This window comes from Cryptomeria japonica, chromosome 5 (genome assembly GCF_030272615.1).
Source record: "Cryptomeria japonica chromosome 5, Sugi_1.0, whole genome shotgun sequence".
In the NCBI taxonomy this organism is placed as follows: domain Eukaryota; kingdom Viridiplantae; phylum Streptophyta; class Pinopsida; order Cupressales; family Cupressaceae; genus Cryptomeria; species Cryptomeria japonica.
In genome coordinates, this window is record NC_081409.1 from 595227123 (window position 1) to 595289258 (window position 62136).

A 62136-nucleotide genomic window follows, 5' to 3' on the forward strand; every position below is an offset into this window, starting at 1 on the left:
CATTCACTGTCATATTGAGGATTTGAGAATGACTGATATCAAGAGCATGTACATGAATGAGTTAATGGGAGAATCTGGAAAGATTAAACCTGAATACTAGCATATTGTTGATTTAGGGTTTATCAACATTTTGGATATTTTGGAATTTAAAGATGAAATTGTTAGGTATGTTTTGAGTAGAGTGCATGGAGATTTTATATGGTTAGATAGACCACATAAGATTACAAAGGAGGCCATCAAGGCAATCATTGGTCTACCACAAGTTGGACAATGTCCGAAGAAGAAAATTTCAAATGATCAGGTTAACAAGATTACCAGTACAACATCAGACAGGTGGTCAATGAGAATCAGTACTATCACCAATATAGACATCAGATTTGGTAGCATGGGGTAAAAGCACAAAACTGTGTCACATTTCAGGCTAACTTATCAGCACAAGTGAATTTAAGTAATTCTGACTAAAAATTAATTTTAGTCAAACATATGGTCTATATAGATTCATTATAGCTAAGTTATATATGGGCCACAACTTTTCCAATTGGAAGTGTCTACTAAATGTATATTTTATACTAATTTTGGTCTAATTACAAAAAAAAAAAAAACTTGATGTTTCAACAACTACTCTTATAAATAATTTTTTTTTTAAATGTAAAAATACCCTTTTATAGATCTATAAGTGAATTTTCAAAAATATATATCTTTTAATATTTTAATTAGTTTTTATATTTTATATTTAATTTTTATTGAAAGTAGGTCATCAACACTAAAATATAAGGTTGATTATCTTGTCAAGGAAAAGTACTAAAATTTATTAAAAAAATTTGAAAAAAATATGATGCAGTAGAGAAAAGAATCTATGTCAAGATGATATAATTATTTTCCAATTTGGATAAATAATTAAAAAAAAGGGTGGTGGGAATTGGAAAGAGTTATATTTCAGCACATGCAACTTTTCAAATTTATTGAAAAATATATATTTATAAAAAATAGTAAAAAATATATCCATGCACTAAATTTTCAAGTTATAAATATAAAAAAAAAATCAAGAAAAAAGGAAAAATTTACTAAATAAAGTGTGGTGGCTTGTGTAACTTCAATTTCAGCATATTTTCAACAACTAAATTATAGTTTTTACTTTATAAAAAACTATATTCAAATAATTTTTTAAACTTTTATTAAAACTACAAACATAAAATAGACATAAGAATATAAATTTTATAAGTTTACATCATTTCAAAATTCAAAACATATATTTCACTTTCTATTGATTTAATTTAAAAAGTTGAATCAACATTGACCATTTCCTTTATAAAAGTGTGACACACCTTTGTAATTTTACCCCATGGTCATCAGTTACAAGATAACACAATCAAACCGATTGAATTCTATTTCTAGCTCTTGCATTTATGCAGCTTATAAAATGACGAGGGAGAATGAGAATAGATCTATGTGGTTGGATGTTAGATGAATTGTTGATAAACCTAGGAAAGATTAAAGGAGAAAAGAAAGGGACTTTCCGGTATGGTAACCTAATTGTCTGTTTAATGCTATTTTTATCAATGAGACTCTCGGTTTTGGGAAGAGACAATGGGCATTTGATATCCTGGTAGGGAGGCAACTGAAATGGTCTATTGCTACATTAGGTAGTCAAAGAGATGACAAAGTATGAGGATATTTTAAGGCATTCCAGAAGGCTATGAATTCTGGGATGAGGGTTCCTAAGCACATTGTTGAGAAATACTCAACTGACATATGCTTCATGGTTAAGAAAGATGAAACACTCATGGAAGCGGTCAAACCCCAAAAGATCTGGATTGAGGAGATGGGTTATGAAGTTGATGCTTAGATTCTTGATGCTTATGCAAAGATGTTAATTGATGCACCGGTAGATGAAACTATAAAAACCTTGGGCAATACTAAGCAGAAGACACAAGAGGTTGAAAATAAGTTCAATCAGAAGAAGAGAGAGAAGCAGGAAGGAAAGGAAAGTAAGTTTGTTGAAAAGGTTTCATAGGACATCAAAGCATTGATTGATGTTGTCCCAGAGAAAGGCAGGAAGAGAAAAGAACTAGAAGTATTAATTGAACCTATTGCATCAGAATCTGCATCTGAAGATGACACACCCCTGCCATTCAGAAGGGTAATAAGGAAGAAAATTGAAGAAACCAAGGTAGAGGCTAAGAAACAACCGGTTAGGAAAGTTACTATTAGGGTACCTGCATAGAAGAAAGCACCTAAAGTAACACCTTCAGCCCCATCTGGTACTAGAAGAAGGAAGAAGCAGGATGACATTGATCTGGAAACTAAATCTGGGAATGAAACTATAATTCCACCAAAGAATTGTGCAGAGTTAGTTGATGAGATCACTATAGATGGTATGTTAAAGAATGTACATTTTTTATTATGAACATTTAGAGGATGATGAGCAAAGAGAAGTAGAGGAAGCAGTTTTGTTATATTTGGATATTTATAAGAAAGCCTTGATAGAAATTGAAAACCAAATATCGACACATTTGTATGATATGTTAGATGCTAGAAGACTATCAACAATGAAAGAGGACAAGAATATAAAGATACAAGAGTTGTTATCTGTTTATGTTTCTATTACTCCAGAGGAGATGGAGAAGACACTTGACATGGCAGATAGGAAAATCTTTAACAACAAACATAGAATAACTATTCTTATGTTAGGAAGGGTAAATGAGATAATCAAGGAGATCCACAAGGCATTAGTTAAGTTATTTGAAGAGAACCTTGGCTTTTATACTTCTCTAGAAACTAAGACAGATACTGCAGACATCCCAATTGAAGGGAAAGGAAAATGTATTATGGGTACTTCACCCTCAATTTTGAAAAATATTAAGATAGTGGAAATTAAGCCCTCAGTAGATAAAAATGTACAGACAAATATTGAGATACCGACAAATACAGAGAGTGTAAAGGTTGATAATGTATAGGATACTAATGTTGAGGACAACAGTCCTCTGGATACAGATGTACAAGATGAGGTTACAGTTCCTAGGGAGGAACCGATAGTTACAGAGACTACACCAAGTGGCGAAGCCACCTGTGCAAGTGAGGAAACTATAAAGGTTAAACCTTCAAAGGAGAAGAAAGGGGAATCCAAGAGGGAACCGACAGTGAGTCCATCATTGTTATCAATTGACACCTCGTAGGTTGAAAAGAAAAGCATAGCCGAGATGACTTCTACTGAACTCATGATGATGGCTACATAGAAAATATTGAAGGAGGGATATATGGATAAAGGGATTATTGATCAGTCTATCACTGTTTTGCATAGACTAGTCCCAGAGTGTAAATTTGACAGAGAAGCGAGCCCATCCAGCAAGCTTAAGACAATTACAGAGCACATTTCAAAGGATTTTCAGTCCTTGCAACAAATTTCAAACCGACAAGCACTGGAGAGGTTCACACAGACAAAAAGAGCTACATTTGATCAAGTGGTTGAGTCTGAGAGGAAGAAGATTAATGAAAATTTGAAATTGATAGACAATTCTTTAAAGCAGTGTACAAATATTTACAGAGTTTGTAACACATATTTACTTACAGTTAATTTGGATAAAAGGATTAAGGAATCTCAAGAGAAAATTGTAGGTATAGCCAATTATTTTGATGGATTAAATTCATTGACTACATCCATTGATGGTTAGATTTTGGTTTTGGAAGCCCAATTTTCAGCTCTTGAGAAAGAAAAAGACAAAATCATAAGAAGAGCCAGAAGTCTTAGAGGTTTGGTGAGTCCCCAGCTGGATTCACTTAGTGTACATAAGGAGTGTATGGATATGGTTGGTAAGCCCACACCGACAAAGTTAAGTGAGAAAGAGTCATTTACCCATATGCTAAATGGACTTGTATCTATCTCCAACACTTTAAAATCTAGTTGGGATACCTATCTAGAGATTTTGGAGAAGGCCTATCCTGAAATTTTCAAGTACATTAAGCTTTGGTAAGGTATTTTTGGGATATTCATTGTACAGTATCTTTCATTCTTCGTCCTGGTTTTGGATTTTTGGTATTATTTTTGGAAATTTTGATGGCATTGATTTCAAAGGGGGAGTGATATAGACGTGAAAAAGAAAAAAAGGGAGTTGTATACATTAGGGGGAGATATGGAGTATTTTTTATTATGATCATAGATGAATATTTAGCTCAGGGGGAGCAAGTTCAAGATGAAACTAACAGTTGGAAACCTTGACCATTTTTCACATGAGTGTTGCCATCAATGCCAAAGGGGCAGATTGTTGGCAATTGACACTCAATTGGTTGGTTTCACTATGTTGTCATTGATGGAAACATGGTAATCTATTCCGGCTTCATATTTTGGGTTAGTTGTGTACCGACAAGCACTTCACAGACACTACACCGGCATCGACACCTACACCAACACCAGCAGGAAGGAAGGAACTCTTAGGTTACCGACAATGCAGACTGACATGGTTTAGAATTAGGTTAGCGGTATTGGAGACCGACATCTTTTGGATCCAACATTGGTAATTGTTTTTTATATTTATGTTATCCAGCTTACATGTATATTGACATTGTAATTATCTTTGTAAGCCGACATAAGGCATGATGAATTGTAAAGGGTATATAGGTTAGATGGTTAGATCATTTTGTAATGTGTACAATTGGGAAGAAAATAATGAAGGAGATGCGAAATATATGAGAGAGATTATGTATGTGGGGATATTTTTGTAAAGGAGTATTCCGGTAAAGGGTTTAGGGTTTTAGACCGGAATAGACAGAGCTTAACTAGAACTGTATTCAGGCATAGAAGATGCTATCTTTGTAGTTCAATCATTTCTCTGGATTGTAGTTTGCATTTGTATATAGTCAGTGAGGCTCCTTTTGTGATTGAGAAGTGTGCTCTAGGTTGTAAGCCTTCTTGCAAGTGCAGGCCCCTATATTCTATAATATCTCTTCATATGGCCAGTGGATTGATATTGTGGGTCACAAATCCCACCATGGTTTTTCCTCTTTGAGGTTTTCCACATATAATTTTGTGTGTTATGGTATTCATTTATGTGATTGGCTTATTGGTTGCTTTACTTCTTTCAATTCTATATGTATCAGTATACCGGTTGGTGTATGCATGTTTTAATAAGGTTAAAATTGATCATTCCAGTAGAACATTGATTCACCCCCCCCCCCCTCTCAGTGTTATTGGATTCCAAAACTATCTCCTATAACCATCCTTAGGGATATGGGCCTTCTTAGACCTATGGAGCTAGGTGGAGTCGATCCCTTGTACCTATAGTCACTAAAACATTCACACACCAAGTGTGCCTTCTCATGCATATATATAATATATATTTATATATATAAATAATTGAATAACTAAAATCATTGGAAGGGGATTTTAACATCACATGCATTCTCATATTTGAATGATGTGATATCATCCCTTTCACCTCTAATCATCAATCAAAGCATGATAATAACAATCTTGAATCTAATTAATTACATTAAATAACAACATCAATGTTATTTCACTACAACAATAAGCGTATAATTAATCACCAAATGGTCAACATCATAACATCATGATAATAACAATCCACTAAATCTAATATGAATATCACCAATTGTATCTATGAGAATTTAATCTCATTAAGAAAATATAATAAAATAAACTATGATTTATTACTTTTCACTCAACCAACTAGATTAACATCACTTATTAATTCCAATCATTAATCATATCAACATCTTAAATATGGTACCAACTGCCAATAGATATAGAATCCAAATTGGATATTGAGTAAACAATAGTACAATGGCTATCACAACCAAGCACAAGAAGGTAGCACACATCTCAATGCAACAACATAAACAAGATCACCATGAAATAATTCAATACATCACTGGTCTAAGATGATCATGAAACTTATATCAAAACAAGGCATAATATATGCACTCAAGGTCATATACTACGACAAATGAAATATACAGAATAAGATCAAAGCATCGGGAAGTGATCCACAACCAAACTACAAATGGCACAAGCATAGGCACTGTTGGTCTCAAATTTTGATTCCCTTTTATCCTCCCAGTAAGAAATTCGATAACTTTGTTTGCATATGAAAGAGGACATCAAGAAAAAAGAATTTAGAATAACATATAACAAGGTTTCAACAAAACCTTCTACACTTTGAACTTATTCAAAGTTTAGCTGGGTATACCTTCTGTGAATAGTTTCACACTTTCAAAATTGAGATCCATAGTAAACCAATGCTAAAAACCTATGGACACATCACCTAGATGAAACTGAAACATCAAAGAAAACTTGTGCTCATTTTCAGTATTGATCCCCAAGAAAGATAAAAAGAAATCCACAATCGATACTAGTGCCTTATCTAGGCTACAGAGTCACCCAAATCAAATAAGAATTCCAAAACTGAACATCCCCATACATTTCACCACTTCGGCCTTAATTAACCCCATACATGCCTGACATATACATGAGTTTTATCCTCCTAAAACTAAAACTGTTTATCAAATTCAAAATGAGCAAATAGCTGATTTACTGATAGAGATATTTCATGCAAATTTAATTCCTCTCCTGAAGAGAAAAGATAGAAACATATCCATATGATTGCCTTACCATCCATGTTCATTCGAATAACCCTAGACTATGCAAATGAAACCAACAAATTAACGAGTGCACACCAGAAGACAACATAAATTTAGGCCTGAAAAATTTTGATCTGTATATTAATATTCATTTTGAAAAAACCTTACAAAACTCAAAGTATTTCTGAGATAACCAGAAAAACCATTGATATAATTTTAGCAGAGTTTCTTTACAAAATTTCTTGTGATGCCCCTTTTCTAAGTCCTGGTATCCATGTATAACAATATGGATGCATACAAGCTTCGAACATTCCTAAGAATAGTTAGTTAAAACCGCAATTCCCTTCAAAAAATAGTTACAAGTACTTTTCAGTCTCATTGGCCTTTTTAGCTTGTTGCTCCACTGCAGCATCTTCTAACTGTTCTAGGACTCCCTCTTCTTGCACTTCATACTTCTTGGTCCACTCTTGGAACACGTCATCAACAGGCCATGAGTAGCTAACAATTTTCTTCTTAAATTTAACTAGCCTTTTCCAAGAGTTTCTCACTTTCTTAACCTCTGATTCCAAAAAGCCGTAGTGTGAGTTTATCTTTTCTATTTCTTCAATTGTCTTAACAAATAGAGATGTGTCATCTTTATTGATGATTTCATTCACCCTTAAAGACAAGTTAGCTCCTAGCTCATCAAGCCATACCTATTTGTCTTTCAAATTGATTTGGGCTAACCAAACCCCCAAGAAACAATTCAAATTCATGCTCAGTATATTCTTTCCTGTATAAGTTAGCCTTCCTCTCTACATTGGCTCTTCATTCTGCTGCCTTGGTCATGCCTTTTGCTAATTCACATGTGGATTTAATGATGGCATCAGATCCTGCCTCATCATAGGATGCACACATAAGTTCTAAATCCACTTCTCTTGGCATCCACTTATTCAAAATCAGCTCTAAGATAGCCTTGTCTTCATTCAACTCACTCAAAGTATCCAAAATTATTTTCATATTAGTGTTCACTATGGGGGCTTCTACTGTATCAGCAAAACTCAAAATTGTGGCCTTTACCTTCTCTACATATTTATTTGCAAATAGGGCTTGAGCCTGTTTTAACTTTTCCAATTCATGTTGAATGGTCTCGGCTGGTTGAAAACTAGAGGTCATGGGAAAAGGGGGAAATTCAACAATAGGACTAGTGGGTGGAGGTCTTGCTGGAGAAGATGCAATCATCAGAGTAGAGGATTCACCTCCTTGGTGGTGTCCTGCCAATTGACTTTGTAGTCTAGCAATAATACTATCCCTATTGGCTACCTCCTTTTTGGCTTCATTATAAGCCTTTAAAATTGTTTCTATTTTTACTTGGAGATCATCTCTCTCCTTAGCTTCCTTCTTAGCAACTGCCACACTGAATTTTGCAGTTTCAAGAACTATGCTGGCAGCTTCCACCACCCCTGTATCCTAGACTATTTTCACTATCATACCTCCTAGAAAACTGGATTTTGACGTGTCCTTCCTTCTTCTACTCTCATCCCTCTTTAAGGACCACATGACCAAAGCAGCATTATCTTTGCTGAATGTCACTCCCTCCATAGGCTTGGTTTCTTTTCTAACTACTTCAAGTACCAAGGCATCTGCTATATCCCACTCAAGGAGGATTAGAACACCAGCCTTTGACACCATTTCCCTTCCTGCTTCAAGAGTGATGGCTTTAAATTCTACCATCATTTCTTGTTTCACCTCCTCCTCTACTGAAGTTGCATCTTTGTGAGGCTTCTCACTCTTCCTCTTTTCACATCTTGACTTGAATTTCTCTATGTTTTGCTTCCAAACAAATTGCATGAAGGCCCCTATTGTGACAAAATTACTATCAGCTAGAAACTCCTCACTGGCTCACTTGACAACAGGGTCTAGCTCTTTACCTTTGAACTCATCTACAGTTAAGTTCATCTCAGCACTCGGTGGCTCTTCTAGCATTCCCTCTTGTGTTTCCTCATATGTATAAGCAATCTCTCCGAGACTCCTTAACTGCAATAGTTGTTCTGCTACTGCCTGTTCATCTCCTATATGGATAGGGGATTGACATGGAGAGTATAGAGACTAATATTTTTGCACTTCCTTCCCCACCCTTTGCCTCTTAGGGGAGTCTTAAATGTCAATGACATCTTCAATTTCTTTCTTCCCTCTTGAAGTGGAGGGCTCACCTGTTATTGGCATCAACACATTGTATTTTGACTTCTTCTACATTACATAATTACCTAGAGGGATGGCCTTAGTAAAGGCAGGCTTAGCTAGAACTAACTTAACCTTGTCAGGATTTTCTCTTATTATAGCTTCCCTCTTTTCTTTCAAAGTTTACATTAAATCCTCAAAATAAAGAATTAAAAATTTAATCTTTTCCTTAAAGGGATTAAACCTAGACAGAGGGTCATAACTGCTATCAAATTAATGAATGATATCCAGACCCTTTTTTTATGCCACCCACTTTTATTTCCTCAATTCCTTCTCATCCAAACCGAATTCATTTCTAATTAGATCCTCAGGGAAATGAAATTGGTGTGGCCTACCTTTACATACTGCTCTACTCCTGAACATGCCATTGAAAAAAACCTTAGGGTCAGCAAACCTTGTTACTACAGTAGACAACCTATATGATTGAAAGAAGTCATCAAAGAATTTCCAACCGCCCTTGGTGATCACAAATTGATGGGCCACAGTGACAGTTGGGAATATAGTCCCTTTTCCCCTATTTGTTATCTCTGCCTCTTTCACACCCCCAATTTGCCTTAGGACCTCTGCAATTCCTATCTTAAATGGGACTTGATAAGGCAATAAATATGGAGTGCCTCTGAAACCATAAACTCTGAAAAATTGTAGAGATAGGGTATAAGTATATATCACCCCAATTGTGCACAATTTTGATTCCTTCAACAAATTCCTTAGGCCTAAGGAATTCTAAAATAACTTTGGCTATCCTAGGGTTCTCTAAACATAAGAGAATCCTAATCTTAGATGCAAAGCATCTGTCAAACTTTAGGTAGCTGGCATCCTCTCTATCCCAGGATAGAATTGTGCTCCACAATTGCACAGGCATCTCTTCATCATCTTTCTCTTTAACAAAGTTCATTTGATTGGCAAAATAATCAGCACCTTTGAACAAAAACATGTGCATGAGAAGAGAGTAACACCCAAAAGTCTTATCCACCTTACCATTTTTTATACCTACCAGCCCTACATGAATTGCATCAGTGAGGAAAGGTGCATAGTCAAAAGTTACTGCCAGAGAGGGGTTTAGGATCTCTGCTATCATTAGCATGTAATGAGTTGGCATGGTAGTTTCAGGATCTTCCCCAAAGATCTAACATAATGATCAATACATACCTTTAGCCCTTAGTGTAAATAAATTCAGGGAGAAGGGTTCCATGGTACTAGGGCCTACTACAGTTAACCCTCCTATATTAACAAAAAACTCTTTCAAAGGGCTACTCCTGAGGTGATCCCTTTGCACTTTATAAACCTGGGCTAGGGTATCAAAATTTATGGGCTCTAAATAATTAGACACCTCACTGAGCTTAAACACTTTTCTAAACTCATCATCATTGATCTCAATCAGGGCTCCTCCATTCACATTCATGTTACATTTAGCAACCGGGTCATAATTATGTGTAATCTGGGTTAACAAATCTACATCCATGAAAACCCCAGGGACTATGAGCTTTCCTATGTTTAATTCCCATATACTATTCATTGGGGCAAGGTCATGTCTTTGATTGAATCCTACTTTGAAAAGACCCAGAACTGATATCCCTATCTGTGGATCTCTCAACCAGTTGCCTTTGTCATACAAACTATCTCCAATTCTTAGACGGGGGGCTTTAGGTACCAATTCCTTAATTTTGGCCGTGACATTTGTGGACATGGTTAGTTGTTCCCAAAAATCATCACATATGTTTCTATCTTGAGAATTCACCTTCCCTTTGAAATCCCTTCTTGGTGCCATCCCGGAATCACAGTTATATTAATTAAAATTTTGACTGACCTTTGAGAACATGAATATGCAATGATCCCAATTCAAGTAGTAATAATCAAGCAACATGCAGAAACTCACTGTTTGTTTGAAGAAATTCGCTCTATGCACTGACTCCTCTGCATAACTCTTAGAAAAGATACCAACGTCTAATTGATGTGAAGCAAAATACGACAACAGAGTAATGAAATGAAGCATTTAAGACCGCATGCTTCGGCAATCAACTCAAAATTGAATTTGAAGCCGGATTCAAAAATTGGCTCCAATGGATCATAGCATTCTCTAAGTGTTTCACCTTTCACTACTTTGTGAATCTTAAATTCCTCGCATCTTTCCATTGCGAAGCAATGACATTCATTGGATCCTAATAAAACTACGCGTCTTTTACCTTACCTAAGTTGAGCTACTTAAAACCGGGCCCCACTTTCTTTCGCTACTTCACGAAGGCTAAACCTCACACATTTTTGTCATGCGAAATAGCGCCATTCGTCAGATCTTCTATTATCTGCTTGACCTTTACTCTATATGGTGACCACTTGTCTTTTCACTAACCGTAGGGAATCATTACCGCTAACGGTCTTCACTACTTCGTGAAGTCTAAAGACCTTGCATCTTTAGGCTGTGAAACAATGCTCGCCATTGGATCACCTTAAGATGCATGCCTTTAACACCCTTTAACCTTCAAAGTGGGCCCTCTGCATGGAATCCACGTGCCCTTTTTATTTCTGGTAGATAGCTCTGATGTGTCAGCCGCCAATTCGTCCAAGAACTCTATCGGACCCCACATCTCACCGGCCATGTGTTTTATTTTGCCATGGATTTCAACACCATTGCCACTTAATAAAAGCGGGCCATCCAGGATCTACTTGGAACCGCGTGTCATACCGACAGACCATCATTTTCCCTAGCTGGACATCCAGTTGTTCTGCCACATCATCTGCCATGCAACTGCCACCTCATTTTGCTACTTTGTGAAACGTAAACCCCACATTTCTTTCGGCTATGAACCAATGCGGGCCATTGGATCTTGAGTTAGATGCTCAATCTTTAAGTTCATTATTTAACCCAGGGTCCACCATTTCTTTCGCTATTTCACAGACTCTAAACCTTTGGCAACTTTTCTTTGCAAAACAATGCGAACTGTTAGATCAATTGGGAGATGCACCTTCTTTAGTTTCCATGTCAGCTTTTCACCAGGCCCACTACCTTTTCGCTACTTCGCAAAAGGTAAGTCTCACACATCTTTCCTTTGCAAACTAACGCAGACCACCCGATCAATCTTGAGTTGATCGGTCTTTAACCTTAGGATCTGCTTACCTGCTGGACCCACCTATCCTTTCGCTATTTCACAAAGGATAAAACACATGCTCTTTTGCCCAATGAAAGAATGCAGGCCGTCTGATCTTCACAAGATGCATGGTCTTTAATCAGAGGATTCACTGAACTTTCAAGACCTGCCAAGCTTTTGCTACTTTGCAAAGGCTAAACCTCATGCATATTTCCTTCACGAGACCGCACGCACCATTGGATCTATTGGAACTTACATGATCTTTACAAGGCCTGATAAGGAAAAGAAAACTTAGGAAAAGGGCACTAAATAAAAAACTTAATAAAGACCCACCTAAGGCAATTCATAAAGGGGGGAACCTTTCACGACGGACCTACCCTTCTGGCTAAGTGGAAAAAGGTAACACAAAAATAGAACTCAAGGGATTTCAGAACACAGGAAGGATTAAATTTCAAAAACCCTAAACCCTTTTTGACACAAAAACTCAGAGGCAACATGAAATGTTAAGCACAACCTTGCAGATTTCAGCCGATTATGAAACAAAATCACCCAAGATTAAAACAGTGATAACAATGGCTCTGACTGGGGAAGGCTGATTGCAAAATCAACACCAGAATACAGAAAACTCGGGAGAATAGACCAAAAACAAGCCCAAAAACAACCAACATAAATAAATCTAAATATATATAGACTAAGACCTATTGTGCATGGACTTAAGAGAAGTAATGATTTAGGAATTGTCCATGCACTAGAAATTCTTGTACCTCACCATTCACTATTTGCAAAAAATATGAACCTTTTTTATTCAAATCACAAACCACAGAAGGGCCTACCCATAATGACTCAAATTTCTTATGTTTTCCTTTATCTTGCCCTCTTGCATTCCATTGAAGAACCATGTCACCAATTTGAAACTTCCTCGGTGTGGTTCTTTTGTCAAACAAAGACTTAGATTGCAACTGGATCTTTAAATTTATTTTATGGGCCAAAGTCCTGATTTCTTCAATCTCTACCATTTGAATCATTATGTCTTCCATAGGTTCTGATAACTCCATATCCTCAGCTTGTAGGAACTTGTATACATGAAGAAGATTGTTGACTGGCACCCTAGATTGCATGCCATAAACCAATTCAAACGGTGACACACTAATTGCCTTTTTGACAGTAACCTTGTTTGCCCATAGGGCCAGCTTCAATTTATGGTCCCAAGACATTTTGTTCTCCTCAAGTATTTTCTTAATAATATTCAGAAGGCTCTTATTGCTAGATTCTACTTGTCCATTACCTTGAGGATGATATGGTGAAGAATAAGACATAATTATCCATGACTGGTACACAATTCAGTGAACTCCTCTGATCTGAAGCTCATGGCATTATCCATCACCAATTTCATAGGAACACCAAACCTAGTTATAACATTATCCATCAGGAAATCAATAACAACTTTACTAGTGGCTCTTCTAGTGGGTATAGCTTCAATCCACTTAGTGAAGTAATAAGTGGCCTCTATGATCCACCTGTGACCCCTTCTTGATTACTCAACTATTTCCCCAATAAAATCAATGCCCCATTGGACAAAAGGGGCTTCCACTGTAACTGGGTGGAGGGGCAAAGTTCCTTCATACTTCAATTTGGAAGAAATTTTTTGGCATGGGTCACATCTCCAAACATGTTCATGGGCATCTTTGAATGAAGTAGGCCAATAATATCCAGCTCGGACTATCTTACTAGCTGTGGTCTTGGTAGAGTAATGACCTCCACACACTCCATCATGCATTTCAATTAACATCCTTTTAGCTTGGGATCTGTCTAAACACATCAACAATGCCCCATCTCTATTTCACCAATATAGATCACCCTGAATAAGGACATACTTTTGAGATTTCAAATTCAATGTTCTTCTCTAGTTGTGAGTCATCCCTTCTGATTATGTTGTATCCCTTAAAAAATGTACTATCTCTGAGTATCAGGGTTGTGTCTCAATACCTGTGACCAGGATGTCCTTAATTTCAACATTATTCACCTCAACATCATGAAGGTTTGATTCAGCCATTAGCTTAGCAAGACCTAAACCTCTTACCAATTTAGTAATTTTAATCTCTAAATCAAACTCTTGAATTCTGGTTATCCATCTGCACCTTTTACCAGTGACTTCGGACTGAGATAAAATATCTTTGATAGTAGCATGTGGGACATAAGAAATTACTTGTGCATTTACAAGATATGGCCTAAATGCTTTTACAGCCTTAACCAAAGCATATGCTTGTTTCTCCATGATTTCATATTTTAGCTCTGCAGCTTGTAAAGATTTGCTATAAAAAGCTATGGGATGTTCATATCCTTCATTATCCTTTTGTAGAAGAACTGCAGCCACTGTATGATAAGAAGCAAAAGAAAACAGAGAAAAAGGCTTACTGTAATCCGGGGACTTCAACACTGGTGCCTCTTGAATAGCCTTTTTAATTTCATCCAAAATCCTTTGAAGCTTCTTCATCCCAGTAAAACTTTGTATCTTTCTTGAGCAATCTAACAATAGGCTTAACTATTTCTACAAAATTGGCAATGAACCTTCTAACAAAATTTACCTTACCCAAGAAAGATTGGATACCTTTGACACTTTTTGGCTCAGGTACATTTTTTATGGCTTCAATTCTTTCAGGGTCTATTCTAACCCCTTCCTTGGAGACAATATGCTCAAAACTTTCCTTCAGTGACAGCAAAATGACACTTTTTTGGATATAAGGAGACACCAAATTCCAGAGCTTTATTGAAAACCTTTTCCAAGTGCCCACAGTGGTCATCTGCCCTTTTGGAAAAACATGTTAAATCATCTTGATACACTACCATGATAATGTTAATTAATTCCTTGAAAGCTACATCCATTTCTCTTTGGAAGGTAGCTCCCGCATTTTTTAAACCAAAAGGCATTCTTACATATACATATGTTCCCCAAGGGGTGGTAAAAGTAGTCTTGAATTGTTTAGATTCTTTCACTAACACCTAGTTATATCCTGAGAACCCATCCATCATAGACAACAAGTCACAACCGGTTACTCTCTGCAACATAGCCTCCATATTGGGAGAAGAATAATTATCTTTTAAAGAAGCAACATTTAGGTTCTTAAAATCAACATAGAGCCTTATGTCCCCATTCTTCTTTCTAACTGAGACCAAATTAGACACTAATGATGAATGCCTTATAGGCTTAATGATTCCTCCTTCCCTCAACTTAGTTAGTTCTTGTTGCATTTTATATTCCAACAAGGGGTTGATGGGTCTTTGTTTCTGTCGAAAAGGCTTAGCATCTAGAAGAAAAGGGACTTCATGTTGAAATAGATCTTTTCTATATGCCTTCAGATCTTCATAAGACCAAGCAAAAACATGCTTATATTTTTTCAATAAATTAATAAGGTTAACTCTGACATGAGGAGACAAATTTTTTCCAATATACACTAACTTAGGGGATGATTATGTCCCCAAGTTCACTTCCTCCAATTCATCTAACTTGGTGGTTGACTACTGATGTAAATGACTATCACTGTAACTAAACATACCTTCCAATTCTACTAATCCCTTAGGTATTTCATTATTTTCCAACTGAACCATGTCATTTCCAAACACTGTTTCTCTATCTTCCACCACTTCTACCAATGCATTGCAATCAATTTTTTGTCCATCATAGTCATCAATGCATTGTATGTACCTAAGAATGTCTTAATCATCCATAAACACTTGCCAATTATATACATTATCAGGAATAGCAAGCCTAGCTTTTATCTCAACTGTGGATACACAGATTAGTGTTATATCATCATTCTTTAAAGCAACATTTGCTAAGAAATCAGCCATGATATTCTTTGACCTTTCTATCCAGTTAATAGAGAAAGCACAAAAATGTTCAATCACATCCCAAACTACATGCTTATATCTTTTCAAATGATCATTTTTAGATGCATACTTAGATCTAACCTGTGAAACAACCAATTTTGAATCCCCAAACACTCTTAATAGCTGAATTCCATGCCTTTTAGAAATTTCAAGCCCCAATAACAAGGCTTCATATTCAGCAATGTTATCGGTACACTGGAAGGCTAGCAAAAAAGAGTATTTGAAAGTTATACCTTATGGAAACACAAAAAGAACTCCTACTCCAGATCCTTCTTTAGAACAAGCTCCATCAAAGTACATGTACCACAAACCTTGTTGTTGAGATTCTAATTCAGTCACAATAGAATCAGTATTTTTTAACTAAGGTAAAATTGGTTGCATTCTTAAATTATCAAGGTCTACATCAGTCATGCAATTTAACATATTAGGGTCTATTTTTTCAATTACCCTAGGGGCACGTGGTTCTCTATACAATTTAACCTAGCTTCCATTAATTGGGATTGTAGCATAACAAATCCAACTGAACATTTCCACCTACTACTGCAACCCATTGTCTAGATAACATCATGCCATAATGAGGTTTTGTATCAGTTACTATGACATCCATCTTATATGTTGCTTCAGGAAATGTTGCTATCTTCACTTCCACATATTTCATTGTACCTATCATAGGTACTTCTCTGTTATCCATAGCATAACACTTCCCATACACTGTACTTACTGACAGTCCCAATTCTTTCATGATACCATATGGCATTACATTTCCAGTAGCACCAGAGTCTATCATGCAATTCTTAATCAATCTATTGTTTACTAATAAAGTTACATAGAAAGGATCAACATGTGAAGGCTCTTGTGTAATATTTATTCCAACATATACCTCTAGGGTTTGCCGCTCAATATCCTTTTCATCCTTCATTGTACCCGAAGGAAAAGTTGTACTACTGTCAGATATCTTAGAAAATAAAGATATAGCATCTTCTCTATGTTCCTTTATTTTTAGTAATTCTACCAATGGGACTATGAACTTCATTTGAGTAAGAGCCTAAGTCATATCAAAAGTAGAATTATTAGTTGACTCATTATTAATTTTATCTTTCTCTATCTTAGGCTGACTTGCCTTCTTCGTTGTAGCATTTCCTTGTATACCATCAGTAGCATTATTATCCACACTCTTGGCTACATCTTTAAATTGGTCACTCTTTGCCTGACCATCTTGAGGCAAGGTGCCACTACTTGCTGTCTTCTTCTAAGATACCTCTTTTATGAACATTGAGCCAGGTTCACCCTGATCTCCATCCCTTTTACTACTTCTCAAGTTGTAATACTGCTTGGCTTTGGCTATGACAGCCTTAGTAAGATTTCTTACCTCTTCATCATTAGATCTTCGGAGATTAACTTCTTCATCTTCAATGGTTACCACATTCAAAGTAGGATGCCAATCAAGTGTCAACTGTCCTCGGTAACATTTATTATTATTTAGCACATCACACTCATTGGATTCACTTTGTGAAGACTCATCATCGCTTTCAATAACAGTCTCAAACATGTTAATATCAGGCTCACCCTCTTTTCTCATGGATTCTTCAAGGGCTTGGGCTAAAACACACTGATGAGGAGAATGTGGTCCATCACAAGCTGTGCACCAAGGAGTATTTTCCATATTATGAACATTTCCTCCTTTCAAAGGATCTGGGGTATCTTGGCTTTGAGTGTTTTTTGGCTTATCATTTTGAGGTTTGCCATCCTTCCAAGTGGTGTTATAAGGCATGTCATGCAAACTAGGAGATCTATCTTGCTAGTTATAATGAGGTTTTTCATTTTTACTTACCTTGGCAGTAAGATCTTTCATGGCAGTCATTAACTTCTCTATTTTGTCATCCTCCTTGGCAACTTTATTTGGCTGTTGTTTTGATTCTTGCCACAACCTTCCATTAGTTCTCCTTCCTACTTTTCCAGATGCTTTCCTAATACTCTCCACATTAATGGAAATCCTAAAAGCATCTCCAGACTATGTGGGTTTTTATCCCTCAAGATGTAAGCCATTTTTGAATCAAAAGCATTATAATAAGTGTTCAGACACATATTATCATCTAACCTCATTATTTGATAAAGCCTATGCATTGCTTTCTGAAATCTAGCATTGAAATCTATGACAATTTCATTATCAGACTTTCTAATATTACTGAACTCGTTGAGCATGAAGCTCACATTTGTTTTGTCACCATATTGTTCTTGAAAGCAATTCTTAAAATCTTCCCAAGACCCAATGTTGTTCACAGGGAGACCTCTATACCAATCCCTTGCATCATCTACTAAGGACTCTACAAACAATTTCATGATGACATCTTCATCTATAATTTCATAATCATTTATCAAGTCACCAAAATATTTTAGGTGCTCTTCTACACTGACTGCATTATTTCCACCAAATTTGTGGAGTCTATCCCTTAATTCAGTAGGGACATGGTTAGGGTACCCTAGGATTCCATCAAAGAAGAGTTGTTTGTATAACTCCAAGTTAATAGGTCTTCTCTGGAATTGATTAATAGTAAGGTTATTTCCTATGTTCATACTTACATTAGGAGCATGAATTGGAGAAACTTGATTGCTTTGATTGGTAGTAAGATCTTGGCTAGCTGGGATAGTACTCATAGGCAAGGTTGATTGAATTTTGACTAGAGGGAGTGAGGCATGCTAAGGTAAAGGTTTACTTGGGTTTGTTGAAGGAAAAAATATGGGAGGATCTTTTAGATAGTTAATTTTTCTTTTAACCTCTTGATTTGCTGCTTCCAACTCATCCATTTTCAATTCTCTTTGCAGATCTTCCTTCTCTTTCCTCATCCTGTCTATCTTCCTCTCATGTGCAGACAACAGATGAGAAATTTCTGTTGTAGTTTTAGACCCAGACCCATCTTCCATGCACTTATGTTTTCCTTTATCAGCATTATTTCTAATAGGTTGTGGGTCACTAAAGACCTCCTTACTCGGTTGCACAATAGATTTGTATACAGGGTTGAACTTGGCAATTAGGTTTTCTCTAATGACTCGACCTTCATCCTCACTCTTAGCTTTCTCTTGGGTAAATAACTCAATATCAACAATCTATCTTAGAAGCATATCCCTCTCAATCAATTTAGCTTTCATTTCTTTTTCTTTATTTGCTTCTTTCTATGCTCTTAAGTAAATCAAATGATGAACTCTTCTATTGAGAACCTCAATTTCTTGGGATACCTTGTCCTCATCAGGGAATATCTCTTCAGAATTTGATACCTTAACTTGATCAATATCTATCAGACTAATATTCCCATCTACAGTTCTTGGTATGGGGTCCATCCTAACATTAGAACTATTCCTATCCTTCCCAGATAGACTAACATTAGAGATTCCCTGATTAGAAATTTGTATATCCTCATTATTACCGAACAAACCAGAATGGAAACCCAAAATGTCCTGCTCGGACTCACGGGATGAAGAAATTGAATTTGCATACATAGGCCTATCATATGACTTACCCGTATGAATGCCTTTCTGTATCCAGGCAACATTAGATGGCTCATGTGCAACTGATCTTTTCTGGCCTCTCCGTGCCTGTTTAGGTAATCCCTCTTGCAATGTCCCTTTAGGATGTTTACTCATAAATGACCTGGTGTTCCTTCTTCTCTGCATTGCACTTGTTTTTCTTAAAAGAGTTATACTTATTCAATAGCACTGGTTAAACTTGTCAGAGTCACCACCCACAAACATGGGAAAAAAGAAAACAAGTTTTGATGAATCGCTTGCAGAGACTTGGACAATGGGAAAAATTTTCAGAGAGAAGGAGATGGCACAAATGAGAGATAACGCAATCCACCACAAACATACAGAGATTCAAACGAACTCCCGAGCTAATACAAGCACCAATCTGTAACATAGATACACACTATGACTTTCCCCAGTAGAGTCACCACTTTTTTTAGTCTCAAATTTTGATTCCCTTTTATCCTCCTAGTAATAAATTGGATAACTCTGTTTTCATATTAAAGAGGACATCAAGAAAATAGAATCTAGAATAACATATAACAAGGTTTCAACAAAACCTTCTGCACTTTGAACTTATTCAAAGTTCAGTTGGGTATACCTTCTGTGAATAGTTTCACACTTTAAAAATTGAGATCCATAGTAAACCAATGCTAAAAACCTATGGACTCATCACCTAGATGAAACTGAAACATCAAAGAAAACTTGTGCTCATTTTTAGTATTGATCCCCAAGAAAGATAAAAAGGATTCCACAACTGATACCAGTGCCTTATCCAGGCTACAAAGTCACCCAAATTAAATAAGAATTCCAAAACTGAACATCCCCATACATTTCACCACTTCGGCCTTAATTAACCCCATACATGCCTGACATATACATGAGTTTTATCCTCCTAAAACTAAAACTGTTTATCAAATTCAAAATGAGCAAACAGTTGATTTACTGGTAGAGATATTTCATGCAAATTTAACTCCTCCCCTGAAGAGAAAAGATAGAAATATATTCATATGATTTCCTTACAATCCATGTTCATTCGAATAACCCTAGACTATGCAAATGAAACCAACAAATTAACGATGCACACCAGAAGACAACACAGATTTAGGCCTGAAAATTTTTGATCTGTATATTAATATTCATTTTGAAAAACCTTACATAACTCAAACTATTTCTAAGATAACCAAAAAAACCATTGATATAATTTTAGCAGAGTTTCTTTACAAAATTTCTTGTGATGCCCCTTTTCTAAGTCCTAGTATCCATTTACAACAATATGGATGCATACAAGCTTCGGACATTCCTAAGAATCGTTAGTTACAACCACAATTCCCTTCAAAAAATAGTTACAAGTCCTTTTCAGTCTCAGTGGCCTTTTCAGTTTGTTGCTCCACTGCAACATCTTCTAACTATTCTGGGACTCCCTCTTCTTACACCACATACTTCTTGGTCCACTCTTGGAACATGTCATCAGCAGGCCATGAGTAGCTAACAATTTTCTTCTTCAATTTAACTAACCTTTTCCAAGAGTTTCTCACTTTCTTAACCTCTGATTCCAAAAAGTCGTAGTGTGACTTTATCTTTTCTATTTCTTCAATTGTCTTAACAAATAGAGATGTGTCATCTTTATTGATGATTTCATTCACCCTTAAAGACAAGTTAGCTCCTAGTTCATCAAGCCATACCTATTTGTCTTTCAATTGATTTGGGCTAACAAAAACCACAAGAAACAATTCAAATTTATGCTCAATATATTCTTTCCTATATAAGTTAGCCTTCCTCTCTACACTGGCTCTTCCTTCTGCTAACTTGGTCATGCCTTTTGCTAACTCACATGGGGATTTAATAATGGCATTAGATCTTGCCTCATCATAGGATGCACACATAAGTTCTAAATCCACTTCTCTTGGCATCCACTTATTCAAAATCAGCTCTAAGATAGCCTTGTCTTCATTCAACTCACTCAAAGTATCCAAAATTATTTTCATATTAGTGTGCACAATAGGGGCTTCTACTGTATCAGCAAAACTCAAAATTGTGGCCTTTACCTTCTCTTCATATTTATTTGCAAATAGGGCTTAAGCCTCTTTTAACTTTCCCAATTCATGTTGAATGGTCTTGGCTGGTTGAAAACCAAAGGTCATTGGGAGAAGGGGGAAATTCAACAATAGGACTAGTGGGTGGAGTTCTTGCTGGAGAAGATACAATCATCAGAGTAGAGGATTCACCTCCTTGGTGGTGTCCTGCCAATTGACTTTGTAGTCTAGCAATAATACTATCCCTATTGGCTACCTCCTTTTTGGCTTCATTATAAGCCTTTAAAATTGTTTCTATTTTTACTTGGAGATCATCTCTCTCCTTAGCTTCCTTCTCAGCCACTGCCACACTGAATTTTGTAGTTTCAAGAACTGTGCTAGCAACTTCTACCACCCCTATATCCTGGATTCTTTTCACTATCATACCTCCTAGGAAACTGGATTTTGAGGTGTCCTTCCTTCTTCTACTCTCATCCCTCTTTAAGGACCACATGACCAAAGCAACATTATCTTTATTGAATGTCACTCCCTCCATAGGCTTGGTTTCTTTTCTGACTACTTCAAGTACCAAGGCATCTGCTATATCCCATTCAGGGAGGATTAGAACACCAGCCTTTGACACCATTTCCCTTCTTGCTTCAAGAGTGATGGCTTTAAATTTTGCCATCATTTCTTGTTTCACCTCCTCCTCTACTGAAGTTGCATCTTTGTGAGTCTACTTACTCTTCCTCTTTTCACATCTTGCCTTGAATTGCTCTATGTTTTGCTTCCAAACAAATTGCATGAAGGCCCCTATTGTGACAAAATTACTATCAACCAGAAACTCTTCACTGGCTTGCTTGACAGTAGGGTCTAGCTCTTTACCTTTGAACTCATCTACAGTTTGTTCATCTTAGCACTCAGTGGCTCTTCTGGCATTCCCTCTTGTGTTTCCTCATATGTATAAGCAATCTCTCTGAGACTCCCTAACTACAACAATTGTTCTGCTACTGTCTGTTCATCTGCTGTATGGATAGGGGATTGAGATGGAGAGTATAGAGACTCATCTGTTTGCACTTCCTTCCACACACTTTGCCTCTTAGGGGAGTCTTGGATGTCAATGAAATATTCAATTGCTCTCTTCCCTCTTGAAGTAGAGGGATCACCTATTACTGGCATCAACACACTGTATTTTGACTTCTTCTGCATTACATAATTACCCAGAGGGATGGCCCTAGCAAAGCTAGGCTTAGCTAGAACTAACTTAGCCTTTTCAAGATTTTCTCTTATTATAGCTTCACTCTTTTCTTTCATAGTTTTCATTAAATCCTCAAAATAAAGAATTAAGAATTTAATATTTTCTTGAAAGGGATTAAAGCTAGATAGAGGGTCATAACTGCTATCAAATTGATGAATGAAATCTAGACCCTTTTTGTATGCCACCCACTTTTCTTTCCTCAATTCCTGTTCATCCAAAATAAATTCATTTCTAATAAGATCCTCAGGGAAATGAAACTGGTGTGGCCTACCTTTACGTACTGCTCTCCTCCTGAACATGTCGTTGAAAAAATTCTTAGGGTAAGCAAACCTTGTTACTGCAGTAGACAACCTATATGGTTGAAAGAAGTCATCAAAGAATTTCCAACCACCCTTGGTGATCACAAATTGATGGGCCACAGTGACAGTTGGGAATATAGTCCCTTTTCCCCTATTTGTTAGCTCTGCCTCTTTCACACCTCCAATTTTCCTTAGGACCTCTGCAATTCCTATCTTCAATGAGACTTGATAAGGCAATAAATATGGAGTGCCTCTAAAACCATAAAATCTGAAAATTGTAGAGACGGGGTATAAGTATATATCACCCCAATTGTGCACAATCTTGATTCCTTCAGCAAATTCCTTAGGCCTAAGGAATTCTAAAAGAACTTTGGGGATCTTAGGGTTGTCTAAACATAAGAGAATCCTAATCTTAGATGCAAAGCATCTGTCAAACTTTAGGTAGCTAGCATCCTCTCTATCCCAGGACAGAATTGTGCTCCACAATTGCACAGGCATCTCTTCATCATCTTTCTCTTTAACTAAGTCCATTTCATTGGCAAAATAATCAGCACCTTTGAACAAAAATATGTGCATGAGAAGAGAGTACCACCTAAAAGGCTTATCCATAGTACCATTTTTGCTACCTACCAACCCTGCATGAATTGCATTAGTGAGGAAAGGTGCATAGTCAAAAGTTACTACCAAAGAGGGGTTTAGGATCTGTGCTATCATTAGCATGTAATGAGTTGGCATGGTGGTTTCAGGATCTTCCCCAAAGATCTGACATAATGACCAATACATGCCTTTATCCCTTAGTGTAAACAAATTCAGGGAGAAGGGTTCTATGGTACTAGGGCCTACTATAGTTAACCCTCCTATTTTAACAAAAAATTCTTTCAAAGGGCCACTCCTGAGGTGATCCCTTTGCACATTATAAACCTGGGCCAGTGTATCAAAATTTATGGGCTCTAAATAATTAGACACCTCACTAAGCTTAAACACTTTTCTAAACTCATCATCATTGATCTCAATCAGGGCTCTTCCATTCACATTCCTGATACATTTAGCAACTGGGTCATAAATATGTGCAATCTAGGTTTACAAATCTACATCCATGAAAACCCCAGGGACTATGAGCTTTCCTACATCTAATTTCCATATAGTATTCATTGGGGCAAGGGCATGTCTCTGACTGAATCCTACTTTGAAAAGACCTAGACCTAATATCCCTATCTGTGGATCTCTCAACCAGTTGCCTTTGTCATACAATCCGTCTCCAATTCTTAGATAGGGGGCTTTAGGTACCAATTCCTTAATTTTGGCCGCGACATTTGTGGACATGGTTAGTTATTCCAAAAAATCATCACATATGTTTCTATCCTGATAATTTACCTTCCCTATGAAATCCCTTCTTGGTGCCATCTCGAAATCACAATTATATTAATTAAAATTTTGACTAACCTCTGTGAACATGAACATGCAATGATCCCAATTCAAGTAGTAACAATCAAGCAACATGCAAAAACTCACTGTTTGTTTGAAGAAATTCGCTCTGTGCATTGACTCCTCTGCAGAACTCTTCAAAACGATGCCAATGTCCAATTGATGTGAAGCTTAATATGGCAACAAAGCAATGAATTGAAGCACTTAAAACCACATGCTTCGGCAATCAACTCAAAATTGAATTCACAGCTGAATTCAAAAATTGGCTCGAATGGATCATAACATTCTTTAAGTGTTTCACCTTTCGCTACTTTCTTTCACTGCTTTGCAAAGGCTAAACCTTGCACATTTCTGTCATGCAAAATAGCACCATCTATCAGATCTTCTATTATCTGCTTGACCTTTACTCTACATGGTGACCACTTGTCTTTTCACTAACCGTAGGGAATCATTACCGCTAACGATCTTCGCTGCTTTGCGAAGTCTAAATAACTTGCATCTTCAGGCTGCGAAAAATCACTCGTCATTGGATCACCTTAAGATGCACAACCTTGAACACCCTTTAACCTTCAAAGTGGGTCCTCTACACGGAATCCACGTGCCCTTTTTATTTCTGGCAGATAGCTCTGACGTTTCAGCCACCAATTTGTCCAAGAACTCTATTGCACTCCACATCTCACCAGCCACGTGTTTTATTTTGCCATGGATTTCAACACCATCACCGCTCAATCAAAGTGGGCCATCCACTATCTACTTGGAACCACGTGTCATACTGACAGACCATCATTTACCCTAGTTGGACATCCAGTTGTTCCACCACATCATCTGCCATGCAACTGCCACCTCATTTCGCTACTTTGCGAAAGGTAAACCCCATGTTGCTTTCAGCTGCGAACCAACGCGGGCCATTGGATCTTGAGCCAAATGCTCAATCTTTAATTTTGTTCTTTAACCCAGTTGCCCGGGTCCACCATTTCTTTTGTTGTTTTGCGGACTCTAAACCTTTGGCAACTTTTCTTCATGAAACAACACAAACCATTAGATCAACTGGGAGATGCACCTTCTTTAGTTTCCATGTCAGCTTTTCACTGGGCCCACTACCTTTTCGCTACTTCGCGAAAGGTAAGTCTCGCACATCTTTCCTTTGTGAACCAACACAGACCACTCGATCAATCTTGAGTTGATCAATCTTTAACCATAGGATTTGCTTACCTGTCGGGCCCACCTATCCTTTCGCTATTTCACGAAGGATAAAACACATGCTCTTTTGCCTAGCGAAACAATGTGGGTCGTCTGATCTTTGCAAGATGCGCGGTCTTTAATCTGAGGATTCACTTAACTTTCGGGACCTGCCAGTCTTTCACTACTTCGCAAAGGCTAAACCTCGCACATATTTCCTTCGCGAGACCACATGCACTGTTAGATCTACTGGAACTTACATGATCTTTACAGGGCCCGACAAGGAAAAGAAAACTTAGGAAAAGGGCGCTAAATAAAAAACTTAACAAGACCTACCTAAGGCAATTTGTAAAGGGGGGACCCTTTCACGACGGACCTACCCTTCTGGCTAAGTGGAAAAAGGTAACACAAAAATAGAATGTAAGGGATTTTAGAACACAAGAAGGATTAAATTTCAAAAACCCTAAACCCATTTTGACACAAAAACTCAGAGGCAACATGAAATGCTAAGCACAACCTTGCAGATTTCAACCGATTATGAAACAAAATCACCCATGATTAAAACAGTGATAATAGGCACAAAGACAAATTTACATCAATAAGAAAGAATCCAAAAGGAAAACTATGGGTGATTACAAGTTGTGGCTATCACTTGAGAATCAATATGATTAGAAGAATTATTGGTATTGATATTGATGAAGTCTTGTTTTGTTTTCTAGAAAATTTTGAAATGTTTAATGAGCATATTCATTCCTATCAGTTCTAGATTCAAAGATGAATATGGTTCATATTAAATCACTTGAAGCCAATAATTGTGAAGCATTGTGCACAATTGTGTGAAAGATTTGAATTCTAAAAACAAATTTTTACCTCTAATGTCCTTTTGCAAGTTATTAACACCTTGTTTACATCTGACATTTGAAATCAGTTACTGTTTCCTTAACAACTTGTTTTACAATGCACTAAATCAATCTAAGTAACTCGTGGGCCAATATTATTTTAAAAATATTGCATGAATGCATCAACCAATTGTTAGAAAGTATCAATTGAATAACCAATAAAGGAGCAAAACCATTCCAAAGCTTTTATCTTTTAAGGAATGAGGGAATAGTTTTTGTAGGAAGTGTTTGATCATAATGAAATTCACTACACAAAGTAGAAAATATTTTCAAATGAGTGTGGGGGTAACCTTGTCCATTATACTTCTTCAAATAGGGAACCTTAATGTATTGTGGAAGAGGAGTGTGGATGATATCAATAGAAAGTGGGCTAGCAATAAAATATGTAGGAATAGTGGATTTGGATTGGGTTATGGTAGCCAATTATTTTTGTAAAGATGAAACATTTTGAAACAAGTGGTTTGTGGTGGCTTCAATGGATGCTATGAATTGATAAATGTTGAATTGTGATGGAGTATTTGAAGGTGTAATATGATAGGTAGGTGTAATATTTTGGTAGGTAGGTGGAGGAGATGGTTAAAAGACAAATGGAAGATTGGTTGAAGGTGGTATGCAAGAATATTTATTAACAGGATTCCACCCACTACTAACATGTGTAGCATTAAATTTTTTTTAGTAGTACCCATGATGAAAGATGTATAAGTAGGCAAACTAGGTAAAGATGTAGGAGTAGGCATGAAAATATCACCTTGGGTTGGAGGATTAGAATATCCAATCACTTTGGAAAAACAAGCTAATTTTATAGTGTTTTCATCCACTATGTGAGCTATATTATGTAGCACATCCACACCATGTTCATCATTTTGAATAAACCTCCTAAAACATTCAATCAATGGTTTTACTCTCAACCCATGTTTTTTTGACTCGCAAATTGTTGAAGATATTCCAATTTCTTGTCAATATTCCCCGATTTGTCAATAGACACTTGAGATGAAGAGTCATCCTCATCATGAGAATAATGAAGGGAATTATTCTCAATAATCTTAGGTATGTTAGGTGCTAGATTAAGATAATAGGATTCACCCAAGACCTTAAGGAATAATTTAACCAACTTAGGCTCAACACCCTTAGTGTTTAAACCTTGCAAATCCATAATTATATAACTTCTCACCGCGATATTGGAATTGAGACAATGGGAAATGAAACTCATACACCAAGAAGACAAACCTAATGGAATAGGTTTGTGCTCACAATGAATTTTATATAATTCAAAATGATAATAAAAGAAATAAAAAATTGATTTGCAACTATAACAATGAAAGAAGTGATTAAACAATGCAATATGGTAATAGAATGATCAATTAACCACTTAATTAAACAAAATGAGCTATATAAATGATTGATTTCAACAATTAATGTCTAAAACTGAAAATCATATGTAATTAAACTCAAACATAAACATCCAAATAAAAAATTATGCAAGAAAAAGCCAAGTTCACCAAAATGTAGTGTGTAGAAATGGGGTTCACTAGTCTAATCACACAAACTAGGAATCAAATCAATTCACATCAACATACATTAGAGAAATAATCAGTAGGCCCAACTTCAAACCCTTGGAAGAGTTAGGGTCATGAATAAATTATTCCTCTTTTGTGTTAAATTGATATGTTTGGATTAGAAAGAATGATAAAATGCAAGAACTAGATCTAAATATGCAAAATTGATAGTAATAAGCATGAACAGTAAGCTAGAGAACAAGTATGCAAAATTTGAGAAAAAATTCTATAAATAGGAGTTAGAAAGGAACTTGTGTTTATAATTTGAGCTCAAAAGTGCTAGACTATGTGTGTAGGATTCCTATGTTAATCTTAGAGGATCTAGTTAATACCGAGAGGGGGGGTGAATCAGTATTAACAATAATTTCAAACTTAAAAATCAACCTTATAAAACTTCACAAAATGAATCATAAACCAGTAATAAACTCATTACCAGTACCGGTATCTACTGATAACTATTAGCTAATCTGATTTATCAAGTCTACACATTAAGTGTTCATTTACTATGCATTAACTGAAAATAAACATAACAACATTTAAGGACATTCACCATATAAACACCATGTTTTTCACATGGAAACCCAAATAGGGAAAAACCATGGTGGGAATCGGTACCTGCAAAAAATTGTGCACTCTTTTGGAATGCACCCTATTAGGAGCCAAGCCCGGTTAGAAGCTTATAATGATGCCCTGTTAGGAGAAGACACTATTAGGAGTCACTCGGTTAAGGGATTTAGATGATGAGCCTTGTTAGGAGCTTTGACCTGTTAGGATCAACCTCACAATAGGATTTAACACCCAGATGTTGAGCTACCTGGTTAAGGGATTTACAATGTAAGGCCTATTAGGACCTACCCAGTTAAGGGATTTAGTTGTTGCAACTGTTAGGGAACAATAGTGAATGATATGGGTATAGCACTTAACTGCTTGCTTGATTAGATCCAATTCTACTCCAAATATACAACACCCTGGCAGATCTCTCACACTCTGGTTCGGCTTCACACACTTCTTAAAACCACTGACACAACAAACATCAATTGCACTGACCTAAATAACCCTTACAACTTAGTCAGTTACAAACCCTAAGAATTACAACATAGGTCATCACAGATCTTTACAACTCATTACAAATCAACATATGGATCATTACAATCAATTACAAATCAATATCAACCATTGAGTGATCGTAACTCATCACAACAACTCGATCTGATACAAAGTCAAACCCTTAGCTCATTCCGCTAAGCACTTTGCATATTCCCAAGAAATTTCATCTCGATAGCGCCAAAACATAATAAAAACACTTCACGCAGGTTGTGCCACATCATCACCAACATTTGAACTTGATGTAGATCACCGCCAAACCAAAAATCATTACCGGTTAAGAGAATTATTTACCAGTCCTTAAACCCTTCCTAAACCCTAGCAAAAATAAATTAGAAATCATAAACATGACTTCCAGTAACCAAAACATGATGTGGTTCTGGTCAGATACATATTACAATGATACAAACTCACATTCCAAACTACAGCACTTCAATCATAACCAATCTCTGGAATCAATCAAAACATCTCCCCGTTTACCGATTAAGGTCCTAATTCTCAGTTCACTGTTTCTTTACTGGTAAGCACTGTTCGGTAGACCAAAAATACTTAGATGACAAAATACAACATAGTAAACATTAGTTGCCATCAATGACAACACAAATAACTCATCAAAGTCATCTAATCATGCAATCTCAATCTCTTCACCATAATGTCATAAAAACAGTACTTCATCAGTTCAGTCATCATTCTTCATCAACATTAGTTATGCCAATCATGCCAACATTCTCCCCCTTTGGCATTGATGGCAACACCAACATATTCAACTAAAATCATGCTGCTCAGTTCTAGAGCTTCTTTGTTGCACTTCACTTTTCTACTGGTATCACTCCTTCAACTACTCAACTTCTTCTTCTACAGATCATATTACTTCTCCCCCTTTCTCTTACAGTTCTCATTTGTCTAACACGGTTCTTCTTTCTCCCTTTGACAACAATGCCAAAGGTGCATATGCATCGCCGGTCATCAAATATGTTTTTTTTGTCTTCAAAATCTCTACAAATCTCATCTAACTTGCTCCCCCTATGGAGTAGCCACCATTTCATGAATCCATAGTGAAAAATATTCATTAAGTCCACTGGATTGATGCATCTCATGCATCTTAGTTTTTCATGAGTAGGGGTCTGACCCCTAATTTACCTCTGAGGTACTCAAAGGTAGTCTTCAATAATGGTTTAGTAAATATGTCTGCTAACTTCTCTTTTCTTGACACATACTCCATTCCGACTTTCTTTTCCTGTACTCTCTCCCTCAGAAAGTGATATTTCAATTCTATGTGCTTTGTCCTTGCATGTAACACATGATTTTTTAAATTATTAATTGCACTTGTATTGTCACAATAAATAGTTACTGGTTTAGACATATCAAGTTTAAAACCTTCTAAAACATGTCTCATCCAAATTCCTTGTGTGCAATTCATTGATGTTGCAACATACTTTGCCTTTTCTATTGACTATGATACACATGTTTTCTTTTTACTTATCCAAGCAACCAATCTACCTCCAAGAAGAAAAGCTCCACTAGTAATGATTTTCTAGTCATCAATGTTGTCTGCCCAATCTGTATCAGTAAACACCTTCAAAAAAAAATCATTTTATAAGCATACCATAAGCCATAATCTATTGTGCCTTTCAAGTACCGAAATATCCTTTTGACCGCTACCAAGTGAGTCTCCTTGGGATCCTTCTGAAATCTAGCAACCAAACCAACAACTTGTGCAATATCAGGCCTACTGTGAACAACATAATGCAACTTTCCAATCATGGACACGTATCCTTTTTCATCAATAGAGGGTGAATCATCCTATTTAGATAGTTTACAACCTGTCACCATCGGAGTACCAACCGGTTTACAATCCTCCATACCAAAAATTTTCAACACTTCCTTTACATACTTACTGTTGTTGGTATTTTGGATATGTTGATATGGTTTCCACGTACAAACTTTGGTGTTATGTGCTGTGGATGTTATTGTCTTTTTGTTTCATGCATTAATGTTTACCAGTACTGCAATTAATTGATAAACTGTCTACCGACATAAAGTTTGGTTTACCGGTATTAAGCATTAAGTTTGGTTAAGTTGTTTTTGATTTGAATTTATTTGACAATTGATTCACCCCCCCCCCTCAGTTGTCTCTGGGACCTAACAATTATTATTTGGTATGGAAAACGCTAAACCAGTAAGTACCCCTATGACTACAAATGACATATTATCGCTAAGGGATGAATCTACACCTGTTAATCTGACTAGGTACAAATCTATGATAGGAGGCCTATTGTATTTGACACAAACAAGACCTTATATTATGAATGCAGTATGTATTATTTCAAGATTTCAGAGTAATCCTAAAGAAAATCATGAATCAGCAGTAAAAAGGATTTTCCGGTACTTACAAGGCACTACAAATCTTGACTTATGGTACCCTAGAGATGAAAACTTTGAATTATGTGCATACACAGATGCAAATTGGGCAGGAGATGTGGATGACATAAAAAGCACCACCGGTGGAGCATTTTTTCTTGGAAGTAGATTAATTTCTTGGTTGAGTAAGAAACAAAGTTGCACATCTTTATCAACAGCTAAATCAGAATATATTGCAGTAGCAACTAACTGTACATAGGTATTATGTCTTAAGCAAATGTTGAAGGACATAAAGGTAAAATGCAAGGAACCTATAACTATCTATTGTGATAACACTACAGCAATTGATATATCTAAGAATCTGGTACTACACTCTAAAACCAAACATGTTATTATCAAACTGAATTTTTTGAAAGAGAATGTTGAAGCAAAAGAAGTAAAACTGGTTTATGTGAATACTAAAGAGCAGATTGCAGATATTTTCACTAAACCTTTGCCTAAGGAGACTTTTTAATATCTCAGAGATCATCTTGGGTTCATACCCCCACCGGTAGAGACGTAGACGATTGATGTTTGTCATCAACCAGTAGAATTAACATAGAAATCTTTTATTCCGACTTTGATGAGGAAGCTACTTCTTAGGGGGAGAAGTTGGTATATTGAATAAGTTGGTATTTTGTATTTAAATCTGGTTTTTGTATTGCTTTGGCATTTTATGTCAAAGGGGGAGAGATATTATGGAAAAACACATTAACACATTATCTTTGGGGAGAGATTATTCCTAGGGGGAGAGATATTCTATATTTTCATTTCTGGTTAATGATCTCTTTGGGAGATTGTTGGTTTTTGGTTTTTGGCATTTCTGTTTTGGCACTTTGATGGTTTTTCCATCTTGTGTTGCCATTAATGCCAAAGGGGGAGATTGTTGGTATTTTGGATATGTTGATATGGTTTTGTCATTGATGTCAACACCTATTAACACTTATCAACTCTGGCACTTTGGATAAATGGTTATGTTCACCGGCAAGCAAGTGACTTTATGCACAATCATCGGTATCTGGTACATCGACAGGATATATTGTTCATGGGCACTTGGAATGACATGAAAAACACTTGGTTATGTCGAAGACATCGTTTGGACACTTTGTCTTGGAGATTTGTTCATTGGTATATTCGTGTTTGCATATTTGCTGTTATCGGCAAATAGGTCCAGGTTATGCACTGGCAGGCTTATCTTTTCCAGATTAGCATGACACGCTTTCGAGATGATTTATTATTGTTGTAAATGCATTAAGCTGACATGTTGAATCAGAAATTGCATCGGTTATTGATTTACTTGTAAATTGTTTTTATTGTAATATCTTTTAGAGCTGGCCTACTAAAATTGGTCTTAGGTTATGGTATAAATGTAAGATCTTATTTGTAGGATCAAATGTGAAAAGCGAAGGAAGGAAGAATTCAGTATATGCGAGAATAAGCAGAGCTATACACGCAAACATCATTTGAAGGTTGAAGGAGGTTTTTTTTTTTGAAGGCAATCAAAACTACACTGGTACTAAATCCAGCATAGAAAGATGTTATTTTGAGCAGTACATCTTTATTGGATTTAACCATCCAATTGTAGTCAGTGTGACTCTTATTTTGTGTTTGAGCAGTGAGCTCTAGGTGCTTGGCCTTTCTGCATGTGCAGACCCCATTTGTATACACATACTATCTGTAGTAGTATCATCTGATTGTGGGTAAGGTTTCCCACCATGGTTTTTCCCCTTACAGGGTTTCCATGTACAAACTTTGGTGTTATGTGTTGTGGATGTTATTGTCTTTCTGTTTCATGCATTAATCTTAATCGATACTATAATCAACTGATAAATTGTCTACCATCATAAAGTTTGGTTTACCGGTATTAAGCATTAAGTTTGGTTAAGTTGTTTTTGATTTGAATTTATTTGACAACTGATTCATCCCCCCCCCCCCTCTCAGTTGTCTCCGGGACCTAACAACTGTGACAGATAAATATTCCACCATCCAATTGCTGAACCTGCAATCCAATGAAAAACTTAATCTCACCAATAAGAGACATCTCAAATTCTTTCTTCATCTCCTCAACAAACGCCATACATAAATCATCATCACCTCCAAAAATTATATCATCTACAAATACTTTAGCTATCAACACTTTGTCTCCATCAATCTTAAGGTATATGTTATTGTCCTCACTAGTACGCTGGAACCCTATCTTGATCGGGTGTGCATGCAATCTTTCAAACCATGCTCTCGATGCCTGCTTCAATCCATACAGTGCCTTATACAACTTGAAAACCATATCTTTATCCTCAGACAAAGAAAATCCACCTGGTTGTTCTATGTACACTTCTTCCTCAAGGAAGCCATTGAGAAAAGTTGATTTAACATCCATCTGGTAGACCTTAAAGCCTTTAAATACAGCATAAGCTAGTAACATTCTTACACCTTCCAATCTTGCCACCGGTGCAAAGGTTTCTCCATAATCTTCTCCTTCTTCTTGTGCATAGCCTTTGTATACCAACCTTGCTTTATTCCTCACAACCTTGCCTTCTTCATTCAACTTGTTTCTAAAGACCCATTTAGTGCCTATCACATTTTTGTCTTCTGGTCTAGGAACCAGTGTCCATGTCTTGTTTTTCTCTATCTGATCCAGTTCCTCATTCATAGCATTAATCCAATGATCATCCTTCAATGCCTCTCTTACTGTTTTAGGCTCAATGGTTGAAATCAGATAGGAGTTTTATCTGATTTTCCTTCTTGTTTGTACACCAACATTTTTATCTCCAATAATTTGTTCTTCTTAATGATTTAATCTAACATATCTTGGTATTATTGGTTCTAGTTTTGTGCCTTCTGCTTCATGTTCTTTATCCTCTCCATCGCTTTCTTCATTTATTAGTTGACCACCTATTTTTGCATCTTCCTTCTCATCATTATTTTGTACTTTCGGTTCAATAAACACAAGTTTATCTTTATCTTTCTCAGGTTCAAATTTGTTGGTCTCATCAAATTTCTCAAAGAGTTCATCTACCTTCACATTAGCACTCTCAATGATATTTTTTGTTCTCTTGTTATAACATTTAAAAGCCTTACTCTTTGTAGAGTAACCAAGAAAAATACCTTCATCACACTTTGCATCAAACTTTCTAGTAAAATCATCATGTTTAATAAAACATTTGCTCCCAAAAAATTCAATGCAACTTACAGTAGGAGTCTTTCCATGCCATAACTCATAAGGTGTTTTGTTGTTACCTCTCTTGTCAAGTACCCGGTTCAAAGTGTAAACATCAATGCTAACTACTTCTCTCCAAAACATTTTTGGTACTTCACCTTGAATCAACATGATTCTAGCAACTTCAACAATTGCTCTATCCATTCTCTCTGCTATCCCATTCTATTGTGGAGTTCTGGGAGCTGACATCTGCCTCTTGATTCCCCGTTCATCACAAAACTTCACAAATTCATTAGAAGTAAATTATCTTCCCCGATCAGATCTCAAACATTTCAAATTCTTCCAAGTTTCTTTCTCAACTAAAGCTTTGAATGCTTTAAATTTACTAAATGTCTCTAACTTTTCTCTTAGAAAAGTTACCCACATCATCTTGGAAAAATCATCAGTGAAAATCATGAAATATCTATCACCAAAATAACTCTTAGTCCTCATAGGACCACAAAGATCAGTATGAACCAAATCAAGAATATTTTTTGAAGAGAAAGACTTACTCTTGAAAGATACAAAATTCATCTTACCCATCTGACAGTCTTTACATAACACATTATTCAGTTTAACAAGTTGGGGCAAACTTCTCACAATACTTGTCTTACTAGCCTTTATCAAATTGTAAAAATTCACATGACAAAATCTCTTGTGCCATAACCAGCTATCTTCAATATTTGCCACCAAACAACTATTCACATTAGTATTCAGATGAAAAAGATTACCTCTTGTCTTCTTACTAGTAGCAATCAATTCTCCATTATTTCCAAGAATCCTGCACACTCCACTTTTAAATTCTAGAAGATAACCCTTATCATTTAATTGACCAACACTCAAAAGGTTATGTTTTAATTCATCAACCCAAAAGACATCATCTACATTGATTTTTCCATTTAATGAAATAGTTCCTTTACCTTTAACCATGCAGGGTGAGTTGTTACCAAACCTTACCACACTGCCATCAAATTCTTCAAGGGATAAGAACTTGTTTTTATCACCGATCATGTGGTGTGAGGAACCACTATCTATTATCCATTCATCAATGCTATCCATGTGAGACACCAATGCCTTTTCATTAGTCAGATCTTCCTTCACAACAACGAACACTATCTCCTCATTTTCATCTTCTTCTAATTCTTCATCAGTCACACCTTCATCAACTGCAACATAGCAATGTTTCTGCACTTTTCCTTTAAATTTTCTAAACTTCTCTTTCTTATCAATGTTGGGATAGTTAGCAGCTATGTGTCCAATTTTATTGCAAGAGAAATAATTCAAGGGTAATTTACCTTTATACTTACTGGTGCCTCTAGGAAATCTTTTAGCCAATAGTGCCTCAAGTTCCATCAGATGATCTTCATTATCATTCTCAGTTCTGCTACCACCATAACTAGACCTGCAATCATGACTATGACAAATATCCTTTCCTTTCCTCACAGATGTACCAGTTACATAAGCTTTAAAAGAATATTCAGATGGTTTTGAAACACTATTATCAAAGTTGTTTAACTCAAATGCAGTCAACTTTCCAATAAGAGAATCAACAATGACTTTATCTTTAGAAATAGATCTCAGTTCTTGAATTGTAGAAACTCTAATAACATATTGTGGTAGGAGAGTTGTAATCATTTTACTAACAACAATATCATCATCAATCTTACCTCCGACACTCTTAATACCACCTATAACTTATTTAATCCTTTGACCATATTGTGTGATGTTCTCACCATCAACCATTTTCATGTCATCAAATTTGCCTCTTAAACTTTATTCCTTATCTCTTTGAACATGTTCATCTCCTCCATAAATCAATTCTAGTTTCTCCCATACCTCAAATGCAGTTTCTAATCCATGAACATCTATATACTCATAATCAGATATACATATAATTGCTTCCAAGGCTTGAATGTTTTCTTGTTGTTCTTTAAGCTCATCTGGTATCAAGGGGCTGGTAGTAAGAGCAACATACTTGTTTACAACATGATTCCAATACTAAGCACCCAATACTTTAATGTATATCTTCATCTAGTCTTTCCATATCCGGTAGTTCTCCATGGTAAACTTGGGACCCTCCTTTTTCATCATCTTTCTTTAGGATTTTTCCCTTAAACTGTTAAGCTTTCTGCACATAGAGGACCAATGCTTTGATACCAATTGTTAATCTTAGAGGATCTGGTTAATACTGAGAGGGGGGGTGAATCAGTATTAACAATAATTTCAAACTTAAAACTCAACTTTATAAAACTTCACATAATGAATCACAAACTAGTAATAAACTCATTACCAATACCGGTATCTACTGATAACCATCAACTAATCTGATTTATCAAGTCTGCACATTAAGTGTTTATTTACCATGCATTAATTGAAAATAAACATAACAAAACATAAGAACATTCACCATATGAACACCATGTTTTTCACGTGGAAACCCAAATAGGGAAAAACCACGGTGGGAATTGGTACCCACAAAAATTTGCGCACTCTTTTAGAATACGCCTTGTTAGGAGCTACGCCTGGTAAGAAGCTTACAATGATGCCCTGTTAGGAGTCAGTCAGTTAAGGGATTTAGATGATGAGCCCTGTTAGAAGCCAAACCCAGTGATAAGCTTACAATGATGCCCTATTAGGAGCAAACCCTGTTAAGGGATTTAGACGATGAGCCTTGTTAGGAGCTTTGACCTATTAGGATCAACCTCACAAGAGGATTTAGCACTTGGATGTTGAGCTACCTGGTTAAGGGATTTACAATGTAAGGCCTGTTAGGACCTACCTGGTTAAGGGATTTAGCTGTTGTAACTGTTAGGGAACAATGGTGAATGATCTGGGTATAGCACTTAACTGCTTGCTTGATCATATCCAATTCTACTCCAAATCTACAACACTCTGGCAGATCTCTCACACTTTGGTTCGGCTTCACACACTTCTCAAAACCACCAACACAACAAACATCAACTGTACCAACCTAAATAACCCTTAAAACTTAGTCAGTTACAAAACCCTAAGACTTACAACATAGATCATCATAGATCTTTACAATTCATTACAGATCAACATATGGATCATTACAATCAATTACAAATCAATATCAACCATTAAGTGATCGTTGTTAGAGTATTCGGGTATTTACTTGATTAATTAAACATTATTTATTTAATTATTTAAGTTCCCTTTATCTCTTTACACTTAAGCTAACTTTAGGTGCATATAATTAATTATTTTAATTAATTATTATGTGCAAACCTAGGTTTTCCCTTTTAGGGTTTCTTGACCTATTAAAGGTTTAGTTCTTTCTTTTCATTGTAAGAATCACATTACATATTTTTGTGAATATTGAGCTCTCTCTTTTTGAGCATATTCTCTATGTATTTGTTTTTCTATATTTGCTTCCTTTCTTCTCCTTGTAACAGGTTTTTCATCTTGCAGAGATCATTTGGGCTCCTATGGTGTTGTATTTTCTCAACTCCAACATGGTATCAGAGCATCAGATCTGTAGCTACCTATTCTTGTTTTGAGAATTTTTGTATTGGAAGCATATCTGGGGTTTCAAAAAAAATTTATGTACTTAGGGATTGGTTTTTTTTTCTGAGCACTTTGGGCCTAAACGGACCTCACCATTGTGCTCAGAAGGCCCGAAAACCCCTATGGTCATATAAAATTTGACCTATTTTGGTTCCTGAGCCTCTAGGAGCATTTTTTCTCCAGATCCAAGTTGTACAGCCCTAGCATGTAGTTCGAAAAAAAAATTCAAAAGTTTTTTTGCCTTTTTACGGCATGCAGGCCGGATTTTGATTTCTTATCAAAAAAAAAATTAAAAAAATAGGGTTTAAATTTTTTTTTTGTTTTTGGAAAAGTTTTGTTGGGGGCCCCCATGGTACAGAGGGTAGCGTGGGGCCCCTGCCTTGTTGCAGGACCTGCGGGTGTTGGTATGGCACTGTCACTGTCCGTGTGGGCCTGGCCTCACCATCGCCAGCTTCTTTCCGGCCCCCACCGGCAGTTACCTCCAACCCTCGACGACCCTGTGGTCTCCAACCCCCTACCACCTCCGGTCCCCTGCGTCGCCGCTTCCCAGCAACCCTTCCTCCCCGCAGCGCCTCTCCGCTCTTCCCTGTTGGCCCTACTCCCACTGTTGGCCTCCCTGCACCTGCCGCTCCTGCTCCCGCCGCCGCCCCTGCTGTCGCCACCGGCCTCCCTGTGGCCCCCGCCGCTCAGCCCACCGCCACCGCCGGCCTCCTTGCAGCCCAGCATCGCCGCTAAAAACCACCGAAGCTCCACCCACCACCGGAGAACCACCAGGCCACCACCGAAGCGCCGCCCACTAGCCACCGAAGCACTGCCCAGCCACCAAACTCTCTTTTTTGCCCTTTTCAAGGGGGGTTTGTTTTTTGGCCATATCTTGGGCATACAGAGTCATTTTTTTGAAAACGAATAGGCATCGGAAAGCTGGTTCTGAGCCGGACCTCTTCATGTTGGTAATTTTTTCCAATTTTTCTATTTGAATGTATTTTTTTCCAGCCAAAATTAGGTCTTGTTTTTGCACTCCGGGAGCCATAGAATGAGCATCCGACCTCCGTTTTTTGAAAAATTTATATTTTCAAAAAGCGTGTGTTGTGTACTTTCCATCCATCTGAGTTTTCTTTCTAGATTCTATTCCATGCATATTTTATTCAGTTTTTTTCTTTTTCAGCACTCTAGTGGATATCATTGTTGTTTCAGGTCCTGGGATCTCTTCTCTGAGTAGGGTGTCTCTATTTTGGTTCTCGTTTCTATTTCCAGCATTATTATCATTGTAGCTTGTATTTATGCAAATGCACTGAGACAAAGTGCCATCATGTATTGTTTACTTGGGATCTTGCACATTGTGTGCCTTGTTGTACATGCACTACTTATAAAGTGCCATGAGGGGGTTGATGTTTTCCTTGTTTGCCATCTTCCTTTGTCCAATGAGTGTTCCTTCCACGACATTCACCTCATGATGTGTGTCAAGTGAGTGTTCCTTCCATGACACCATGTACTTTTCTCAGCACCTTTAATGCTCTTGGTTCTTCGTCATGCAGTTATTCTTGGCTATTCTTTTCAGTGTTCTTGTCCCTCTCCCTCTTCAGCATTATGGGGAGGTTTATCCTATTGGTTCTAATGCTTCCGTGGTTGGATTGATGAGCTCTTCAGGCTTTGGTTTCTCATGCCATCTGTATCTTCGAGTTCAGTGTTTGCCTTGTTTGCCATCTGATTTGAGTAGTGTCATTTGAGAGCACTCATATAGATTACAGTCTTCTCTACCTGGTCATGTTCTATTTCAGTGGAGGTTCTTCAGATCAGCAGTTTCTCTTCAACATAGTTTGCAGGTTCTTCATGCTTCAGTGGTGTTCTTTTCCATCTCTTTTTGGAGTAGAGTTTTTTCCCACGTGGTTTTCTCTATTTCTCCAGTTCATAGAGATTTCATTGTATTTGGGTACCTAATCAGGCCTTGTTGTCGGGACCCATCTTTATTGCTTTCAGTAGCTGTTCTAGGTTTTAGCTTCTCCCTAAGTCTAGCTTAAGGGGGGGTGTTAGAGTATTCGGGTATTTACTTGATTAATTAAACATTATTTGTTTAATTATTTAAGTTCCCTTTATCTCTTTTACACTTAAGCTAACTTTAGGTGCATATAATTAATTATTTTAATTAATTATTATGTGCAAACCTAGGTTTTCCCTTTTAGGGTTTCTTGACCTATTAAAGGTTTAGTTCTTTCTTTTCATTGTAAGAATCACATTACATATTTTTGTGAATATTGAGCTCTCTCTTTTTGAGCATATTCTCTGTGTATTTATTTTTCTGTATTTGCTTCCTTGCTTCTCCTTATAATAGGTTTTTTAGCTTTCAGAGATCATTTGGGCTCCTATGGTGTTGTATTTTCTCAACTCCAACAATCGTAACTCATCACAATAACTCAATCTGATACAAAGTCAAACCCTTAACTCATTCCACTAAGCACTTTGCATATTCCCAAGAAATTACATCTTGATTGCACCAAAACATAATTCAAACACTTCACACGAGTTGTGCCATGTCATCACCAACATTTGAACTTGATGTAGATCACCGCCAAACCAAAAATCATTACCAGTCCTTAAACCCTAGCAAAAATAAATCAAAAATCATAAACATGAATTCCAGTAACCAAAACATGGTGTTGTTTTAGTCAGATACATATTACAATGATATAAACTCTCATTCCAAACCACAACACTTCAATCATCACCAATCTCCGAAATCAATCAAAACATCTCCTCGTTTACCAATTAAGGTCCTAATTCTCAGTTCACTATTTCTTTATCAATAAGCACTTTCTGGTAGACCAAAATTAATTAGATGATAAAATACAACATAGTAAACATCAGTTGCCATCAATGACAACACAAATAACTGATCAAAGTCATCCAATCATGCAATCTCAATCTCTTCATCACAAACAGTCCTTCACCGGTTCAATCGTCATTCTTCATCAACATTAGTTATGCCAATCATGCCAACATCCTAGTCCTAAAGGTGTCCAATGCAGATATCATGAAAACATTCAAATTAGGATGGCACACAAATTATCTCCCTAAAATTCTGTCAAAAAAGTGTTAGACATATGATACTTTGGAACAATATCTAGTTTTTTTGCTTCTTCAAAGTCTGGATATGTTTGTCTAAGTCTGTACTTTCTGAATCTACCATCCTTCTTTGCTAGATTTGAATCCTACACACAAAAAAGAGAGAGAAATGGTGTTGGGTTATATAGGGGTTTGCCTAGATCAAACTTGGGGTTGGAATTGACCTTAGAACAATGATAAATAGAAAAAGAGAGCTTACCCTTATATGGAAGAGGTTGAAAAACTTAAGAAGATGTAGAATTGAAATGTTATACCTTTTCTATGAATCTCCTCACCTTTAAGTCTCCATGAAAGGTTGATGTTACTAGGTGGAAGATCATGCATGCCTTCACAAAAACTTGATCATGGATGCCATCTTTATGCCTGAAAAATTTGAATACTTGACCTCTCCTTCATTGCCTTAAGAATGCCTGATTCCTTGCTCAATTGAATTCCTTTATGAGAGATATTTCAAATGAGGGAATAAGACTTTCTTTTATACTCAACCTCACTAAACGCATTAAAAATTTCAATGAAGGCCAAAATCAGGAGCACTTTCCCACTAAACATTTTTTTACCGTTAGAGGATTCAAATGTGGGCTCCTTTTAGCTAGACTATTGTACTAGGTGCCCTTGTCCCCCCTAGGCACCCTAGTCTAGTCCTTTTGGGTTGGGAACTAGGTTAGGGAGAAAATACAAGGGTTGAATCTTCTAGATTTGGCATAGTTTTAAGTACAATCAGTTAGTCTCAAGGGAAAGGAAGGGGAAACGACAAAGTGAGCCCCCGAATAAGTATGAAATTGGTTTGAGGATATAATTTACAACACTAAAAATACATAATTACGAAAGGTGCATTAATTAAACTAATATAAATTCACCAGCCTTTCAAATTAAAGAATGCAAACAGTAGAGTTTAAATTATACATCTAACTAACATCAAGTGCTACTATTAAATTATTTTTAATATATTTAATGTTAATAAGAAAGATAAATACAATGGAACAAATTAAATGAAACACTTCTTTACTAATTGGTTAAGGAATATCAAATGACTATACACTAAAATGTTATACAAGAACAACAACTACAAATAGAAAATGGAAAATGAAAACTCGATAAAATCATAGAATGGGATATAGATGTGTGTGTGCTAGAGTTTGTATGATCATGCAACATCTAGCTCAAATAGAAAACTAAACTATAATGGAGACCTATGAAATCACAACAAAGAACATTAAAATAAAACAAGGAAATACAATAAAATAACATTGTCTTAAAAAATATTTTAAGCTCTAAATTTCATTTTAAACTGTTAAAAATGAAAAATGAATAAAGAAGAGAATCAATATAAAACCTTTAGAAGGAGAACCAAATTTGGAGAATGGAAATAACAAAATCACTTGACTCTAAGACAAGAGAAAAGAGGGTGACTACATGTAGAAAACTGTCAAAATAGTTAGGTCTTAATTTTGGTCTTTCAACCTCCAAAGACAATAAATAGAAAATGGAGTTGTTATGTATGTGCTCTTAATCTTAGGCATGTTTAGAATTAAAATAAAAACAATGTAAAAGTATACAAATCATTATAATTTGGTTCTATAGAGATATTTATTTCCTACTATCAATAGAAAGTAACTTTTCAAGAGGGGAATGCAATGGAATACCATAATTCGATGCTTAAGAAAATATCATAATTCAATGATTAAGAACCTAAGTATGGAAATGTATGTATGTTGTATGTATGTATGTATGTATGTATGTATGTTGTTGGCATATGCACACTCCAATGAGACATTGTAGGTGATTGAAGGTTTTGTCATTGATGGCAACCTTACAATCCTATGACATCGGCAAGGCATCACACCGACACCAGCAAGATCAGACTCTTCATCGACATCCACACCCTCGCCTAGAAGAACTAGACAAAAACAACAGGCAGTGAGGTCTCCGGTCAAGAAGACAACACCAAAGAAAAAGCTAACACCATAGAAGAAATGTTGTAGAGTTCATTGTAGCATTGGAATGTAGAATATATATAGAAAATTTAAACTAGCCAGGTGTACCAAACCCAACAAAATCTATTATGTGATACTCTTAATCATGCAAAGTGCTATTTTGGGCAAGGGAAATTGAAGATGGTCCTTAGGAACTTTGTAGGACCTAGGTGGATGGTAGTTACATCTTAAATAAATTTGAAACAACATTGTTTTGGTCATTAATGAGTGTTCATATGATATTAAGAACAAAAATGCAATCATGATGGCATCTACATGACTGTGCTTTTATTCTAAGATGATAAAAAATTAAAATTATCAAAAAATAAGATAAATTACAAAATAAGATAAAAACTTATTAGTTAAAATAAAATATATGCAAATAAATTCTAAAACATTCCATAAAAATAAATGCAAAAATAAATATTATTTATAATATCAAAATTACATATAAATACATTGACCACATTACATATCTCAACCATAAACTAATGCCTGAATTTGTTAAAAGAAATTTAGTAACCCTTTATCATAAATATATAGGCAGAAACAAGGTTTTGTATATGTGAAATACTAGTATGCATATCTATCATATATTAGATGTAAATAAAGAATTTATATTCAAAGTTATTAAATTTTCAAAGTTCCCTAATCATTACTTTTATAATCTTGAGGAATATTCCATTCTTCTAAACTTGTAAACACACTCTCAAATAGATTCTCTCATTTATAATTTCAGTATATTAAACAACCAAGGCATATGAATTTACCTTGTACCTAATTTAGATAAATATAAATAATTTAATTTGATAATGAGTTTATGCTCAATGTTGACACATTACTAGGGTGGACCCTTTGTACTGATATATAAAAAAGCGATAACCACCTTGAACGTCATATTCTCTCTTTTTCTAGGTAAACATAATAATATGAAAATTATATGACGATGGATTATGGAGCAAAGTATTATAAATTAGGTGTGCGAAGATAATGAAAATATTCCTATGATTTAGAATTGTTTGATGTGGACCACATTGATAAAAGATATATGGCTCAACATAATAATGAGGTCACATGTATGGAAAGTTATATAGTCACAATTGGAAAAATAATGAGGAAGAGATGGGATATTAATCAATCTTATAAGAGTATAATAATGTTTTTATAGTAAAATGTAATGGTGAAATATATTTTATTTTTTATTTATTTAATTATGTGTTTGTTTTGAGAAAAGTGTTTTAATATGTGTATATATTGAAAAGTGATGTAACTTTGTGTAATATCATATTTCCTATCCATTACACATTGTTATACATGTATCTATTACTTTATCTATATGCACATATCCTAATATATTATCTCTAGCTATACAATTACTACACTTACACATAAATGTTTCCATGTAAATATTCAATTCAAGTTTGTGGTAGAGGATCGACCCCATAGTTGAGGACTTCGACACTTTTAATTTTAATATTCTCGCCAATTATTTCCCCTCCATGTACCAATTTAACACAAAATTTGTGTGATTTATTGTTCTATCATTATATTTAAAAGCATATAATGTTTTTATTTTTTTATTTTTTTTATATTAAAAATAAGGGGATCACCAGTTACATCGAGATGTACAGATAACCGAGGCCCAGCCTCACAACAAGAGAATCACGAAATTCACATATCAGAGAATCCTGAGCAAAGAAACAAAAAGAACACTAAAAGACTAATGTAAGATATCATCATGGGTGTCCACCCACTCAGTCCACCCCATAGGTCCCTCCATCCACACAATGTTTTTCTTCTTCTATATCTGAGCAAGCACGAGGATTTGGTCCTTTTTGGAGTTTTGTTTTTCTTAACCTCCTGGCTAATCATCTTGAGGGTCTTCTCGAACATCTGCAGGTTATCCATGTTCTTCCTCCATTCATAGCCATCCGTCATCTCAAAAATGGCATATCCCTCCTTCAGGAGCCTTTTGAGCTTTTCCTTATTAACTAGCATTGTGGTATGAACCTGCAAGAAGATTTTAAAATATGTGAGTTTTTGAAAAAACTCAGTAATAACTCTGGGGTTGTTTTGATACCTTTCCTCATTTCTACATTTCCAAATCTGCCATAAGATGTTAGAAGAGAGAATGTTCCAAAACAGATTAGTATCTTTTTTTAGCCCCCCAATATACCTAGTAATAATTTCAAGAATATTAATATTCATAGGATAAGAGATACCAAACATATTCCAAATTTCCTTAGCAAAAATACAGTCAAAGAGAATGTGTCTTCCAGTTTCAGGAAGCCTGCATAAATTACAGTAATTAGCTACAGAGGTGTCTTTTCTAATTGGGAGTCTGTCAAAAAGCAGAAGCCATTTAAAGCATTTTATTTTAGGTTCAACAAAGCCTTTCCATAATATACTAAAATATTTCTTCCAAGAGCAAATGCCAAGAGAGGAGTACCAAACAGAATTGACATGGTCAATGATGGCATCATTATATCCAATCACTTTGTAAATGTTCTTAGCTTTGATTTTGGATAAAATGTTCCCATCCGGCCATTTACAGTTTAAGTATCTATGCGAGTCCACATGACAGGTAGTAGGCAAGTCCTTGATAGCTTTAAGAATCATATTATAAGTTTTCTTTTGGGAGGCCGGGATATCAAAATTGCTTCTAAGATCATTCCAGCTGATTAACCTGTCATGCTCAAAGAGGTCAGTTAGTTGAGAAATGCCCATACTGGACCAGTATCTAGCAGAGCAGCCTTGGGAGAGGGTGAGGGGTTTGCCAGATAAGTGCAAGTTCCACCAAATGGACCTTTCACCATATAGCTGATTATCATCATGGAAATCCTTGATAGTAATATATTTCCTGACATAACTCTAGGCTTTCCATATGGACCTAAAGACAACAGATCCTTGAACAACAATAGGAAAGTTGCCAATAATCAAATCATTAAAAGGCAGATTCTTCAAAGATTTTGCATTTTTGGGGAATCCCCTTTCTATATTGTTCCTAACAAGGATCTTCCACGGATCATTACAATCCATAGAGTGGAAAATCCATTTGGTAGCAAGGGCAATCCCTTGAAGTTTAAGATCCTTCAATCCCAAGCCCCCAAGGAGCTTATCAGAGTGGCACCAATCCCACTTAACAACGTGCATCTTTCTATTTCCTTTACCATCAGACCATAGGAAGTTTCTGATAGCCTTTGGATTTCCAAGATTTGGTAATTACTAAACATCCAAGTTGAGGAATAGTAGATATTGTAGGAAGAGAGAATTTTTTGGCAGACTTGAACTCTGGGGGCCAAGGATAAAGATCTATTATGCCACTTATCCAGCTTCTTACTGATTTTATCTTTAACCCAGGACCACATATCTTTTAAGGAGGGTTCAATAGAAAAGGGGATGCCCAGATATCTCACAATTTTATGAGGACCTCCCCATTGAAAATCATAATTTTTAAACCAGTCAGGGGGCTGAACATCCCATCCAAGACATATAGATTTGGAGTGGGATAAACGAGCACCGGAAATAGTGCAAAAGAAACTGAGTTTGTTCTGCAGAGCTTCAAAATTGTCAGCACCGGCTTCAAAGAAGATAGCAGTATCATCGGCAAAATGGCAGTTTATAAGCTCATCATCATTAGGGAGAGAGATGCCCTTAACCGAAGGGGAGATAGAGTTATCCCTAAGAATGTAGTATAGGGCATCAGAGGCGATAACAACATTCAATGTATTTATTTTAAACATCCAAGAATCTTTAATTATCTAAATATTATTCACATTACAACACTTTGATTGGTACAGTTAAAGGAATCTAGATTTACACAATTATCCTAGAAGTATGTATATGACTAAAAAGTTTTTTCTTTGATTGTTTATTCAAATGTTTTGAAGGTTGATTTAGGAGAACATGTTCCCTTGTGACACTAATAACAATCCTCTAAAAGTGTCTTAAATACTACCAATCCCTAGATATCATAAAAATAAAAATAAATGAACTAAATGAAACAAAGAAAATAATTGTATATAATTTCATCTCAAGTACAATAAAATGGGAGAGAATATTTGAGAAGAAAGGCTACCTAATGCTTTCAGATTATGAAGGCTGTGTGAAATGTCTGTACTTCTTTGAATAACTGCCATCCAAATGAGTGGTATTATGGCTGTCTTCTTCTCTTCTTTTTTTCAACTGTTTTCACTTTGCATTAGTGGTATGTAATCATATTGTCATGAACAGTATGAACAACTGTGTCTAAGGCTCAATTTAATATTAAAAAACTACTGGTTTTATTTAGTATTCCTGATAAAATCTCTTTCTATATCATAACTTTACACAAAATCTATGCATCAGCAAACAAATTATTTCTCCTTTTCTTTATTTTAATCACGTGAAAGTTAGAAATACTTAAAAAAAAATAAAAGAGAGAACTTTCTTAACAAGTCCATGATAGCTCTGCAAACAAAAGATAAAAAGAATCCCTTTTTCATGGGCTATAATTTGTTGCCTTTTGTTTATGGGAAAGTAAATACCAGAATGTTTTCTTCCATTGTTTATGGGAAATAAATAGTACTGGTGTATCAACGGTGTGGATTCATCCCAAACTGTTTGAAACTATTCTACACCGTCCTCAACACAATAATGTTGTCTGCAGATCCCTATCATGAGCTCATGTTCTAAAAGGAAGTATGTAAAAGTTCCATGGAACATACCCAGAAAGAAAATATTTTTCTTTAACCAGCTGGCCATGGAGTATAATGATGTGGAGTACCAGAAGTCTCTGAAAAGTAGGAGATCTTTGACTTCCAATGTGCATAACAACTAATAAAGTTTTTCATGGTCCTTACAAAATCCACCTAATCTTTAAAATATTAGCTCTTTGTAAGGTTTTAATATGGTAAAATGGTCCTTGTTTGTGTGATATGTTCCTACCTGCTCTGCAAGAACCAGGAAAGGTAAGGCCCATTGGCATTTTATTTATTACAGTACATCAAAGATATGATCCATGAAAAGCCCATCTGACCTGCAAATTACGTGATCTATGGAAGTGGGGTCATGAATTTCATGTGTAAACAACTTTGTATGTGGGATATTTGAGAAGATAATGAAACCGTCTTGTAGGGAAAATCATTGAACCATCCATATTATGATGTAGTAGATTTATGGTATCAATGTGAATAGGAGAATTTTAATTTTTATTAAGTTAAATTTAGTTTATGAGATATTAAATCTTATCATTTTAGTTTTAGACTTGTTGAATGACTGTTAAGATGTTTGATGATAGTCTTTCCTATTTTTCGAGTCTTTATGAGATATCAAATCCCATCATTTGGCTTTAGACTTCTAAATGACTGTTAAGAAGCTTGACAATAGACTTGTTGACCGACTATTAAGAAGCTTGATGGTAGACTTTCATATTTTCCAACCTTTATGAGATATGAGATCCCTTGTTGAACGATTGTTAAGAAGCTTGATGATAGACTTCCATATTTCTCCAACCTTGATGATAGAATGAAGGGTGTATTCTATCACCCCATGTTAATTCTAAGTACTTTTATAGATTAATAAATTGTGCATTGTAAACCTCACTTAGGAAATGTCAATCAACTATGCATAGCACATGCAAATTTCATGCTAATTAATAATATAATTATTCATAAGACTATTATTATTAGTGAGGTTCGTGATGAAGATCATATGATGGAAGCATAAAAGTGTGCCTTACTTGTGAGCTTTATGCTAATTTACCAATTTATGCAAAATAGTGTGTACCAATCTTCCAACACGGGGTTTATAAATTAAGTTCATTGTAAGTGACACTTTTAACATGAATGTGTGTCCCTTATAGATTATGTATGATACCCTTTTCCCTCCAATCTACATCTAATAATTTTATCAAATATGAATTATTGGTTCAAGGCATCTTTTTCAATATTGAACAATCATCATGTCAATGGGATTGTGCTCAAATGGCAAGGCCATAAGATTCTCATGTTGGGATCCATGTTTGAATACCAAAAATGTGACATCTATGTGGCTTCTATGTTGACTTTGGTTGATTAGTTGGATTATGTGGCTTCTAAGTTGAATATGTTGAATGTAGAGGTCTCCCTTGTGACCTTCAACATCTTAGAGAGCAGATATATATACATATACATATCTATATGTATGTATGTGTATGCACATATATACATATACATATACATGTACATATACACATATATACACGCACACGCACACGTGCACACACAAACACACATATATATACATACACATGCACGCACGCACACACACACATACACACACACATATACATATACATATACATATATACATACATACATATACATACATATATCTATGATATATGTATATATACATACACTATATATATATATATATGTGTGTGTGTGTGTGTGTGTGTGTGTGTGTGTGTGTGTACATATATATATACATATCTACACACACACACACACACATATACATATATATGTATATATATGTATGTATATAAACATATACATGTCTATATATGTATATGTATATATATGTATATATATGTATGTATATATGTATATGTACATACATATACATATACATATACATATACATATACATATATACATATATATACATATATGTATATATGTAAAGAAGGGAAAACAGATTTGAAGGTCAAATGATCAAAACATAACGAAATAAACATGCAGAATGCTAAAATATCATTAAAAGATCATTTCACCTTGTTATTTTACCTTCTCTTTCGGATTGAGCTTGATGAAGTGAAGGCGCCCCTTGATAATGCTCCACTTGATGTGCTCCTTTGATTGCTGGATGTGGATGGCTCTCCAATGTTGTGTACAAATGGAATGGATTTGAAAAATGATAAGGATGAGATGATCAAGTTGCCAAGATGATTTCCTGGGCTCAAAAGGGAAGCATAAACTTACTGGATTTCAAAATGTTTTGAATGAAGGGATGGAGCCCTATTTTATAGGAAGAGGAGAGGAAAACGGATGGCTAGGATGAATTTGAGATGAAGGGCTAAGATTTACTTGTGAGCTCACACAAGGTCTAAGAGAGGGTGTGGAGACCAAGAAATATGCCTTAAAGGCATTTCGTATCTCCACACTCCACAAGATGCATTGGAGGAATTAAAAATTCTTCAAAAAAGGATATCATGGGGATTGGAGGAATAAAAAAGAATTAAAAATTCCTTGGGAGAGGGGATGCCTAGAGGAATGTGTGATTTCAAAAATCTTACATTCACCTAGGAAAAGAGCATTTAAAGCTAGTGGCTGGATGAAAAGGACAAAGAGTTGACTTTGTGGCTAATCATGATGATTAACCATTAACAACTCATTAGGAGGGGGATTAGAAGAAATGTTAGGTGGGATTAATATTTGTAGGAGAATTTGACTAGGAGAGAGAATGAGTGGAGGGAATAAAAAATTAGAAGAATAATGTTAAGTGAGTTTAGGGAGTTTCTAGAAGAATGAATTAAGAAAATGATTTGTAGGAATCATGTAGGTTAACTAATTAATTGAAATTAATTAGCTAAGAGGAAGTTTTGTGAGGATTTAATTTTTTTTAGAACAATAAAGAAAGGGATTGATTTATTAAATAAATCAATCATATGCTATAGTGACAATATTAATTATATTTAATTAATATTGAGAGGAATTTGAATTAACATAATTAATTAATTAATTATGCGAGGAATTAAAAATAATTAAAATAATTATTTTTAAGTGTCTACATTTTGCCCCTCTTTGAAGTGAGGTGTGATGACACATTAATTCAAAGAATAATCTTGTTTTGATGCTGATATTGGTTTGATAGGATGCCCTAACTCTTGATTTATAGATTACGGTATGGTGATGCCCCCTTGGGAGATCAATTGAGGTATTTGATCTTTGGAGTTTTGCGAAATTGATATCCCGATATATTTGATTTGATTCGATTGATAAGATCTAGATTCAGTCTAGTTTCAAGAAGAATTCATCCTATATAAGACAAAGATGATCAAAGTGTCTGGTTTCAGGAAGGATTCATCCTGTATAAGACATGATTGATCACAATATCTGGTTTCAGGAAGGATTCATCTTGTATAAGACATGATCGGAGTGTCTGGTTTCAGGAAGGATACATCCTGTATAAGACATGAATGATCACAACGTCTAGTTTCAGGAAGGATTCATCCTGTATAAGACATGATCAGATCACAACGCCTGGTTTCAGGAAGGATTCATCCTATATAAGACTTGATTGATCACAACGTCTGGTTTCAGGAAGGATTCATCCTGTATAAGACATGATCAGATCACAACGTCTGGTTTCAGGAAGGATTCATCCTGTATAAGACATGATTGATCACAATGTCTGGTTTCAGGAAGGATTCATCCTGTATAAGACATGATCGAAGTGTCTGGTTTTAGGAAGGATACATCCTGTATAAGACATGACTGATCACAACGTCTGGTTTCAAGAAAGATTCATCCTGTATAAGACATGATCAGAGCGTCTGGTTTCAGGAAGGATACATCCTGTATAAGGCATGAATCAGAATCAGAATTGATTATGTGAGGAAAAAAAAAATAGAGGAAGAAAAATTAGGGTGGAAGGGATAAATGAGGAAGATATATGAAGTAATCGTGAGGTATTTGGAAAGAAGAATAAGAGATGCGAGACCACGGAGGAAAATGGGGGCAATTGAGAACTCCATGGGATTATTGAGTTTAGGATTTGATGGAATGATGGTGAGATTTTGTGCACAACAAATGTGGAGAGCCAACCTAGTTTGATGTTGCCCTGAGTGACTTGCACCACTAATTATAGAAATCAAGATGCCATGAGAAACCCAGGGCGTGGATTGACTTTGTAGACAAACAGGAATTTCTTGCACACAACAATGCAAGTGTTAAGAAACACTAATACAAAATTGTGGGTTCATGCAAGGAAACCCTCAAACACACCGATACCTCTTGTACACGAGAAGGTAAGTGTTGATAAACACTAGTACCAAGTCGCTGATTTATACAAGAAGGATCCAAAACATGCCATACTATGAAATATGCCCCAGTATGCACCTATCATAACGTACCTAGATATGGAAGAACCCAGGCAGTCGTAAATAGTGGCAGTCGTAGGGAAAAAGATGCAAGCCTATATGAAAAGATCTAACAAAATCTAACAAGTCTCTTCCTTGCGACCACATGATACCTCTTGCCAAGAGTAGAACTAGGATGGACTTGGGATTGTTTCTCAAGACTTCTTAAAGCTGACACACAGAGGCATAAAATCTTAGTTTCAATGGGACATTCCTTGTTCATGACTCGGGTGAAGACTCATCATCATACACATGTTTTATTGGGAGGTAGAAAAGAAGGAATGTTACGCATGGGTGGGCTGGATGGCAGATGATTTGTAGTATTGACATGATAGACAGTGGATCCGGTTATTTACCTTGGCGTCTGCATAGAGGTTTTCATGAAGGTACTTGTCCATAGCGCCACCAAGTGGTTTTCACTAATGGACGAATTGTTTTTCTTTCTTTTTCTGATTTTTTTAAATTTTTTTTTTTAAGCATAAAATCTTTTGAGGTGCATGATATTCATTGGATCATCCAAAGGATCACCTTCAGGAGTAGCCAATTGATAAGCTCCTGATCCATATTTCGCTGTGATTACATATGGTCCAAGCCAATTAGGCTCGAACTTGCCTTTCTTTTCTCTTTCTTGTAGATTTTTTTGATTCTCCATGAGGACAAGATCACCGACTTGGAATTCCCGGGTTCTAACTTTTTATGATAACTCATGCGCAGATGATTTTGATATACCCGAAGATGATTCAAGGCCTTAAGGCACCTTTCATCTAACAATTCTAGCTCTTGTAAGTGAGCAATTCTGTATTCTTTCTTTGGTAGGATGTTTTGCAGCGATACCCTTAGAGACGGGATCTCGATCTCAAGGGGAAGGATGGCTTCGGAACCAAATACTAGGGAATAAGGAGTGGCACCTATGGGGGTGCAGGCCCACAATGCAGGATGGATTTAGAGGTGTCAATCACGGCTCGCTTCATTGACTGTCTTTTTGAGGATTTTTATTAGGGTTTTATTAGAAGCCTCAGCTTGGCCATTGCCTTGGGGGTAATATGGAGTGGAGAAGTGGTGTTGGATGTTGAATTTTTGGCAGAGTTCTTTGACATCCTGGTTCTTAAATTGTTTACCATTATCTGTGATGATAACTTTTGGGATGCCATATCGACAGATTAGGTAGTTCAAGATGAATTTGGATATTTGTTTGCCGGTGGTGAAAGTAAGAGGGACAACCTCTACCCACTTGGTGAAGTATTCGGTGGCGGTGATAATTAATTTATGTTCGTTGGAAGATGAAGGGTGGATTTTCCCAATGAGATCGAGCCCCCACTGCGAGAAGGGCCATGGTGTAATGAATGGCTGCAATTCTTGTGACGGTGCATGAATCTTGTCGCCATGCTGTTGGCAAGGGATGCATTTCCTCACATAATTGTATGCATCTTCTTCCATTTTAGGCCAATAGTATCCTATTCTCAAAAGTTTTTTAGCCAACGTGAGTCCACTTTTGTGTGCCCCACAAATATCCTCGGGTGCTTCACGTAATGCCCATTCTGCTTCTTGTTTATCTAAACACCTTAAGAGGGAATCATCAAAATGCCTTCTGAACAAGGTGTCTACAAGGATGGTGTAACGGGCACATCAGTGGATGAAGGTTTGTTGTTGGGTTTTGGTGAGGTGTGGGGGAATGGTGTTGTCTTTGAGGAAAGCGAAGGTTTCTTGGTACCAAGGGGACTCGGGACCAACGAGAACACACACCATTTCAGACTCTGGTAGGTCGTATGTCGGTATAAACAATTGTTCGACCAAGAACTCGCACTTCTGACTGTGTGCTGACATTTGAAGGAGGGAGCCAATGGTGGCCATTGCATCTGCAGCCTTGTTGTTTGTTTGTGGGATTTGGTCAAACTTGATTGCCGTGAAATATTGCTTAAGATCTTCAACCATGGTATGATAAGGAAGGAGTTTATCATCTTTTGTCTAGTATTCATCATTGACTTGTTTTATGATAAGTTGGGAATTGCCATAGACTTGTAATTCCATTATTTTCCAATGGATAGCCAAGCGTAAACCTGTGATGAGGGCTTCGTCTTCTGCTATGTTATTGGTACATGCAAAGACTATCTTGTATGATTTGGGGATGCCATCTCCTTGAGGTGTGACCAATAATATTCCTGCCCCCGATCCATTTTGAGTGTAGGAGCCATCAAAATACAATTTCCATGTGGAGGATGTGGTAACGGTCATAATGAACTCATCTAGTAATTCTGTGAGAAGAGGATGGTTGCCTGGAAGTGGAGCTTCAGCCAACTGATCTGCAATGACTTGTCCCTTGATTGCCTTTCTGTCCACATATTCAATGTCAAACTCGCTTAAGAGCATGACCCATTTGGCGGTTCTGCCAGTGAGAGTAGCTTTGGACAAGATATATTTAAGTGGATCAATTTTAGCAATTAATTTTGTCTTATTATTTAGCATATAGTGTTGTAGTTTTTGTGTGCTGAACACTAATGCTAAACATGCTCTTTCAATGGGGGTGTAATTGAGTTTATATCCTACCAACGTCCGACTGATGTAGTAAATGGCATTTTCCTTCCCTTGATCATTTGTTTGCGCCAATAATGCCCCCAATGCTACTACAGTAGCACATATATACAAAATAAGGGGTTTACCAGGAGCATGAGGCATCAATACGAGAGGTGATACTAGATATTCTTTTAATTTCTCAAAGGTCTTTTGACATAGGCAATCCCATTTAAATTTTGTGTCTTTACGCAACAGGTGTGCAAATGGATGGCACTTGTCTGCTAGCTGTGAAATGAAACGCCTGACAGACTGGAGTTTTCCCTGGAGACTGCATAGTTGTCTGAGAGTTTTTGGCGGAGGCATTTCCATAATAGCTTTTACCTTTGCAGGATCAACCTCGATGCCTCTGTGGGAAACAATGAATCCCAGTAGTTTTCCTGATGTGACGCCAAACACACACTTTTTTGGATTCAGCTGTAGTTTGTGTTTTTCCAATCTTTTGAAGATCTATTTTAGAATGGGGATGTGTTCTTGTTGTGTCTTGGATTTTCCTAGCAGATCATCCACGTAGTCCTCCATAATTTTGTGCAAGAGGTCATGAAAAAATGTTGTCATTGCTTGTTGATACGTAGCTCTAGCATTTTTAAGGCCAAAAGGCATGACCCGATAACAGAAGGTACCCCATGGTGTTGTGAATGCAGTTTTATGTTGATCCTCATCTGCTATCCTGATTTGGTTGTATCCAGAAAACCCATCCATTAGCGATAACATTTCATGTCCTGCTATAAGGTCCACAATCATGTCTATATTGGGGAGCAGGAAATCATCTTTAGGACAAGCTATATTTAGATCTCGGAAATCTGTGTAGATGCGGATGCCCCCAGCAGGTTTGTCGATAGGTACAATGTTGGAAACCCATTCAGCATAATCTATTGGTTTGATAAATTCTGCGTCTAACAAATTTTGGAGTTCCGCCTTGACCAAGAGTGCAATATGTGGGTGCATTTTGCACAATTTTTGTTTTACAGGTTTTGCATCTGGGTGGACGACGAGATTGTAAACCACCAAGGCAGGGTCCAACCCTGACATATCGGAATAAGACCTTGCAAAATTGATTTTTACCTCTGTCAGGAAGTTGATGAAGTCTTGTTTCTCAATTTTTGTGAGGGATTTGGCAATGAGCACATTTTTTGAAATGACCTCGGTGCCCATGTTGATGCTGTCTGTTTCTTCTATCAACAAATTTGATTTGTCCTGTGGAAGGTAACCAATGGTAGGGAGGTCAAATCCCTCATCGTCAAGTGCCTTTTCCAGGTTTTCACTTTCAGATATGCCCTTTGTTTTTATTTCTTGTTCATCCAAAGGCACCTCAGGGAGGTTTTCACCTAGGGAATCATATATTTTTCCCTTATTATCTTTTTTGTGGCTGAGGGCATTGACTTGACTACCAAAGTATCCCTTTTTGTGGCTGAGGGCATTGACTTGACTACCAAAGTATCCCTTTTTGTGTAGTTGAGAACCCTCGATTCTACTACAATCTTCCATAGTTTGCACTGTTAGGAGAGCAATGAGAGCATTATCATCGGCATAGATATCTAAAGTGGGTTTGTCTCGTTGGCCCCAATCAATGAGTTCAGGATGGACAAGATGTATCTCATGTGAAGTGGGAGGAGTTACGGGGGTGATGTTATTGATGTAAGCGCCCAATAAGATATCTTTCTCATATTCATAAGGCATTTCATGGAATTCTTCTTTGTCAGCGCTTTCGATATCCGAAGAAGGACTAGAAGGGGCACCAACAATAGTAATCTTAGGCACCGAGGTGTACCCCAAGCCTCTGTTGTATATGTATGAGATAGGATTTATGGGTGTTTTTCTTCCTTTCTCCTCTGGTCCCAGGCCGTGTCCTTTGTAACCCATTTTTTCAACTATGGCAGATGCTTTTGGGTACATTTCTTTGGATATTGTTGTTGGATCTTCATCTTCTTCCTGATACAACCATGAAGAGATATCTGCTTTGAGGCTCTCATTATCAAGTGGGCCCCATTGCTGGAAGGTAGTGTTTTGGCATTGCATGGCTGGTTTTGGGTCGCTTTTTATCTCTTTTGGTTTGCCAAATGACTTAGGAGAGAGAGGAAGGTTGCCTATTAATAAGACGTCCTCCAATTTGTATTCTTGACAACCATTGTCCAAGATCTTGATTTGATTATCTGGTTGGGATGATGTGGAGGCAACATTTGATGTGTCAGATGGAGGCATTGGCGAGGGTCTATTTAGTGGGCAATGATACAAATGCTTCTCCTCTAATAGTTTGCAATATTGAAAAGGTTGGGGATCACCTTTGATAGTGATCACTCTTCCATTATAGGGGAATTTGATGCATTGGTGATAGGTGGAGGGTGCGGCCTGCAAGGAATGAATCCATGGCCTCTCGAGGAGAATGTTGTAGGGGAGATCAAGATCTAGTACTTGGCAAGGGGTTTCAATTGTAATGGGGCCCACTTGAAGAGGTAAGGTGATCATGCCCTTTGAAATTTTTTCTGCATCATCATATGCCTTTATTGTGATCCTTCCTAATGTGTCTATCAGATCCTCAGAAAGTCCCAATTGTTTTATTAATTTGTATGTGCACAGATTAAGCTCAGATCCACTGTTTATCAGGATACGTTTGACCATGTGCTTGTGGATGAGAGCTTCGATATGCAAAGGTTTGTTATGGTCTTCATCTACGGGAGTATCTTTGGAGTTAAATACAATGTGCTACTGGGCAGCAAGGTTTTCAATGAGGGTGGCGTTGATGTTATCTAGAACGCATGATTAGAGAAGGGCTTGTTCCAAATTTTTTTTATGGACCGGGGAAGTCTTGAGAAGTTCCAAAATAGAGATCTGCGCAGGTGTCTTCCCAAGTTGATCAAGGAGGTCATATCGGTGGGTGGAAGACATGGGTGGGGGGTTTGGTGGGGGAGGGACTCCTTGGATGGTGACCCTTCCTCGGCGTGTAGTTGCATTGTAGTCATTCTGGAAATGGGAGGTGGAAGGCATGGCGCCTTGAATGACTATCCTAGCAGGATTTGGTCTACTTTGGAAGAAGGAGAATTGACTCCTTGGATGGTTATGACATTGACATGATTATCTGCAGGTTCAATGCGACCTTCTAAAAAATCACAATCGGTTATGTGATTAGCGTAGTCATAACCCATTGCGTTAGATGATGAGCCTTTTCCTTTATCATGATTCAGGAAGGGTTCCTGGTACATTTTGAGTTTGTCATTGTTATTACCAGGTTTTGCATTTGCTACTTCAATCTCACCTCTATCAATGAGATCTTGTATGTAGATTTTCAGTTTCATACACTTTCGTGTATCATGTCCCTTGATACGATGGTATTCACAATACTCATTTTCACTATACCATCTCGGTTTAGGTTGATTGGGGTCAAATGAGCAAGTGATTGGAAAAACCACTACACCTGCTTGGACAAGTTTTTGAAACACCACTTCAATAGGCTCAGCCAGAGGAGTGAAATCTCTTGGAGTCCTGTTATTCAATCGGGGTGGTTGTCCCTGGATTGAGACATTGTTGTGAGGTTTTTTGGATTGATTTGGATTGTCTCGATTATTGAATTAATGATTATTGGTGGTGGATTTTGGGGGAGCGGCCATGGTTTGGACCCGCTTTGCATCAGTTATACCATCATTGACCACATTTTTGTTTTTGGACCAGAATTTTGCTTGTCGTTATAATAAGAGGAAGAACTTTGTGTTGATTTCTGGTAATGTTTCAAGGCTCCTTCCTCCAACAAGACACGTTCAAGGGCGAGACCCTTATCTGTCAATTTTTGGAAGGATTTGATACATTGAGATATTAAAGGTCTTGAAAGTTCAAGCACCAATTTATTTTGGAATAATTCAATTTGATATTGTTCTGGCATGTCCCACTGGAATTTCTTGATAAGATGTCGCCATCTTTGTAGGAAATTGGTGAAGGTTTCTCCGGGCCTTTGTTTTGTATTACATAGGTCCATCATAAGAACATCATTACCCATGTTGTATGCATAGTGGGCCACAAATTTTTTTGCCAAGTTTGGAAAAGAGACAATGGAACCTCATGGTAGAGATGAGAACCATGTCAGGGCATCTCCTGTGAGACTCTTGGGAAAGAGTCTACAAAGATAAAGGTCACTATAGGAGACTTCTTGGCATATGATGTGGAATTCTCGAACATGATCGTAGGGGTCTCCTTTGCCTTCATACTTGGTGAATTTAGGAATCTCAAATCTCGGGGGATATGGTGTAACTGATATAGATGGATCATAAGGACAAGGGAAAAACTCTTCGAATGAGTAAGTTTTCCTTTTATTAGTCCTTTGTTTCATGTCCTTGATGATATTCTTCATGTCTTGAATTTCCTTGATGAGGTCTTGTTGTGGACTTTGATATTGATGAATTGTATTTGCCCCAAGAATTGGATGAACCAAAGAAGGTGCACCACCACCAATATATTGATATGATGAGGAGGTGGGAACGTGGGATGTGATGACCGATGTCACTGGGGTTTGAGTGATGGTTGCAATCTGCCAACTATTGTGATGGGATTGAATACGACCTAGATAAAATTTGCGACATTGTTGGGAGGAAGGGAATTTTGTGGAATAGAAATTTGTGGTTGAATAAAAGGAGGTGGTATAGAAGTTTGTTGGAGAATGGATGAGATCGGATTTGATAGTGGTATGGATGGTAAGGAGGAAGAAGGTGGGATGGAGATCACGGTAGGAGGTACCGCAGGTGGCATTGATTGAGCTTGGATGATTGATGGGGCTGCAATTGATTGAGTTTGAATAGTAGGTGCAATACTTTGAGTGGGAGCAAGGTCTCCTTGTGGTTGCTAGGTGAGAGTGGATCTATTAAATTCAGGCAGAAGTTGAGCTCCATGTTCAAGGAGAGTTTTCAGAAGTGTAGTAGGATTGTGTTTAATAAACTTTTCCATCATCTCTTGGTTATAAGAATCCGCTAGGAAAGTTTGCACTTCCGGACAAAGTTCATCTTAGTTAACCATGTCAAGATTTTGACTTTGATCTTGATCTTTAGGTTGCCCACTTTGTGTATGATCTTGCGTGGGATCTTCATATAGGACATCAATGTCCGGCATGCCATATTGTTGTTCAACCATCTTTTTCTTTTGGGATCGAGTTGCGACCATACACGATATTTGTGATGAAAAGACTTAGGAAAAATGTGATGAAAGGATTTAAGAAATTTGAGGATGAAAGGACTTAAGAAATTTGTGATAAAAGGATTTAAGAAATTTGAGGATGAAAGGACTTAAGAAATTTGTGATGAAAGGATTTAAGAATTTTAAGGATGAAAAGACTTGAGAAATTTGTGATGAAAAGATTTGAAAAATTTCAGGATGAAAAGACTTGAGAAATTTGTGATGAAAGGATTTAAGAAATTTGTGATGAAAGGAATTGAGAAATTTGTGATGAAAGGATTTAAGAAAATTGAGGATGAAAGGATTTGAGAAATTTGTGATGAAAGGATTTAAGAAAATTGAGGATGAAAGGATTTAAGAAATTTGAGGATGATTGATGAAGAAGGTATGGTAGTGATGGTTTAGAAGAAACTTGATAACTAGGTTGTCTTTGACATGAATACGACTTAATGGAGGATCGATTTGAATGACAAGTTGGATGAAGGGATATGACCACCCTGATTTGGACGATAGTTGGTGTTTCAAAGGACAAACTTGAATGTTGATGGAGATGACAGACTCTTAGCTTCTCTTTTAGACTTATGAAAAATGGGACGGATAGATTTTTAACGCAATTTTGGACTTTGTGTGGGTAATGACTTGGACAATTGTTTGTGTCTTGACAAATGATTTTGCAAAGTGTTTGGGGATAGTGATGTGTTTTTAGTCTACTCTTGGCAAGTATGTATCAAACAAAGCAAACACAGTGATCAAATGCACAGTATATCAAAGACACTCATGCTCATATACAACATTCTTAAGGCTGGGAAGGACAATAGTCATTGAATCCCAATTGGTTTTCCATCTACGCTTACCCAGAGCGGACACTTAGATGCTTGACCCCACTGGCTCCCCTCCATGGCACTCACTTCTCAGGGCAGCCAAACATCAATTCCCATGAAAACTCCTCATGGCGAACTTTGTGTCTCTACTAAGGGCTGTAAGAATATGGGCCGCTTCAGAGGTCTGACCTCCTGCACCAATGACTAGAAGGTTTTTGGCCACTATGAACAAGGTGTTTAGTAAGTCTTCCCGTTAGGAGCTACCCTTCGAAGTTGCGCAAGCGCAATTGAGGCCTATAGCCCAACGAAGCACCAAGAACTTAATAGTCACGCAAGCATGATTGAGATCTCTAGGATCCTACTAAGCACCCAATGTGAGAGTGAACTCTCATATAGCCCCAGCCATTAACCCTTTCGTAGTCAATGACCTATTTATTATAGTGAGTTGGGAACCCCAGGTCCGGTGTACTCACTTGGGTCGTTCCCCTCTTACCTTCTCAAAGAGCAAGTTGGGAGGGCAGACCCGCTAGAGGTAAATACACAATCAAACAACAAAAGGTTGGAGGGTCTGGATTTCTGATCGTCTAGTAAGATGAGAGCATACTTTCCTACCTTTACGCTTTTCTTAAAGACACATAAGACAATGGTTCATTCCATTTTAATTAATATCTAGGTGCCTAATTTAAATAAATGCACAATATTTGGTTGAATCAGCTAGGCAACTTGCAAAACCACTTGATTAGTAGTTTGAAAAATGGAGTCTTAAAAAAACGTCCTACAAAACAACTTGATTAGTAGTTTGGAAAAACAGTGTCTTCAACAACTGTCCTGCAAAAAACAACAAAATGACAAAAATATTAATTTTTTTGATTTTTTGGGAATGAAAAGAAAAACATGAATAGAATTTTTTTTACTAATGACAAATGTGGATCTGAAGAAAGCTTTGATGGGTAAATGGGGTTTGACTAGGTTTTTGCCACTTTCCAAGGGATAGGCAAGCGAAAAATGGGGATTTTGGAGGAGAGATGAAGGAATGGGAAAATTTGTCCAAGAGGGACAAAGAAGCAAAAGTTGGAGGTGATTGGATAAAAAGGGAAGAAGTTATGACAAACCCTAAAAATAGAGAAATATGGGATTTTGGGCTTCAAAAAGTGGATTTTTGGGATAAGGCCCCCAAGAAAGGAAATGTGGAAAATGGCAATGCGGAGAATCTGGTGAAGTTTGGAGGAAAATG

General features: G+C 36.6%; 1 protein-coding gene across 1 annotated transcript; it reads right to left on the minus strand.

Moving 5' to 3' along the window:
- Positions 1-38601: 38601 nt before the first annotated feature.
- Positions 38602-39045, minus strand: LOC131875982 (glycine-rich cell wall structural protein 1.0-like). The gene has a single exon (XM_059220734.1). It carries the CDS (start codon positions 39043-39045, stop codon positions 38602-38604), a length of 444 nt encoding a protein of 147 aa, XP_059076717.1.
- Between the last annotated feature and the right edge of the window lie 23091 nt (positions 39046-62136).

What these genes read in the sequence shown, in the direction of transcription:
- LOC131875982 (XM_059220734.1), bottom strand. Translation starts at nt 39,045, where the DNA reads ATGCCCAAGATATGGCCAAAAAACAAACCCCCCTTGAAAAGGGCAAAA.